General features: G+C 42.1%; 2 protein-coding genes across 3 annotated transcripts in view; both read left to right on the forward strand.

The window, feature by feature from the left end:
- Positions 1–7,488: 7,488 nt before the first annotated feature.
- MRPS31 (mitochondrial ribosomal protein S31) lies at positions 7,489–46,604 on the forward strand. 2 transcript variants are annotated; one of them, XM_032795162.2, is made up of 7 exons: positions 7,489–7,636; positions 10,903–11,202; positions 12,431–12,589; positions 21,491–21,637; positions 24,871–24,947; positions 30,375–30,518; positions 38,420–46,604. In XM_032795162.2, exons 1-7 carry the CDS (start codon positions 7,536–7,538, stop codon positions 38,683–38,685), a joined length of 1,194 nt encoding a protein of 397 aa, XP_032651053.1. In that variant the 5' UTR covers positions 7,489–7,535; the 3' UTR covers positions 38,686–46,604. The 2 variants fall into 2 exon arrangements, with proteins under 2 accessions (XP_032651053.1, XP_074917715.1); XM_075061614.1 differs by lacking the exon at positions 7,489–7,636 and adding an exon at positions 7,941–8,113.
- Positions 46,605–71,123: 24,519 nt separating this feature from the next.
- FOXO1 (forkhead box O1) overlaps positions 71,124–72,089 on the forward strand; it is an 89,357-nt gene continuing 88,391 nt past the window's right edge. The window contains exon 1 of the mRNA XM_032795161.2: positions 71,124–72,089. This exon is cut by the window's right edge and continues 22 nt beyond it. Coding sequence (XP_032651052.1) covers positions 71,506–72,089 — 584 coding nt within the window. The 5' untranslated portion in view covers positions 71,124–71,505.

The following is a 72,089-nucleotide window of genomic DNA, read 5'->3' on the forward strand; positions in this document are numbered from 1 at the left end:
CCATCCTTATGACTAAGATACCTGGCCAGTAACTTCGCATGAGCAACTTCTAGGCTGGTAATTATAACGCCTATACAGAATTTAAATAAATAATTGTGTGAATGAGTGTGTGTGTGTGTGTGTATAGGGAATAAGTAGTGATAGAAATAAGTAGTTAAACGTTTACTTTTATCTTTTGTTTTATTATTATATTTACAATAAAGATGGCATCTTTGCCTTACCCCTCTTAATAAGACCCTGCTGGTTTGTATTCTATTGGTATAACATGCTGTAACACACTCCATATGCAGTCCCAGGAAGAGAGGAGAAGGTGCATTAATCCACCTTTATGCCCTTAGGATTCTAGGCTGCTCTGGGAGACAGTGTGGCCACTGGTGTAAATTAGAATAGCTATGGACTACTCTAATATATGGGAGCCACCCATCCGGAAGGCACAATGGTGACCTGAAGCCACCTTTTTGCTCTCTATTTTGCCCTGCACCTTCCGAGTTGCCCTTCTAGGAGGTACAGAACAGAATCTCAACCCAAACAATATTTAAACTTGGATGTAAAATTTATGCTTCAAAAAAATTACAGTGTTTCCATAATGTATGACTGCAGGTAGGTTTTACTGCAATTCTACACTCCACAGAAAATGCCATACTAGATCAGATCAGTGCTCCATCTAGCCCTGTATCCTATACCAAGAGTAGTTAGTACCACGTGCTCTGGAGGAAGCTGCAAGAAATCCGAAGTGGGTATATATGGAATAATCTGCCCATAGTGGAAGTTTCTTTTAACTCTCTTTATTAGATTGATTTATGCCTTGAAACATGAGGGTTTATATCCCTTTCAGATTTCTATTTCAAATATTTTTTTTATTGTGGAAATAACAGAGTGTATGCTCCAACTAAAAAAGCATCTTGCTATTTCAGTTACAATAAACCATGGATAGTGAAGTGTTCTGCTTTTCCAGTGCCTGTCTAAAACTGGGATGAGAATGAGAGTAAATTTGTTTAGGTTTAATCCAGATCAGTCAGATCATATGGGAATGGTATAAAATGATGATCTTTCTCTGGCTTCTCACAATCATTTGTTTTCATATTATTTTTTGCATTGTTCTTCCAAAAATATAACTATTTGGTACATGCTAGTATCTACCAGTTGCTTTTTAAAGTATTCAGTGGTATAATCCCAGATATTTTAAGCTTTTCACTTTGCCCCCATATTTACTAATGTCTGCAAAAACAATGTTTTGGAAATTCAAACTGACAAAGACATCAGTCAGCACTGTGGGCTACTAACGTACGTTTAACTATTACCAAATCAGCCTTGGTGTGCCCTCCTCTTCTCGTGACAGGAAATATCTCTAAAACTGACTCATTTTAACGGCGCCATTGGATGACAGAAATAATGAGAAACATCTGACTGGACACATGAGTTTAATTAATACATATTTAAAACAATATTCTTCAGGGATATGTGCCATATGGGAGAAACCAGAAAAGAAGCTTACCCTTCAGAGTGTTGAGTACCCTCGACTTCCATTAAAAGCTTTGGGAATTGAGAGCCCTTAAACACCTTACAGGAGCCAATTGGCACATCATGGGATATAATTCCAGCAGGCATGATGAAACCATGTGAAAATTCAGAAAGTAAAGGCTTCTTTACTTGTAATTTAACTTTTTTACAGTTCTTGATTTAGACCAAAGATCAGAAAAATATGCAATGCAGAGAAGTTAAGAAACAGCTGCACTATTGTGCATAATGCTTTGCTCAGTCCATACACTTGTATACAAACATAAGAATGGCCATATCGGTTCAGATCAATAGTCTACCTAGTCCCATATCCTGTCTTCTGACAGTGACCAGTGCCAGATACTTCAGAGGGAATGAACAGAACAGGGCAATTATTGAGTGATCCATTCCCTTTCGTCCTGTCCCAGCTTCTGACAGTTAAAGGTTTAGGGACATGGGGCAGACCAGGCCATGGGGTTGCATCCCTGACCAGCTTGGCTAATAGCCATTAATGGACCTAGCCGCCATGAGCTTATCTAATTTTATTAAACTCAGGTATGGCCTTCACAACATTCCTTGGCAGTGCTGTTGCTGGAATGCCACAGGTTGATTATGCATTGGCTGAAGAAGTACTTCTTTACGTTTGTTTTAAACCTGCTGCCTATTAATTTCATCAGGTAACCCAAGGTTCTTGTGTTATGTAAAGGGGTGAATAACACATCCCTATTGACTTTTTCCATGCCATCCATGATTTTATAGATCTCTATCGTATCCTTCCCCTTACAGTCCTAGTCTTTCTGAAAATCCAAATTCACTTTATAAACTGGATTACCCTTCTCCATATGCTTGTTGTTCCCTGTGAAGAATTCTAATAGATTGGCGAGGCATGATTTTCCTTTATAAAAGCTATGTTGACTCTTCCTCAACAAATGGTGTTCACCTAAGTGTCTGATAATTCTGTTCTTTATTATAGTTTCAACCAATTTGCCTGGTACTGAAGTTAGCCTTACCGGCCTGTAATTGCCAGGATTGTCTCTGGAGCTTTTGTAAAAAATTGGCATTACATTAGCTATCCACCAGTCATTTTGGAACAGAGGCAGCTTTAAGTGATAAGTAACATACCAGAGTTAGTCGTTCTGCAATTTCATATTTGAGTTCCTTTAGAATTCTTGGGTGAATACCATCTGGTCCTGGCATAGGCACTGACTTCTGCTGGCGCCAGTGGGTCCTCGACCCCCTTCTGCCCCTGGCCCAGCCCTGCCCCCATTCCAACCCCTTCCCCAAAGTCTCTGCCCTCTCCTTGCCCCTATTCCAACCCCCTTCCCAAATCCCCGCCCTGGCCTGCCTCTTCCCTGCCTCCTCCCCGAGCGTGCCACGTCCCCACTTCTCCCCCCTCCCTCCTGGAGCTTGTTACACCGCAAAACAGCTGTTTTGCAGTGGCAAGTGCTGAGAGGTAGGCGGAGAAGCGGGGATGTGGTGTGCTAGGGGGAGGAGGTGGAGGTGGAGGTGAGATGGGGCATGGTGGCAAGGAGGGAAGCTTGGCTGCTGCACCCAATTTTTTCCCGTGGGTGCTCCAGCCCCAGAGCACCCAAGGAGTCAGTGCCTGTGGGTCCTGGTGATTTATTATTGTTTAATTTATCAATCTGTTCCAAAACCTCTTCTAATGATGCCTCAGTCTGAGACAGGTCCTCAGATTTATCACCTAAAAAGAATGGCTCAGGTGAGTGAATTTCCCCTACAGCCTCTGCATTGAAGACTGAGGCAAATAATTCATTTAGTGTCTCCACAGCAGCCTTGTCTTACTTGAGTGCTCCATTAGCACCCTGATCTTCCAGTGGCCCCACTGATTTTTTAAGCCTGCCAAACAATGTTTTACTATTAGTTTTTGTATTGTTTGCTAGTTGCTTTTCCAATTCTTTTTTGGCCTGCCTAATTATACTTTCACACTTGACTTGTCAGAATTTATGTGCCTATTTTCCTCAATAGGATTTGACCTCCAAATTTTGAAAGATGTCTTTTTGCCTTTAACTGCCTCTTTTAATCTGCTGTTTAGTCCTGGTGGCAATTTTTGGGTCCTCTTACTGTTTTTGTTTTGATGTTCAAGACAAAATGACATGAGAAATCAGAGACTAATGTTACAACTGAGGTCTTGTCTCTGCTCTTACTGAAGTCAATGGGAGTTTTGCTATTGACTGAGGAGGGAATATTGTAAGAGAAAATATTTTAAAAATGGATTTTTAATAAGTTCAACTCTTTGTATCCTGCCGCAGAGCATGCAAAATAAAATAAAATCAATAAATATAAAAACTGTAAAGCTAAGTTTTAGTGACATTAATTATTAAAAGCTTCAGCCACATATTTAAATTCTGAAAATCAGGAAACAAGGAGAATGACAGTTAGAAAGTGTAAAAGAAGATGCTAGGAAAGAGCAAAGTTCAGGTTATTTGTGTAGATGGGGTGTAATACAGAGCTTAAATTTTCATAAAGGTTTTAGCTCATTCAAAACACATCAGTCAAGACATAAGCAACATTTGTTCCATTTTTTTTTCTTTGTGTGGAATGAATAACTCCCAAACTTAAATTTAATACCTAATGTCTGAATATCTTCTTATATATTCCACTGTTAAACCAGGAGTAACACCATTGCAGAAAACAGACACATAATAGTTCCCATCCCAAGCATCCACAAATCAGGAGTCAGGTCCCCACAAAACTATAAGATTTGTCATAAAAATTGAGATTTTAAAAATAATATATCAGGAGTTCTTTTTATATGCCTGTCATAAAGCATAAGTCCCAATTCTGAACCTTAGCGTCCAAAATGTGGGTGCCTGCATGAAACCTCCAAGCTTAATTACCAGCTTAGATCTGATAGCGCTGCCACCAGCCAGAAATTCCAGTGTCTGGCTCACTCTGGTCTCCCCAAAACCTTCCCTGGGGGACCCCAAGACTCTCAGTCATGCCCTGAGTCTCACACAAAGGGAAATAACCCACTTCCTTCCCCCTCTTTACCTCCTCCCAGATCTTCCCGCCCTGGGTACCTAGGAGATTACCCTGCTTCAATTCCTTGAAACACAAACACAGAGAGATCAGGTTTCTCTCACCCTCACTCGAGTCCCTGCAAATGCAAGCTTTGTACTTAACACAAAGAGATTTTCTCTTCCCCCTTGTCTCTTCCTCCACCAATTCCCTGGTGAGCTGCAGACTCAATCCCCTTGAGGCCCAACTAGGAAAAAAGCCAACAGGTCTTAAAGAAGCTTTTTATAAAAAGAAAGAAAAAGACATAAAATGGTCTCGTATCAAGGTGACAATATACAGGGTCATTGGCTTAAAAGAAACAAAATGAATAAACAGCCATTCCAAGAAAGAAATACAATTTAAACATTCCAGCAAACTACACACATGTAAATACAAAAAAACAATATAAGCCTATTGTCTTCTACCTTTGTGCTTACACTTGGAAACAGAAGATTAGAAAGCCTGGAGATAGAGAGATCACTCTCAGAGCCGAGAGAGCAACAGAACGAGACAAAAAAGACACACCCAAAACTTCCCTCCTGGAGATTTGAAAACTCTTGTTTTCTGATTGGTCCTCTGGTCAGGTATTTGGTTCCCTTTGTTAACCCTTTACAGGTAAAAGAAACATTAACCCTTAGCTATCTGTTTATGACAATGCCTTCAGGCTTTTTAGTTTTTAGGGTTCTCAAGTTTATGTTTGCCACCATGAGGGCTAGAAACTTACCATTTTTTTAAATGAAAGCTGAGATTCTAATGTGTTCACATGACTCAAGGGTCCAGGACTTTCAAAAAAACACCAAATGTTGTGAGACACACAATTGAACTGTGAGAGTTTTTGGACACCAGTGTAAAAGTGGAGTAAATGAGATAAGAATCAGGCTATGTGAGTGCATTCTCTCACGTCCTCATTCCATCTGTTCCTTCATTTACTTACTCTCGCTCAGTCTCCTTTCTTATCCATTTCATAACCCACATTGATTATTTCTGCTACTCACTCTTTCTTTTCACTGTTCCCCATCCTTTCCAGCTCCCTCATTTCATGGTATATGCTTGTATGTGAAAGACAGGGAAAGAAAGAGAGAAGAGAATAGGGAAGAGAGAGAGAAGGACATGGTGAAATGAAACCTGTTCCTAATCCCCACAGTGGTGCTGTATAAGGTAGTAACTACGAGAAAGGAACCAAGACACTTTCTCTGTTGGATCATATGAACTGGAATCATAAACTCCCTGAACATTAAATCTCAACAAATGAGGGTCAATCCATCATCATCATATCCACTCATTATACTCCACACCCGAACATAGCCACTTTATGAACTTCATACCCTCATATCTCAAAGTACTTTGACCCATCAATCTTTTACCCCCAATCAGAGATATTACAGATTATGTATTCCTTATGCCAGTTGATCTTAAACCAAACTTTGCACCCTTGATAATCTGTATGTTATTCCCTGATAACCAGAAACTTCTATGCTTAAACTCTGTACCGGTCACTTTTTTTTTTTTGACATCATTGTAATAAAATTTTTATCTCTGAGCAGCAAGCACCTGTCTGTGTTTGCTGCATCCCAGCAGGGGTGCGGGCAGCCATGCAAATGCCCAGGGCCAGCTCTAGCCATTTCACTGCTCCAAGCATGGCAGCACGCTGCGGGGGGGCGCTCTGCTGCTTGCTGGTCCCGCCGCTCTGGTGGACCTCTTGCAGGCGTCCCTGTGGAGGGTCCGCTGGTCCCGCCGCTCCAGTGGACCTTCCGCAGGCGTGCCTGCGGATGCTCCACTGGAGCCAAGGGACCAGCGGACCCCCCGCAGGCACGCCTGCGGGAGGTCCACCAGAGCCGCCTGCCGCCCTCCTGGCAACCGGCAGAGCACCCCCCACGGCATGCGGCCCCAAGCACACGCTTGGTGCGCTGGGGCCTGGAGCAGGCCCTGCAAATGCCCTACTTAGAGAGGATCCTGATTTTGAAGAATCCTGGGGAACAAGCAACCATAATATTCGGCTGGTTTTGATAAAACTTGGCAGTGTAGGGCTCAGGAGACATACTTTTCCAGGTCTGTCATCTCTAATACCAATATTGATTACGGGGCTGGAGGACTGAATTAAGAGTAAAGATTAAAAGAACCCAACGTAGATAATTTGAAATGAAGCCTAAAATGGAAGGCATAATAATTATCAACAGCAATTTAGAAAAAAGTAAACACAATGAAGGGAACAAAGTTATTCAGAGTACTAAAAGGAACTGTAATTAGGAGTAGTGGTATATTGAAGAAAAAATATAAACTGAATATCATTGCAAGTGGGATCTTTTATACCAGTGTTTCCCAAAGGGTGGATGCTGACTCATCAATGTGCCACAGAAAGATCTAGATAAGTCACCACAGTCAGGGTAGATTAACCCACTACTGGGCCCTAATATGATGGAGAGGCAGCCAGGCCAAATCTGAACAGCACTGCCCTGGGGCCACAGTAATTGACACACAGGTTCCAAAGGCAAACCACAGACAAGATTTAATCTTTAACCTGCTCCCCCTCCAAAAAAATCCAACCCTTCAAGATTTTTGATCTCTAGAGGTAGAACAGTGTGTCATCTGCACATTGCTGGTACTTGTGTCCTTGTTGTCAGTTTGCCAACTGCCTGTGAACAGTGACTTGCCCAAGGTCACACAGGAAACCTGTGGTAGTGCCAGGAATTGAATGCAGTTCTCCTCACACCCAATCCTCTGGCCACAGGACCGTCTGACTTCTCCTCCCACTGGAGAAGCTTTTGGCCCACAACACAAAACGCTGTTATTTAAATACACACCCCAGTAAACGTGCCCCTTTCACTCTGCCCGGCCTAGGCACCAGCTGGCTCCCGCTTGCGTAACACGAGGCCAGGCCTCCCCATGGGAATCGATCCCGGAACCAGTTCCCTTGGATACTGTTTCCAGACGGAAAGTTGAGCAGGGACCCATGCCAGGAGGGGGGCTGGTTAGAGGCGCGGACACGTCGACCGTCGCTCTCTAGACTCTGGGCTGCCGAGATGTGGAGCCGCGTCTCTGCCGTCGGGAGCCGCACACGTGGCGCCTGCCGCTGCCGCCTCCTCTCCTACCCCCGGGGCGCCCAGGACCGGGGACCAGGCAGGTGAGCTCCCCGCGCTGCCCCGCGTGGAGCGGGTCCCTGAGCGCGTGTCCGTCAGGCCGCTCCGGGTGCCGAGACTTGCCAGTAGCGGCCCCGAGAGGCCGCCGGCCGCGCCCGCAGTGGGAGAGACTCGCCTGAAACGCGGTTCGGTCTGTGCCGGCGGCACCCGGCCGGGATCCCCGAGCTGCGCCTTTCCGGGAGCGACTGAATTGGCGGGGATTTGCCGCGGCCAGTGGTACAGGGACACGCCCGCCCGAGAGCCTGGCCCGCGGCTTTTGACAAGCGCCACCACAGAATTTTCTTGTTCGGCCTCCCAGCGCTCCGGGGAATCTTCTGCTGTTTCCTGGGGGTGGCCCGACTAGTGCGGTGACATCAGTGCTGGCTGACATTTAGCCCAGGCCCACTCCATTGACCTCAGTGGGACGCAATGGGAGTAGGCGGGTCTTCGTGTGGCTTTTTTACAGAGCAGCAACCCGGCAGGTGTGTTTTCTGAGGCTACTTTTAACTAATTTTCTGACCTGGTTTTCAAGTGAAGTCCAGAAGGGACCATTGGCTCATCTAGTCTGATTGTCTATATACCACAAGCCTTTACATTTCATTGTTACCTCTGTCTTGATCCCAACAGCTTGTGTGGCTAAAGGATCTCTCCCAGAAAGGCATCCAGTCTTAGCTTGGAGACACCAAGAGACTGAATGAGCCCCTTCCCTTAGTACAGGGGTTGGCAATCTTTCAGAAGTGGTGTTCCGAATCTTCATTTATTCACTATAATTTAAGGTTTTATGTGCCAGTAATACATTTTAATGTGTTGAGAAGGTCTTTTTCTATAAGTCTATAATATATAACTAAACTATTGTTGTATGTAAAGTAAATAAGGTTTTAAAAATATATTTAAGAAGCTTCATTTAAAATTAAATTAAAATGCAGAGTCCGCTCCCCGCCCGACTGGTGGCCAGGACCTGGGCAGTGTGAGTGCCATAGGTTGCCTAGTGCTGCCTTAGTAGTTTGTTTCAGTGGTTACTCCTCCTCCTCCACTTCCAAAAAAATTTGCTTTATTTCTAATTTGAGTTTGCCTGACTTCAGCTTCCTGCCATTTTTTTAATGCTTTTTTTCATTAGCTTAAAGAGTCTTTTGAACCCAGTATTTTCTCCCTCTGAAGGTGCTGAAACACTGTAATCAAGTCACTTCAGTCTTTTTGATGAGCTGAACAGACTGAGCTCTCTGTATCTCACTGTAAGTCCTGTGAATCACTTCTACGGCTCTTTTCTTCACCCTCTCTTTTTTCACATTGTTTTTAAAATGTGGACATCAGAACTGTCCACAGTATTCCAGCAACAGCATGCCATGTACAGAGGTAAAATCACCTCCCTGCTTCTACTCGCTGCTTCCTTCTTTCTACAGCTGAAGAACGCATTGGCTCTTTCTGCTGCAGCATCACAATGGGAGCTCATGTGCAGTGTTGCTTTTCAACTATAAGCCCAAAATGTTTAAGGTATTTGTCCTCACAACGGTGGGGAAAGTACTAGTATCCCAATTTTTACAGATGGGAAACTGAGATACAGCAAGACCAAAAGCTTATTCTAAACCAGAAGTTATACAGGTATATGGTAAGCTGTGAATTTATGCCCTTGTGTTTATACCAGTATCAGTCCTGGAGTGGACTCTCCTAGTGTTTCTCTCTGGTTTAGCCCCTATTGCTCTGGAAGCAGTTTAGGATTTAAAACACTACTTAGGTACCAGTATGATAGTAGAGATGTCATGAAGTGTTTTCAAGGGCAGCTCATCGCTTCATGTCACTTTCTTTCTCGCTCCTCAGGGTCATTTGTGGTAGGTCTTCTCATCCAAGGCAGTAGACTGCTCAATGAGCTGGTAGTGCTGCCAGAGAACGGGGCTGCACATTATTAGCATCCATCCACCGTTGGTGTCCCTTGTGATGTAGCTTATCATATACAAAAGTAAAAAAGTATCATGTCTCTTCTTCTAACTTGTAACTCCAAACTGCTGTATATATTTGTGGTCTCATTAGCACTTAAAGTGTGTGTGCGTGGGAGCAATAAAGCAATGCTGTCTGTTGGTACAGATGTATGCCCAAAGCATTGGATAAAAATGAGCATGGTTTGGAAACCAGTATATTTTACAGGGCACGGGAAACATTTAATTGCTTCCAATAAGAATTATATTGTGTGTGTGTTTTTATCTATATCTATCTATATCTATCTTTTTTTACTTCAGAACTGCCTGTTTTCCATCTTGAATAAACTACACAAGCAAGGTATCCTAATAATGGAAGGATATCCTCTTTCTGTACAGTTTTGAATGTTTGGAGGGTATTTTGAAGAACTGGTAATGCAAAGTATATAATATAGTAGTTACTGTAAGTGGCTACAGCTTTCCCATGTTCATTTCTAAACTGCTCCTAATGCTTCATGCAGGGAGCAAATAATTACTTCCAATAAGTAATGTAAAATGAGCTGATGGGAAAAGATGCTTTTTGGGGAAAAATTATGGAGAGACTGAATTGTAGTGGATAATAGCAAAGTCTGCTTGATGTAAGTCAGAAGGCTTTCCGCAGCCTCCTTGATTAACGGGGTTGTGAAGTGTTACATAGTTTTTTTTGTTCACAGCATGCTTTTTTCACGGATGTTGTTGGTTTATGCCTGTTTAATTTTCTTTGTAGTATACTAATGTTTGGAATATATGTAGGTGCTTTTAAGCAGTCCATGAAGACTTACTTTGTACCGTTGCTGTGCTTACTCTGCTTAATATGTCAAAATGATGAGACTGAAAATGTTGAGTGAGTGTGAAAAATATTCTAATGGATATGTGTGGCATTTGTAGTCATCTTTTGTTTTCCTAGAGTTCTAACGTGTTTACCTGTCAGACCTTAGTCACTGATTTTTCTGGTGAGGTTCTGAAGTTACCTGGTTTTCCAGTAGCTTTAACAAAGGCACAAGGTCATGGTGTATACCTCAGCCCAAAATGAAGCCCACAGTTTGTCATAGTTATCAAACTCTTGTGGGGATTCCAACATCTCAGCATACTGTTTAGTGCGGAGGGTTACTTGTTGATTCAGTTCATTCATGGAGAAAAGAAAGCTGTTTACGTTATATTGCAGAAACCATAAAGAGTAAATGGTTTATTAGATCTGCCTTCAGAGTACAATTGTACATTCAAGATACCCAGTTCAGTTTGTGCAAAATTAGGCCCAGTCAGTTATGACTAACAAAGCAGTTCTGTGTAATTTGTACCTTTTCCCTTCCTATCTTGTCTAGTAACACACAGCAGTGCTTTAGCACTAGCACTGGATTCTACAACAAGGAAGATGAATCTGCCACTTCTACAGACAGTAGTGCTGAGAAGGCTTCAGAGAATCAGGAGAAGACAACACCAGGAAATGCAAAGAAGAATTTGTTGAACATTATTAGTGAAATGAAAGTAGAATTAAGTTCAAAGAAGACGTTCCAGAAACTAAAAACACTGAAGACCAAGGAGCAAACCAAGGACCAACCAGAAAGTATGGAGAGTGCAAGTAGCATGTTTCAGAAAGCTACAGCAGACAGTAAAGCTAAGAGGTAAAATGCAATATGCACAGTTCAAGTGTTTCTTCTTTGAAGTGGACTCTATTAATCTCTAGGACAAAATATTAGTATGCGCCTGATAAAGTGGGTATTTACCCATGAAAGCTTATGCTCCAGTACGTCTGTTAGTCTATAAGGTGCCACAGGACTCCTTGTCACTTAGGACAAAATAGTTGCATAAAATATCTTTTTCTTTGTATAGAAAAGAATCCTCTATAGGAACAATCCTTTTGGTAATGGCCCAACTGTACCCTGGAAAAAGCAATAACAAATGGAATAGTTGCACTAAGCATGTATATTTGCTACATACTTGTATTCCCGGAATTGAAGCCTCAAAATGAAATATTACTAGCTGTCCACAGACAATCAATTTAAGGGGAGTGAGGGAATTTTCCCTTTGAAATGTCATTACTCAGTTATGAGAAAATGAAATCTGGGAAAAGGAAAAAGTAATTCTCTTTTTAATTGCCTGTCTTTGTACACAATTGATCATATACAGCTAACTTATTAAAAATGTAAATATGCAGATAAACTCAGTTGTTTAGTTACAGTCTGAGAAAATCTTTTATCTGAATAAGGGTTTACTTATAGAAATATATACTCCTGGGGGAATTCTGTACCCTGCGAGGGGCACAGAATTCATACCTTCTGCAGATTTCTTGGCTCCCCTGTAGAAAAATGGGGGAGCCAAGACATCTGTGAAGAACACATGCCCCTTCCATGGCAGCCTGGGCGTGTCTGCTGGGAGCAGCTCGCAGCAGATCACTGTGGGAGGGGAAGAGGGAGGCTGGGCCTGCTTGCGTGCATCCATGGAGAGACATTAAGGAGGTGGGGCTGGGATCCTACCTTAATGCAAATGAGTGAAGGAGACTTAGGGGATGTCTTCTCTGGCAACGCTAAAGCGCTGCTGCGGCATTATAACTACTTTGTTTAGGAAGGGTTGAGCAAAGCGCTTTTCTTTTCTTTTTTTTTTTTTTTGATGGTGGTTCAGTGACATTAGGCTATCCCTGCCATGATTTAAGAACACCAACTCTGCAGTGCCACCAAACCTCTGGCAGTTTTGTGCATCAAGAGACAAACTTGGGCCTCTTCTTTGATAGCATATAACTATTACCTTTAAGTCATTAAAACATAAAATAATCAGTTATAATAAAAAATGGCTTGTGAAATAGTGACTCATAAGACCTTGATTTTTGTTTTTTACCTCTGTTGTCTCTTACAGGAGCAAGCCTCTCCATCCAGAATTGGTGGAAGCTGCCTCTGCTGTTGCATCTTCCTTGCCTTTCGACAGGAATCGGACAGTATCAGATTTACTTGCACAACTAAGGAAGCATGAAGAAGCCACTGATGCACAGAAAAAAGGGGAAACAACTAACATAAGGTCTGTAGATTGAATATTTCCCAATAGTGCTGAAGCCTCTAATATTACACTGTCAAATGTAAGGTGATTGAGGACTTTATATCAGAAAAACTGCTCTAAAAAGATATGCTTGAGTATGTTATCCTTCTTTAAGAAGCTAATAACTGAAGTGCAGTTAGTCTGTTTGTACTTCTGTAACTTTCAAGCCATCCAGCTTGCATCCTTCCTCTAGAACAGCCTTTGAAAATTCTAGTGCCTGCTTTCCCTTGGTTGGTCCGTTGATCTGTCAAAGTATCATTAGATTTATTTTTTGCATCGTCATCAACAATCACGGACATAGAAAGTCTGAAAATTCATCTCTGTGGACTGGTAAATTTTAATGGCTGTGTTTGAAAGCTGCACTAAGTAAAGCAACCTCTATTTTAAGTCCCACCCTACCCTTAAAAAATTTCCAGGCAGCCCAATAAACTCATCCCTTGGCACAGTTCTTTTTTTTTTTTTTTTTTTTCTCTAATGTGGCTTCCGGCAGGCAAACAACACTTATTTAGAAACTGAAGGAATTGTGTATACTGCCCTTCTGTTTGTTTGTTTGTTTGTTTGACTAAAGACAGGCTGCTAACTTATGCTACTGTCAATGTAACAGCTCAGAAAATGCTGAATATAAAGCAGAAAACTGGATCTTCAGCAACTGAGAATGTAGAAGCCTGTGATTATGCAGGTTGGCAGTAACAAACTACAAGTAGCTTATAGATTTATTTTTAATATGTCACATGAAAATAGCTAGATTTGGGGCAAATTCAGATAATGAATTAACTAGTAAAATGATAGGAAATGTGGATTTATAAGACTGATATGAGAAGTTATTTGTGGGGTTTTATAAGGATTAGTTATAGGGCCTTTTGTGTTCAGTAAATATACCGATGAGTAGCAGAGAAAGTAGCCAGCACTGTTAATGTTTGCTGCTGGTATATACCATTTCCATCAGTGAAAACTAAGGAGGATTGTGACACAGTCTAGATGGTTACAAATAAACAAAATGGTGGGAAGCACAATGGTAGATGAATGTTAACTTCATTAAATATAAAGTAATCCATATTCCTGAGAGAGTGTCTTTGGGAAAGGGAGAAACTATGTAACCTTCCCATACAGGTGGATGAATTTGTAATTCTCAATCAAGAGAGCTAGGGGTTATTGTGGACAGGTAAATGAAGTTCTCTCTCCAGATGCTTAGAAGCGTGTGCGTTTAAAAAAAAGTGGTGGTGGAAACTAAGAAGACACTAGATAATGCACAATAGTATACATTTCCCTAGAGTAATATGTTCAGTTTAAGTCTTCTACTCTCAACAGAAATATAAAACATTCAGAGAGGGTTGATAGAAGTGGTTAGAGATGCTGTGGGTATTGCATACCTTTGGATTATTTAGGTCAGTGGTTTTCAACCTTTTTTCATTTGCAGACCCCTAAAAAATTTCAAATGCAGATGTGGACCAGTGTTCTCTCTCATTTTTCCCACGCGTGTACAGAATGAATTTTGTTATGTGCGTGACATCACCTCCATATTGATGCACATAACAAAATTCATGGGGTGGGGATGGGCTGAGGGGTTTGGAGTGTGTGAGTGGGGCTCAGGGCTGGGGCAGAGGATTTGGGGGCGGGGCAGGGGGGTTTGAGGGCTCTGGGGTGGTGCTGGGGCAGAGAGTTTGGGGGTGAGGGGCTTGAGGGCTCTGGCTGGGGGTTTGGGCTCTGGGGTAAGGCCAGGGATAAAGGGTTTGGGGTGATAGGACCCCCTGCAGCAGCACCTGGGGTGCTGGGGTGGGGAGAGGTTCCTCTCCTCCAGCTGTGGCAGGTCCATGCCAGGGCTGCGGGAGGCTCACCTTTCCCCTGGCCGCAGCACGTCGGGGCAGGTCCGTGCTAGGGCTGGCGGGAAGAGCAACCTCTGCCGGGGGAGAGGCATCTCTCCCTGCTGCAGCCCTGCGCCTCTACATGAGGCTTAATAGGCAGCTGCGCAGCTTAGAGTGAACTTAGGTGCAGACCCCTTTGGGAAATCTTTGTCATAGTCTCTGGACCCCCCTCCCCCCCCGTCCATGGACCTTAGCTTGAAAACTGTTGATTTAGGTGAAAGAGTTAGAGGAGACTTGACTGAGCTGTGTAAAAACAGATCATTTTCTCCATTTAGTTCTTGTATAGCCTTAAGGAAAGGCTAAAGGAAATACTCTTAAGTTAAGATGAACAAACAGGGCGATATTTCTTCCTATTTTGTATAGTGAACACGTGGAATTCATTGCTGTTGGATGTTGAGGCAAAGTTTGTGGCTGGATTTGAATGGATTAATTGCTTGCAACTAGGACTTGGTTAAATTTACCAGTGATAGGTTTGAAAGAGGCCCCACAAGTAAGACTTTGGGCAATGCCCTGGTGAGAAGCCCAGCATTCCTTGCTACAAGCTGCTGGGAAGGGTATTTGTTTCTTGGTCCCTGTTTGGGGTGTGAGGAGGTTCTGTGTTTAGCATACAGATTGTGCTACCCTCCACCTACTGAAAAGGAGAGGGAACTTGGTCTTTACTCCTCATTCAAGACCCTCTGGCTTCCCTAAGTGGGTAGGGTGTTTGCTCTTCCTTCCAGGAGCTGTGAGAAGTAGTAGTTCTACTCTACTGTACCATTCTGTGGGTTTTTAGAATCCCTGCTGTTCCCAAGGAATAGTTCCAGAGCTTGCTATTCTGCTGCTCATAGCTTTCCCAAGTAGCAGCAGCAACATGAATTTGACAGTTTCACTCCCTCCTACAGAGTTCAGAATAGAAGCAGTGAAAACTAACTAGGTTAATTACAGTCTGCTTCTGCTTAGTTTAACTAAGAATTATCAGAGGCACCAGAACAGTCTGTGGTTTGGAAGACCCTGCTATATTAGTGAGCATTTCATTCACGTTTGTCAGGTTAACTTCACAATATCATTATTATTATTTATATTACTACTTTTGCAGTGGCAGCTAGAGAGGGCAGGCCTCAATGTGCTAGATATTGTATATGCCAGATGAAAAGTTAGTTTCTGCCTCAGAGACTTTGCAGTCTAAGTAAAAGGGTTTGAAACAGTTTTTTTAAGTGAAAGCTTGAATCCTGCAGAAATTGAGAGCTGAGGTCCCCACACTGGCCAGTGAAAGCACTGTACTCATTCATAAGTGGATTTTTTCAGCCCTGCTTGCCACTGTGTAAAAGAACTCATTATTTTCTTTATGGAGTGGGAAGAAGTGGTTTTTCTCCCCCGTCCCACATATTCTGTGTTGTACAATTGACTAGTTGCATCATGGCTGGATTACCATTCTTTGAAGCATCAAGTACTGTTTGCCTCTGAGACAAGATAATGGACTAAGTGGATCACTGGTATTATGTAAAACTCTCAGAAATGGATTTAAATAACTGAAATACCTGCACAATCGTAAGAACCGTACAATATAACATTATTACTATAAATCAGAATAGTCAGATTTATGAGGCAATATAAAATGATGATAAAGATAATTATAGCCAAGAAGTCTGAGTGCTTATTGTGCTTTTCATACAGTCTGCCCTCTGGATGTCACTGTTGTACAGTCTTCTCTCGTCAGTTTGTTTTGTAGACATATTGAGGACAGCATGTTCACTAGAAGAGGGGAAAAATTAATGATACAGGATTTTATTTTTTTTAGTGTCGGAAGAAGTTTTGCTTAATGGAAATTACAACACCACCATAGGAAAATAAATTCAGCAATATTAAAGGTTAGAATTAAATCAACAGAAGGAAAGGAATTCCGAACTAAAGCTAAAATGCATCCTGAATTCTCCTTCTCTTGTTCTTTTTTTAACCCATGTAGTGCACAAGATCATTCCTGTTCAGATATATCTGCAGTACTTACACACAACGGGTTGAATGGGGGATGAAGTTTCAGCTGGAAATCTGACATTCCTTGTTGTGGAAGGAAGTCAGGTCCTAAATATCTTTCTGGTTTTGTTTTTGGTTAATTTCTTGTTTCTTTCTCAATGTGTTAGAAAAAATATGTGTAAGATGAACAACATGATTGGCAAAATACCATGCAATCACTTGTTTTAAAAACTATTATGAAAACATATTTGCACACTTTTCACGCACCAGTGACACAACATCAGGACTCTAGCCATCCAAAATTGTGACACTGTGGACTGTGTGTATTAGATTCCCAGCATAGCCAGAAGAAAGTTTGGCCAGTTGTGCAGACCCTCAAAGAGAACTGATCAGAGGAAGTGTGATCACTACCATTTTAGCATGGTTGCCAAGTAAAACAGTTGGGCTGGGCAGTCTGTGACTTTGCTTCTGGCAAGGGCATACTGCATGATGCTAGTCAGACCCTCAGAAAACTTGTGAAGTCTCTGGATCATCTCTAGCTCATAAATGCCAAGAATAACATTAACAGAAAATAATTACTAAAATAAGAGAGATCCAGAGGAACTGAACTTCTTATGTTAATGTCAGATTTAAAATTAACCTTAGAAAAAATCAAGATTCTGAACATTTTAGGGCATCTGTTTGCTGTAAGTAGTCATTTTGAAGAACTCCTCTGATTTAAACCATCCAAAAGAGTATTTAAATATATACTTTATGATACTCTTCAAGAATCGCAACAGTGGGAATATATATATTGCATTTAGGTATACAAAGCTTTCTTTTTGACCTAATTTGTTTCTGTTCTTTTAATACCACACCTGTTCCCTTGAAAAGAGACTTATCTCTTAAAACCCATGCCCTGTAGTTTAACCGATTTTTATTGTTCTCACTTGCACTGTCCCAAAATCTAATAATGACTTTTGGCTTTTAACAGTCCTTCTCCCTAAAGGCATAGACACAACTTTATATCTAAAGAATTTTATCTAAAGAGTTCTGTCACTGTAACTACAATCCTTGTTGAGGGTAGTAACCAGTGAGAATTGACACACATATATGGCCAAGATTCTCCAACTTTTATCAAAATAATAATTAATAAGGTGTTGCCTTTACCTCTCATGCCCTGACAATATTGAAGGGGGGGAAAACAGCAGCCCAGAACAGTCATTAGTTTTCCCACCTCCTGTGGTAATCTAGCCGTCCAGTCCCAGACCTGGACTTTAGTGTCCACCAGTCTGGTCCTGTCCCAAACCTGGACTTTTGCGTCCAAAGTTTGGGGGCTTACCTGAAACTCCCCCAAGCTCACTACCAGCTTGGATATTCTCGCTGCCACCAGATCAGGAATTAATCTATGGGGCCTGATCCCCCCTTTCCTCCCTCTGGTGTCCCCAACCCTCCCTTGGTGGGACACCCAGATTCCCAATCCCTTGGATGCTAAAAGCAGGGAAAATAACCCCTTCCCCCTCCTTATCAGGCTTGCCTCGCGGCTAACCTGTGTGACCCAAGAAACCAGCTTTTCTGCTTCCCTCAGGACAATGGAGATGCAAAATACCCACAGCTGGGCTCTGCCACCCCCCTTGCTCCAGGAACGAGGGAAAAACTGTAACCACCAGAGAACAGAGAGAATTCTTCGTCTCTTTCCCCGTAGTCTGCTCTTTCCCTGGACCCAAATAGGAAAATAGCCCACAGCCTGGCTTTTCCCTTTGCCTCCCTAGGAAAAGAACTTTCACAAGGTTTAACAAGAAAACTTTATAGAAAAAAAGAAAGAAAATATAAAACAATCATCTTGCATTAAGAAACTCAATACAGGCTCTTGCTTATAAGAAAATATAAAGAAACAGTCTGATTTAAAAGATAGCCCAATTAAACCAGCACAACAAATTAACATACAGGTAAATACACCCCAAAGACCATCATAGCTGAATTACTTTGCGGTTCCTGGGTACTTACAGATGTTTAGAAGAAGTATTAGGAGAGAATTAGAAGAAGACTTGTTTCCTCATAGCTAAGAAAACAACAAAGACCCCGAGTATACAAATTCCCGCCCCTGACTTTAAACAATCCAGTTCTCTGATTGGTCCTCTGGTCAGGTGTTCGGTTACCCTTTTCAGGTAAAAGAAACTTAACCCTTACCTACCTATCCATTTATGACACCTCCCATTAGGACATCATCTGGCCAAGGCCTGCCAGACCTTCCTAAACCAAAGACCTGACTGGATCTCCCTAACTCCAAGCGATAGACAAATCTGTGATCTATGCAAACTACTACTTGCTGAACCTTTCATTAAAAGTTCAGATGCTCTTACAAATCTTAACCATTAGCATGGGAAGGTGGGTGGATGGCAAACTTCTAGTTTCTTAATCAAAACGTGCAGTACCAAGAGGATGTCTAAGTGTATTCTGTTGACACTTTCTTTTTCACCCAAACTTGTAATCTCATATAAAAAAAGAGAAATCAAGTTAATTTGACAAGATCTGTTTTCCATAAACCCTTGTTGAATGGCATTATTTATATTACCTTCCTATAATTCTTGATTAATCAAGTCCATTATCAGTCATTCCAGTGTTTTGGCGAGGATGTATTTCAGCCTGACAGACCTATAATTACCTGGTTCATCCTATTTACTCTTTTTAAATACTGGCACAGTGTTAGCTTACCTTTCTTCTAGAACTTTCCCAGTGTTCCAAAAGTTACTGGAAAATTAACATAAACAGACCAGAGAGCTCCTCAGTCAGTTAACTTGCATCAGAGATTTTAAATATTTGAACCTGTTGATCTAAAAATATCTAACTTTTAGTAGCTGTTGTTTCACATCCTCCGTAGCTACTGTTGGAATGAAAAGTATTCTGTCATCGTGACATAACTACACTGTCTGCCTTTTTCTCAAATACAGAACTTCTGCCTTTTCTGGATTGTCCTTAAGGCTGGGAGTCTTTCAAGGAGGTCCCAGAAGTCATGGATTCCGTGACTTTCCGGGACCTCCATGGCTTTTGCAGCGGCTGGTGCTGCTGACCCCATGGCTGCCCACACCTGCTCGGGTAGCCCCTCGCCCGGAGTGGCAGTAGCACTGACGGGGCCCCGGGCTGGCCCCCACCTGGAGTGTCTCTCTCTCCTCCGCCCCCAGGTCAGGAGCAGCAGCTGTGGCCGCTGGAGCACCCTCCACAGAGCAGCAGCAGCATTCACCAGTGTGCGCCCCGCCCCACAGCACCTAAAATTTAGTTAAGGGTATTTATGGTACAAGTCATGAACAGGTCATGGGACGTGACTTTTTGTTTATTGCCTGGACCTAGCCATAACTTTTACTAAAAATACCTGTGACTAAATCATAGACTTTAATTATCATTGACAATTCTACCATTTCCATATGATTCATATTTATGATCATCAACTTCACCTTTCTTACATTTGTTATAGCTGTTTATTATTTTTTTTATAGCTACTTTCACTTCTCCACTAAATCAGGTTGGTTTTGGACCAGTTTGGCCTTTTTTCTCATTTGTGGAATGTGTCTTTTTTGGCACTTAGTAAAATGTTCTTAAATAATTCCCAATAACCATTTATATTTTTCTGTTTAAAGTCTTCCTCTCAACTGATTGGCTCGTAGCTATTTTCAACTTTTTTAAACTGGCCCTTTTAAAGCACCAAGTATATACCAACTGTTACTTGCATGGACTTTATTCTGTTTGCACGTAAATTGTGATAAAGTTATGATCACTTGTACTTAAGCTACCACTAGTTTTTAGTTCTGCGATCAGTTCCTGTTTGTCAAGGTGATTGCTAATATAGAATGCCCCTGTGTTCAGTTTAACACTTCTTGAGTTAAGAAATTGTCATCTGAAATATTTAGAAATTCTGAGGACTTTTTAGTAGTTGAAGCGTGAGACCTCCAGCGTAAGTTGCTCAGATTGCACTCCCCCAGGATAGTGCATTTTTCCCCTCACATTGTAGATAGGAGCGTAAGGAGATGGTCGTCCTGTTCTCTGGTGTGATTTGGTGGTCTGTAGCAGATACAGAGTAGTATCCCATCTTCTTTTCCATCACTTAATAGATGAAGATGGTTTTCTTCTGTCAGTGACTCAGAAACAGGTAATGCCATTTTTGACATAGAGTGCCTTCCTCCATCCCTTTTGCCCACTCGATCCTTCCTAAATCGGTTTTATCCATTGATTTTTTTTTTTTTTTTTTAACATTCCAATAGTGCAGATCTATCCACTAGGTTTCAGCAATACCAACTAGATTGAAGTTTTGCTTATAGATGAACAATTCCAATTCCTTTTGTTTGTTATCCTGGGTGTATAGGCAATTAAAGAATTTCTTTTCTTCACATTCCTTGGTGCATTGATTGATTAACTTTGTTCTCAACATCTTGATATTCTGTTAAATGGCTACTCATTAGTTTCCATTTTTCACTCTCTACTTTTTTTGTTATTTTAATCCCCTTCTGACTACTCTGGCCAGCCATTCCCCTAGAAAATTGGTTCCCCTGCTGCAGAGATGGAAGCCATCCAAACTATACAGCCCCTTTTCCACATAGAAGGTGAACCAGTGTTCCTCACGCTAAATCCCTCTATCTCCAAGCACAGGATCTGTAGCTATGATCTTTGAAACTCCCCTGTTTGCTGCACATGCTTGCATTAATGTCTAGTGTGTTCTCTGAACATAGTATATGGCAGCATGAAATAAATTAAAAATATTTCAATTTGCAATTCAAAGAATGTTCATCGTTGGATTTTCTCTTCAAGGAATGCAGTAACTGGCATATGCTTGCTAAATTGAAATTTTTTGTTAAATTTAGAAAATAACTGGTAAGTGGGATTTTCTTTTTTCTAAAAAAAATAAGACTTGCATATTCCATGACTTCAGAATGTCAACGGATATTTTGTGGAGATGTCGTCTAGTTCTTTCATATAGTTTGTCCAATATAGGCTTATGAAAACAATTGGGAATAATTTGCCTTATTAAAGCATGTAACTAAGCTTACTACCTTTTCATACTGTGGAATTTTCATTGTTCTACTTGTCTTTTTGATGTCAGCAACGTTATTGCAGACATGAAGATTGGGAAACGCCGTCTCACCCGTGGTGTATCCAGGCCATCCAGTCAGATTTCATTTGATGATGATGATGGGCAAGGTGACATGTTTCAAAGAGGTGTCCTGTCTGAATTTGCTGGAAGTAAAAGGTACTGTCTACTTGCCTGTTTTCTCTTCATGCTCCTTCCCACAATAAAATATTGACCAATTAAGTTTTTAAATTTTAGTAATAAAGAAACACCAATTATACTCCAAAACTTCAAAGTTAAAGAGTTCTCTGTGAATTTCTGTATCTTCCACAAAAATGCTCTGACTCTACATACAGGATACTGTAGAAAACAAAAGAAAATGTGTTTCTAACACTATTTTATAAGTAGTTGTTTTTTCCAAACATAGTATTAAAGTAGATTAGTGTAAGAACATAGTTAATTGTAATAAGCTGATCAAAGTAAATGCAGTTTTTTAGTATTAAACCTGATTGTTGCAAATGTTTGATGCTTGTATATAATCTACTTTTTGACTTCACTGTTTGAGTGGTTTTTTAATGTATCACTCACAATATTTTTGCATCTCATTCTCTATCATGTTATGGGATGGGGAAAAAACTTTAAAGTGCTACTGTCATTTGAAGGAAAACTTTGAAAAATGGTCTGTGTAGAAATATTTCACCAATTGAGTTTTTATTCTTCTTGCTAAGGAAAATAGGAACTTTGCACCTGAGTCATTTCTTGAGTTTACTGTCGCCTCAGGCATGAAAATTGGAACTAATGATTTAAAATGGTTACTTGAGAATTCTCCCTGAAAATGGCAACACCTTTTGCTTTCTTTGTTAATTAACCCAGGTTATTTTTACTCTGTTAAGAGAGCACCCTTACTTTGTTATACTGTAATTAGCTAGTGTCTCATCCTATATTCTGTCCCTAAAACACACAGTCTACGTGGCATCCTCACAGTCACTTGTCTTAGGATATTCTCCCCACATTTCTATTCTCAGTTAGATTATTTCCTTTTAAAAGTAACTAAATCTGACTTTAAGTGGAGTTAGAAGTTGAGAAAACCATGTTTATTGGCATATATGTGGGAAATTTTGAAGGCAGGATTTGCATAACTGAGAAATAAACATTCCTGGGTCAGTAGCTGTACAATATCCTTGCATTCCTTGGCTGAAACAGATTTTTTTCAGTATATCAGAAAATTATGATTTTAAATGAGGAACAAACGGGAGCATATGAATTCTTAAGCTATGTAGATCATAGTGTAAAAACCCAAAGGAGCAATATTCACAGTTATATTCAGAAAACATCTGTAGATGCCAAAATCAGAAAAAATAATATTACTTAGAAACATTTCAACAATTGTCTTATGTAGCCATTAGAAAAGTATGTTGAAGGCAGAGTTTCACGTAGCTGGGAACAGGACATAATGGCTCCACGTCTCAACCCCCCAAATGCAGCAAGTCATGGAGAGGGAATAGACAAGGCTGAGACTGGAGAACAGGGAACTGAACAAGGGAAGAGAATGAGCCCTCACTGACTTGTATGGAAACCTTTTGTCCCAAGGTTTTCAGTGTTCTTGGGAAGCTGTAAATGATGTCAATGTAAGAAGCAGAATAACTAAATGCTTTGTGAATTTTTGAATGGTTCAGTTGCCTGTTACCTTTAGGCTGAGGATATTAATTCATCCTAGGCTGGTACAGACTGAAAGTCTTTTCAGTATGATACAGTGTGACAGTGACGGTACTAGAGTGGATCTCAATAGTGTTTGACTTTGTTTGGAAAAAATTATTGCAACATGTAAATAAGTAATGTAAATGAAAAGCAACTTAGAATATAGACAATAAAAACAACTGATATAGAATTGATCAAACACCTTAAATATTTTAATAAAAGGAAAGTAAAATATGTTTTTGCAATGCATTTGAAAAGATTCCCTTCCTGTCACCAATTATACAAGAGTTCTCTGACTCTCTTAGGTAATGAGGTTATGTTTAGTGTAAAAGTCTTGGTGTAGTTATATAAACTGTTCATTATGCAGATTTCAACTACCAGTCTCAAAGTTCAGATTTTGTCCTGGAGCTGTAAAATTCTAACGGTCAAAAATACACTGTCATTAATGGGTGATGCTGCTTTATAGTAACTTGAACTAGTAACTTTATACTAAATGTTTTGTTCCAAATCCTGCCTACATCTGCTACTAACATTATTGGAAGTTATGAATGGATAGGAAAATGTAATTCCAAATCTGTTTAAATTCCACTTTCTTCTGAGACTGTGTAATTATATTTGGATCTATTTCAGAAAGAGACTGAGTAGCTATGTTAGTAATATGTAATATGACAAGATCAGGTTTGCCATAGTAGTTGTGGCCTTCAGAACTCTGCTGGAAAGCAGAAGGATGAAATTTAAGGGCAGAAAGGCAAGTGTTGCTCGGGCAACAATGAATATGTAATAACACAAACGAAGAACACTAGAATTTCATTAGAAATGTACCCAAACAGGAAAGGTTAAATGTTTAAAGGAATCATTTGTTCTAAATTACAATAAACTTTTTTTCTTGTTTGTTTTTGTATTTATCTGAAAATTCACTTTGACTGGTTGAGGGGAGAAGACCAGCTGTTTGAGTTTTTAATTTATAATCCAAATATTAGTTTGTCTGCTCTTATTAAAGATGTTGCTTGTTGAATATCTTTCTTTTTTTTAATAAAGAATCCTATTAAGTGCGAAGCTGCTGTTGTGCAAAAAAAATCCAAATATATTTTATTATCCAGAAAAGAGCCCAGAAATGACAGACTGTTTAGACTATAGCTTATCACAACAGTTTGAGTGTTAGTCATGTGGCAGAGAGGAAAGGGTGGATACATAATCTTCCAAAAAGACTGTTTACTTCATAAATCAGGGTTAGTTTGATTTATCTGTTGTCTTTTTTTTTTTTTTTTCCCCCTGAATTGTGAAATATTTTGTGGAGTAGAACAAAAACATAAAAAAACCCCAAGGAATGCACTTTCTAAGAACTATCTGCTACTAAGGTACCATGGACTGATAGCATTTGACTTTATGAAGGTTTCTAAATATATGAATAGGAATAAATCAAATGTAAAATAATGGCAATTATGCTAATTACCTCACTGGAAAATGTGGTGGGAATCTGGCTCCAGTGCTTCATTAATTGCATTATACAGCAGTAACTCAAATGCAATGATTTGTCTTTTGGTTACCAAGTCTAAAGATTTAGTATAATGATAAATATGTTGGTATTTTTTGTTTCCAAGAGATGGCTGACTTTCTCTCTAGAGTTTAATGAGCATATTCTGTGTTTTGTAAATCTAATTTTAAACTGGCTATGTTGTGAAATATCAAAAATCATTTGTCTTCTTCGTTTATAGAAGAGGGCTTCACCTAGGAAGGAGGCTTAACATTTTCCCTGTTTCTTCCACTGTTACAGAAGGGACACCTGAAGCAGGTTAGTGGAAAAGCAACAATAAAAACCCAAATGGAGGAAATTCTTCAAATTATAGAGAAGTTCTCTGTTTCGTGAAAGAGAGGGGTTGGCTACTAGTTTGCTGGTTTCAGACCTGGTCGTAAATTGATGTGTGGTCTAAATCTGGTCATTGGTAGGCAAGACTTCTATACAGTGTTATGGGATAATAGTTTTTTATCCTGTATCAAGACTAATGTACACTAACAGTTATGTGGTAAAGCTGACCCATTGCCACTGTTGCAGGGGAATTTTAGCGCTCATGGAAGAAACACCAACATTTTCTCAGTAGAAATGTATACTTGGTTTACCCTAGTTTTCAGTGGGCATTTGTCCGTATTGCAAAACCATTGCACCAGATCTTGCTCTGAAGAGGTTTGAGACTACAGTCACAGGGGAAATTGGATAGGATTGAAGTGTTGAAGGAAAAACTCGACACCAAGTTTCAGGGTAACTGAGGAGGTGAAAAAGCTGCTTTTCTGAGTTCACCTGCCTCTTTTATTATCTAAGATTACACATGCGCAATTGCACAGCACAAATCAAGATTCTTTACAAAAATCTTCCATCACGAGCTCAACAGCATAGCATGTTGCAAAAACAGCCCCAGCTGCAGACACGGCAGTCCTGTGGGAAACAGCAGAGGGGGGAAGTTACAAAACACTGCCAGATGCAAACAGGGCCGTCTGTGTGAAAGTACAGGGGAGGATGGAGGAAAGCCAAGTTCCTGTGATAAGAAACCGGGTGTGCCCAGCTTGCAGACGAGAACAAAATGCCTCAATAATAAGGTATCCAGGCCTGTGGGCCCGGGGTCATTCCTACAAAGTGTACTGTCCGAACTCTGAGAACCTTACTGTGACCTCCTGGATAAACAATGCCTAGTTTTACCTGGTATAGATAATCCCTCACTTGCATGAACTTCAGACACATACAGAAATCTTATTTAAATAAAAACAGAAAACTCTTTAGCTGTACCACTCTGTTATAGCAACAGATCTCACCAGCTATGCAGGGTCAGGCCTGACTGGTGCACAGATGGGATAGCCTTCAAAAAATGAAAGGCAGAGTGGGTATATGATTTAGGGGTTGAAGCTGAGGCCTAGCTTTCCCCACTGTCATACTATGTGACTATGGTCAAATCACTTAAGTTGTCTCTAAGTTTCCCTTTCTGTAAATGGGTACAGTAATGCCTTGTAGGCAATGAATCAGAATTCACTGATTTTTATAAAATACTCTGAATTCCTTTGGGAAAAAAGGCACTGTTGCATTGCGAAGTGTTATAACAAAATTAAAACTAGAGGCTGTAGAAATAGTATTGGTGATTCAGTTGATGGCATTCTTCTCTGCGGATCAGTAAAGAGCCCATTTTAGGGTTTGTGGTTTGGTTTTTTAGGTTTTTTTTTTTTTTTTTAAGACGAATGTTAGTTCAATTGCTTTGGCCAGCTTCTAGTCTGGGTAATTTTATCTCCATTAATTTCTCCCTGCAGTTTCAATTGTGTAGCTTATTTATTTCTTGTACTAAAATGTCAGATAGTGCCGTTTCATAGATTCTAAGGCCAAAAGGGACCATTGTGCTCATCTAGTCTGATCTCATGTCTATCACAGTCCGTACATAGAACTGCCCCCAAATAATTCCTAGATATTTTAGAAAAACATCCAGTCTTGATTTAAAAACTGTCGGTCATGGTAGATTCACCATCACTCAGGGTAAATGATTCAAATGATTAGTTACTCTAACAATTTACACCATATTTTCAGTCTGAATTTGTCCAGTTTCAGTTTCCAATCATTGGATCATGTTATACCTTTCTCTGCTATATTGAAGAGTCCATTATTAAATATTTGTTCCCCATATAGATACGTAGTCACTCCTTCACCTTCTGTTTGTTCAGTTGAACAGATTGAACTCTTTAGTCTATCACTAGAAGGCATGTTGTCTAATACTTTAATCCTTCTTGTGACTATTCTCTGAACCCTCTTCAATTTATCAACATTCTTCTTGAATTGTGGACATCAATATTCAAGCAGCAGCACCCATGTCTAATACAGAGACAAAATAACCTCTGTGCTCCTACTTGAGATTCTACTGTTTATGTACCTCAGGACTGCATTAGCTCTTTCTGGCCCCAACATCACACTAGAAGCTTAGATTCAGCTGATTATCCACCAGTATCCACAAATCTTTTTCAGGCGTAGGGCTTCCCAAGAGAGTGTTCCATATTGTCAAGCAGCTGCTGATTTTACTCAATGCAGTCACCTTTGGGATGGAACGTGAGCACTGTTTAACAGAATACTGCAATTATCTCCTTTTAGAAAGCAAATTAGTATATATGTTAGATTATTAGGTTTTTAAAAATCAGCCCATTTTTACTATGTTGCACGTTCTGATTTTATATATATTCTTTTAAATTAGTCTTCCAAAAATACAGATTCAGATGGCTGAATTTTGGGTTGAATCAAGCATGTTCAGGCATAATGACTGGTGTTTAGAGTTGTTTTTATAAGTACTCCTTTGAACTAGCTTCTACACACCTCTATAAAAAGCAGAACTGCAAATGTTATTCATACTATTTAAAGACCCATATACTATTTATGTATTCCCTAGTTTATAAATAGACCTTAGCACAAGTAAAACTTGAAGAAAGCAAGTGAATTTTATGGGATTTGTCATAAGATACCAACAAGGATGCCTATTTCAGTTTTTAACAGCATTTCCTTGTTTAATTCCCAGTAGTGTTGAGGAACTAGATTTCAAGTCAGAAGCCATATTACACAACTGTACTGACTAAAACTCTCATTGAAAAACAGTTTTTTTCCTTAATAGCAGGAAATATCAATAAGATATTTGATTTCTTAAGTTATTTCCCCTTGTTTTCTTGTTAGTTCATATTAGTGCAGATATTGAACTAAAGTGTTGTTTAAACCCACTATGAATGCAAGTTCCTTGTTTTGTGTTGAATATTTATTTTGAAATCCTGAATATTAAGTGGAAAATCAAGGGAAACCTGTTTAAAGGTTGTTGAATCTGTAGAGAAAGGAGTATTTTACACTATGCTGTTTTCTGTTCCATAAAGGTAAACATAAGGTTGTTTTGCATCCGGCAGACACACTATGCTTGTAAACTTAAACTCTGGGTCGTTCTTTTAAAGAAGATTGATTAGGAGAAAATTATCAGAATATAATTACTTAAATGATAAAGTAGAAGCAATGATTCCTTTATAATTAATGTTGTAACTCGATTTTCATTACATCTTTTTTGGGTATCCTTCTAACATCTCCAAACAAAAGAATATTTACATGAAAATGGGTAACTGACGGGTATGGCTGAGGCAGGATTTTTCTGTGAAGTATGAATTAATTTGAGCAAGGGTTTTCTAATTTACCACCCTCAAAATAGAAATGTTCTCAAGAATGAAAGTCTGTGTGTGTCTGTCATTTTTGTAGCAAAGGAAAGAAAGAGAAGTTAGTTTACTGGATTCAATTAGTTGATGTGGTCCTCAGGACCAAAGATTAGTTCATTAGTTTTAAACTACTGAAGTTTGAAATAGTAAATGTCAGAATGGCTGTGACCCGTAAACTATGTGACTTCTGAAGACTTAAGCTTTCATTTTAGGAAACTCCAGCTTTCTTTCTTGCAAAGACAAACATAATAATATGGAAACCCATCGCAAGGGAGGCTTTTCATTGGAAAGGGATAATTTTTCCACTGAAACCAAAGTTAATTAGACAAACCATTATTAAATTGGGACACATTTTTTGAAAAAGAAGTCTTCACAGTTAGAAAATTATTGTAAGGCAGTTTGGCCTGATCTCTGCTTCCAAATACCATGCATCTTCTCGCTCTCATGTAGTGGACCGTCATCTGTTGTAGATGGGCAATGGCTTGTTTTATGTGCCTGAGAATGAAAAGAAATTAAGCGGGAAGGAATGTCTCAATTAGTAAAAACGCTGGGTGAGATGAGCACTGAATTGGCCTGCTGCAGGTTATGTAAATGTTAGACATGAAGCCAAGAGATGACTAAATGAATAGGACTCATAAGATATAATGCTTTGGCCAAATTCCAAGGATGTTGGTGGGTTGAGTGAGCTACTGAGGGAATACTAGAATATTTTAGAAAGGATTGTTTAATGGAAAAGATGAATGGAGTTTTTTTAGCACTTATGAAAGCAAAGTAAACTGTCTGAAGAAGTAACTGCCTCAAAATTAATCTTTTAAGAGTGCTTGAGAAAATGCAAAATTATAATTTTTATATATAATCTATAAAATTTGCATATAGTATTTAATATATATGTGTGTGTGTTAAATTCTCTCTCTCTCAAAACACACACACACACACACACACACACACACACACTATTTTACAGCACTTCACAGTTGAGGTAGAAAGACATGGGCCTAATTTTTCAAAAGTGACCAGTGATTTTGGGTGTCCAGCATGAGACATCTGAACGAGTCAGACCCCTTTAAATCATGTCAGGTTGGACACCCAACAACTCTAGTTGCTTCTGAAAATTTAGGCCATAGTCCCAGTCTCAGAGTTTACAGTGTAATCTTAGATAGCGTGATGTGATGACTGACTGAGGGATGACAAACACGGAGGGGACAGGGTGTGGGAGAATGAGCATTATAGTGGTATAAGTTACTCAGATCAGCCATGTGCATGTCCTTGAGTATAGCTAATATATTCTTTATCATTTAATATTAATGACAGTCTCATTTATTGTGGGCATAATGAAAGATGTGAGTTTTGAGATTATTTATGGTATATTCTATGAAAGAGGACAACATTTAAGGTAGTGAGATAAAAGGGAAGTCAGGATTTCTCAGTTTTATATGCTAGATTATAGACTCTGGCATCCAAAAATCTCAACTGGTAGAAAAGCTGGGCCACCAAACAAGATGGGCAAGGTTCATAGTAAACAATTGGGAACATTTGCAGATGTGGGCTGCCTTGCTGAATGAGAGCATAATCATGAAATACCAGGAAATCCTTTAGAGTAAACAAGGTCTTCTTGTCTTTAATAAAGAGTACATAGACCAAGTTCAGAATTTGACGAGTTAAATATAAAAACTTGTGACTAACAAAAAGCAGCCAAAAAATGTCAAAAACAGCAACTGTCACACAATGGAAAAAGTTAATTCCTATTCTTAACATTTGGGAAAGGGATTGAAATAACTTAGCTGCAATTTTGACAGATCAGTAGGCTAGTTTAACAGTCCTTTGAGAATTCAGTGGGCTTTCATTGCAAAAGCACACCATGAAATATGGTATTAATAGATACAACTTAAAATAATGTATGTGTGAAAGGACCAGCCTTCATTAAGTTTGATAATCTTAAACAAGATATGCTTAAGTCAGTAATTCTCTGGCAAACTGACAAGTCTGGGGTAATTTTTTTTTTTTTCTTATTTAGAGTCTTCACCTTCGCTCTGGGATCTGGAACTTGCTAATCAGATTGCAGCTGTAAATCAAAAGCCACCTCGGAATGGGTTTGAAGAGATGATCCAGTGGACAAAAGAGGGAAAACTGTGGGAGTTCCCTATTAATAATGAAGCGGGTAAGTGTACTGTAGCTTTTGTGGTCTCTTTATATTTGTAGAGAATTAGAGCACCAACACTAATCCTTCAGAGTTTTAATAATATATTTCAGGTATGCCTCCACATACAATAGTTTACTAATGTTTTTGCTCAAGTAAGCAACTTTAGGCTGCCCTAAATTAGTGAAGCCTCAGATGAAGACATCCTGAAAATTTTGCTATTAGATCCTAATCAAAACTTTAAGGAAAACAGTTTAAATATTAAAATGAGTTGGGGAAGAAGCATGATGTTGTGATCACTGAACCGGTCTAGGGCTGTGGCTTGAAATTGCCTAAATCCAACCAAGCTCACTGGTTCTTAGTAGGATTTTGTAGCTAGAGAGTTTCTGCTACTTATATAGACACAACAAACCAGATATAAAAAGGAAACTAACTCCACAAATCATTTACATTTTGATATAGTTTAAATGCTGTCATTGGCGTTTAGTCCAGATGCAAACCCCAAGAGGTCGCCGAGCTACATAAGATACTACTACTTACTATGGCATTTGGGTTACAGGTTGATATAATAAGCCATAAAGCCAGTGTCTTTAGTAAGATCATGGTTTTTAGTGTCTAGTGAAGTTATGGATATCTCCACTGCTACAATGTTCATCACTTCCCACAATACAGCTTTCAAGATCCAGGGATCCTACACATGCCTAACACATGTGGTGTACATCATCCAGTGCACTTCCATAGTAAAATATTAAGACAAAAACACACTATCACCTGTGGGTGAACACTTTTCACAAAGCGATCACTCTCTCACCTCCCAGTCCTCATCCTCAAAGGAGACATTAAAAACCATGGTCTTAATAAAGCACTGGATTCATGGCTTGTTACAACAATCTGTATCTCACTAACTCCCCTTCTTCTCCTATTACTACAGGGGTATAAACTGGCCACTTCATCTTGAATGGTCCCTTAGATTATGTACTGAATACTTTCAGTAAACTATCTGTTCAGTCTTGTATTTAGCTGTGACACACTAAAGTCCCTTTCCCAGACCTGAGGAAGAGCTCTTTGATGCTCAAAAAGCTTGTGTCTCTCACCAAGATATATTGCCTCACCCACATTGTCACTCTAATATCCTGGAAATGACATGGCTACAGCAACACTGAATATTACAGGCCGATTGTTCCCTTAGGCCTGTCCATTTCATAAGCAAAATCAAAGTCACAACATTGAGCTGTTCCAACAGTCTTACTGGCTGGACATAAATTATACAGTACATAAGTAACCCTCTCCTTTTTTATAGAAGTATCTATATGTGAAGTTAAACAACAAACATATAAAGAACATCATGGAAGAGGAAATGCAGATATATGAAAAGTGTGTGAACATTCTTTAGATAGGGTTTTAATAGCTGCAGAAAGTTTGGCTGTGGTCTTAAATCATTAAAGACATAACACATAACAGATTGGTTTCTGGAGGCGATACTCCTTGAAAATCTGCCATTCTGTGTAGAGCTGTAAATTGCATAATGTGGTTGAGCTGTTTCTTAATGTTCTCATCCTGTTTTGGTGGTTTCTTAGAATTTAATCATTGCTTCCATGAGAATCGATCCGTTCTGTTGTGCACTAATCCAAATATATGGTAGTCATGTTTTTGCAATCTTATATCACTGTGGCCAGTGGCATTTCTGGTGTTGTAATGTGGCTGGAACCCTGCTATCTGGGGATAGTGAATTAGCAAGGAGTCTTCACGTATAGTTAAGCAAGAATCTTTATTGATTTGTCCACAAAAATTAGTTATGTGGAAAATGCCAAGAGAGAGCTCCAAAATTTATCATAGGTTGGGTTGCAAAAATCAGGCCAATAAATTCCATCCTATCAAAGCGCCAACTCTGTTTACAGGTCATTAATCACATCAGGTACATCAAAGTGAAATAGAAGGCTTGGGGAAACTCATTAAGTTGTGCCAAATTTGTTGTGATTCTAACAGACTTACAGAAAAGTGGCACTCATTACCAGTTCTAATTCTAGATTTTGTATCCCTGTCTCTTCAGTAGCATTACCTTCCATCACCTAGTTCTATACCAAGAAATAGAGGTTTCTTTTTATATACCATAAGCCTGTGGTTATACATTTTAATTTTGCTTAGGACTGTATCTGTTGTGGGAACAGATGTTTAACTTGGAGCATTATAATGGTACCTCAGTTCTTAAACTTTTAAATAAAATATTGATAGGAAAGAAAAAATATGCAATTACTTTTTCAGACATCCTTCTGAAGCATCCATGTCCCTTTATAAAATGGCTTGAGCTGTACGTCCATGCCTTGATCACATGACTTCTGAATAACTCACTGGGTAAATAGGACAAAACACATCTTGGTTCTCTCCCATATATAAGTGCCTCATTTTGAAGAACCAATTCTTCTGGATCATTGGTGCTTCAGGGCTTGCCACTGTTGTAGTGATAGGGTTAAAGGAAATCTTTGCAAACATGTCATTGCATCTGGCAGCTTCTATATGCAAAAGTTCTACCAGTCAAATATTAGCTGTTTCAGTAATTCTCTTAAATGGTTTTGGCTCAACTAAATGCCAAACTGTGAAGTTATCACGTATTTCTTCTACTTCCTTCCCAAATTGCAAGAGTTCATGTTTTGGGGTTAGGAAGGAGCACTACTACTAAAGAGAAATAGAAATTATTTAATTAAAAAAAAGGTAGAAAAGGGCAAAAAATGTTGGCCAGCATTTTTAAGATCTGAAAGACTTATTTGCCCATTTCCAAAACTCTGATCAGGTTTAATATCTATACTTGGAACTAGTGACTATATAACCCTACCAAAAGTACCCTTAAACTTCTATGGAAAGCTACTCATTTAGTGTATAGAACACAGAGGACTTACAATGAGAACATTTTGGCCTGGTCTACACTACGTGTTTAAACCGAATTTAGCAGCGTTAAACCGATTTAACCCTGCACCCGTCCACACTACGAGGCCCTTTATATCAATATAAAGGGCTCTTTAAACCAGTTTCTTTAGTCCTCCCCGACGATAGGAGTAGCGCTGAAATCGGTATTGCCATGTCAGATTAGGGTTAGTGTGGCTGCAAATCGACAGTATTGGCCTCCGGGCAGTATCCCACAGTGTACCATTGTGACTGCTCTGGAAAGCAATCTGAACTCGGATGCACTGGTCAGGTAGACAGGAAAAGCCCCGCGAACTTTTGAATTGCATTTCCTGTTTGCTCAGCGTGGAGCTCTGAACAGCACGGTTGGCGATGCAGTCCCAAATCCAAAAAGAGCTCCAGTGTGGACCGTACGGGAGATACTTGCTCTGATCACTGTGTGGGGAGACAAGTCTGTTCTATCACAGCTCTATTACAAAAGACAAAATGCCAAAGCATTTGAAAAAATCTCCAGGCTATGATAGACAGAGGCCACAGCACAGTGCTGTGTGACAAGCGTAACGGAAAGCCAAAGAATCAAATGGACGCTCATGGAGGGAGGGAGGAGGTACTGAGGACTCCAGCTATCCCACAGTCCCTGCGGTCTCTGAAAAGCATTTGCATTCTTGGCTGAGCTCCCAGTGCCTGTAGGGTCAAACACATTGTCCAGGGTGGTTCAGGGTATATCTCGTCAATTTACCTCCCACCCGCCCCGTGAAAGAAAAGGGGAAAAAAATCGTTTCTTGGCTTTTTTCAGTGTCACCATATGTCTATTGCATGCTGCTGGAAGACACGGTGCTGCAGCACTGAACAGCAGCATCCTCTCCCCTCCCCTCCCTGGTGGCAGGCAGTACAGTACAAAATGACTGATAGCTGTCCTCGTCACCCTGTGAGTGCTCCTGCCTGGCCTCGGTGAGGTCAGCTGGGAGCGCCTGGGTAAAAGTAGGAATGACTCCCGGTCATTCCAAGCAGATGGTACAGAACGACTGGTAACTGTCTTCATCATAGCAACTGGGGGCTGAGCTCCATCACCCCCCCCCCCACCTTTCATGTCTAAGGAAAAGATTCTGTACTGCCTGGACTATGATAGGAGCTGGGGGCTGCCTCCTCCTCATTTTATCTCACTAAAAAGTCAGTGTCTCTTATTCCTGCATTCTTTATTAATTCATCACACAAATGGGGGGACATTGCAACGGTAGCCCAGGAGAGTTGGGGAAGGAGGGAAGCAACGAGTGGGATTGTAGTAGGGGCACCCCCTAGAATGGCATGCAGCTCATCATTTCTGTGGGATCTGACATGGAGCGGGTGTGCTATCTGGTTTTCTGGTACACTGGTTCTCTAGTAGACTTGCCCCATATTCTAGGCAGGACTGACTCTATTTTTAGATAAAACATAAAGGAGGGAATGACCCAGGGAGTCATTCCCATTTTTGTCTTTGCGCCCCCGGCCGACCTCAGCGAAGGTCAGCACAGACGACTGATAACCATCATTCATCACCAATTATAATGGCATGGCAGACGGTACAATAGGGATGGTAACCGTCTTTGCACTTGCAAAGGCAAATGAATGCGCTCTGTAGCACTGCAGTACGCTCTGTCAGCAGCATCCAGTCCCACAGTGACAAAAGGCAAAACAGACTCCATGGTTATATGGCGTCTGCCAGGGCAATCCAGGGAAAAAGGTGCGAAATGATTGCCCATGCTTCCCGGAGGAGGACGACATTTACCCAGAATCACCCGCGACACTGTTTTTGCACCATCATGCATTGGGATATCAACCCAGAATTCCAATGGGCGGGGGAGACTGTGGGAACTAAGGGATAGCTACAGGATAGCTACCCACAGTGCAATGCTCCAGAAATTGACGCTGGCCTCGGTACATGGACGCACACCACCAAATTATTGTGCTTTCTGTGGCTGCGTGCACTCGACTTTATACAATCTGTTTTACAAAACTGGTTTATGTAAAATCGGAATAATCCTGTAGTGTAGACGTACCTTAAGTTTTGTGTTTTATATAGCACATAGCACAATGGGGTCTTCTCCCATGACTAGGGCTTATAGACACTACAATAATACAAATACATAATAAAAATAATTATAGTCACTGCCTTCCTATTTCACTATTGCATTGTTCAGATTCTTTTAATAGCAAATCAGTCAATTTCTCTCAGACTTTTATGACCAACAGATTACAGGAATATTTTAAGGGGGACCCTAGAATCATGAACAATAACTATCAGGATTTCCTGATTCAGGAAACCACAAAATATTGGGGGAGAAAAGGAGAATTGGAACCCATTGTTATTATAATTGGAGGATTCCTAGTATTCGCAAAGTGGATTTGAGTTTCCAAGCCCAACGGAAATATGCCTTTTAAAGCCAATATGATCAGTGAAGAAAATGTTAGCTTCTGGGAAGAGGGAGACATCTGGTTTCTCTTCCAAGGACAAGGGAGATAAAGGGGATGGGTAGCTGGTATTGATAAACACTGCACATATTACTGATGATGCAGTGTGGGAAAATAGACATCCTTTTCCAGCTCTTTTAGGAATTGCAGTGTCTGAAGGAAAAACAGGAAAGAAGCCCTGGTAACTTTGCGAGTATGGTGTACAAGTTGAGAGATACTTCCATGCTACAGTGCTGTGCTGCTGGAGGCTTGGAAGAAGCTGACATGCCATTAATCCTCGCACTAATATATGTCTTTATTATCTCACTTTCATTTTGATGATTAAGGTTATTGCCAAAAATGTCATATCCTGGTTAGTATCAAAATAATTTTACATTCATTCCTGTTTTATTACCTGGAAGTATTTACCTGCAGTATAGTCAATCCTTTCCGATAATGCAAAGAGAATTTTCTTTACTACAAATATAAGAGAGAATGAATGTAAGCCTACAAAGAGTAGTACAAATTCCAGTCTTCAGTATTATGTCCTACTAAGATGACATGCACCAAACTAATGTGCTCATGTACAGAGATGATTTTTCATGATAGGTCACTCTAGTTCTAAGGGTTTTGGCTTGTAAAAGGGTTAGGTGTATTTGAATCACTTAAATACTTTTAAATGTTCTCTTCTAGTGTGGGAAACTGTAATGCTTATTCACAGCTATGTGAAGGATTAATAATACTCATAAGTGATGTGCAAGCTTCCACAAATAACTCTGCCAGTATCTCTGTTATTACGGTAGTGATCATTGGCATAAACATTTTGGGCTTAATTTTATCAAATTGTTGGGTTTGGGATGTGGGCAAGTATCTACTAGATCTTTAACTTAAGACCAATGGACTGGACTCCCCCCCCCCCTTTTTTTTTTTTTACTATCTTGTTCATCTATAAACAAACATTTTACTGTTCTGTAGTCTTTACAAATGTATTACAACATTCATGATAGTTAATTTTATACCTTATCAAATAATTACATTAATTAGTGACAGGTTCTTTTATCAACTGAAGAGGGGAAAAAAATCTCTGTGCAGTCACAGACCCTCGTCTGTCTTGATTTCTGGATTGGTAATATGGCCAAATCTCATGGTATTTCTGAGACAATCCCTTTTTTCTATACATATTTGAGTTTGTAGACCTCAAGATCTTACACTAGGGGTCGGCAACCTTTCAGAAGTGCTGTGCCGAGTCTTCATTTATTCACTCTCATTTAAGATGTCGCATACCAGTAATACATTTTAATGTTTTTAGAAGGTCTCTTTCTATAATATATAACTAAAGTATTGTTGTATGTAAAGTAAATAACGTTTTTAAAATGTTTAAGAAGCTTCATTTAAAATTAAATTAAAATGCAGAGCCTCCCCGACCGGTGGCCAAACCCAGGCAGTATGAGTGCCACTGAAAATCAGCTCGTGTGCCGCCTTTGGCACCCGTGCCGGAGGTTGCCTACCCCTGTCTTAAACTTTGATTTGTGTGTCCTTTGAACACCAGTGTCAAAATACAGAGCAGAAACCACTGAAATCCGCTAGATAGAGGCCTGAAATCACTACTTGATTGATCTGAGGCATTTTTGGTGAAAGGTCTAACAAACCACTATGCCACCTCACTGTGAGATGGAATGCTTTTTAATGTAATATTTTTGCATTCATCACTGCTAAAGGTAACATCTGACAAAACTTGCAAAATCTTACAATTGTGTGTACCTCGATCTATTCGTATTTTTATGATTGCAAAAGTCTGAAAAGGGTTAAAAGAAGTGTTTAAAAACATTCCCTGTTTCAAATTTAATAGTAAAATACCTAAAATTATGAAATATAATGAACATACACCTCTACCTTAATATAACACTACCGATATAACATGAATTCGGATATAATGCGGTAAAGCAGCACTCGGGGTGGGGGGGTGGGGCTGGGCTGGGCTGCGCACTCGGGTGGATCAAAGCAAATTTGATATGATGCGATTTCACCTATAATGCGGTAAGATTTTTTTGGCTCCTGAGGACAGTGTTATATCGAGGTGAAGGTGTATAAGCATGGAACTTATTCAAATAACAAATACTTTCGAAGGTAGGCTTGTTCAGTTTGTACTGCCTTAAAATATTGCTAGCAGCCCACAGCTTTCATAGCCCATAACAAACCAGCATTTGCATGTAATTGAAGAAAACAGGGTTTTTTGGTAAGGAAATGGATTTCAGAGTCAGGCTTCAATGGGATTACCAAATATGAATTATAGATAAAAATTGCCCTCTTAAAGAGAAACACAAAATGAAAATAGAGTTGTGGATGTTGGCATGACATCTGTGCACTGAAATCTCTCTTATTTGGGGAGGACAGGGGTCGAAGTGTGTGTTGGACCTCACCACAGTCCCCTTCCATTCCACTGCAGGGTGGGTTGTTTTTTTGGCGGGGGTGGGGGAGGTACAGCACTGAACTATTAATTCTACCAACTAGAAGGAGTTTACATGCAAAACTTAGTGAACACACACAAGACAAACTGAAATTATGATGATATAAGTGTTTTGCAATTCACGTTATAGGTATTGAAGATGATGTTGAATTTCATGAACATATCTTTCTGGATAAATACCTAGAAGATTTTCCCAAGCAAGGACCTATTCGCCACTTCATGGAACTAGTGACCTGCGGGCTTTCCAAGAACCCATATCTAAGTGTTAAACAAAAAGCTGAGCATATTGAATGGTTCCGGGATTACTTCCAGGAAAAGGAGGAACTTCTTAAGGAGATTGATGATCATGAGAAAGAAACAGACCTTAGTCTTGAAAAGAAGAGTCTATCAGAGTAACAAGTGATCACTTTAAAAAAAACCCATTGTGTCAGTGCATAGTAAAACATTGTAAACACCTGATTTGAAAGATATAATTGTATGAACTTTTTAAAAAAAAAAAGCTAAAATTTGCCGCTCTTCTGTTAGTTTGTATACACAAAATAAAGGGAATGGTCTGCAGCTCATAGACTGTACATAGCAAAAATGTAATTAATTCTTCAGTACAAATTCCCTGATTCACCATTTAATTCATTTTAAGCTTATCCAAAATAACCAGTAAGTAGCTTTCTCAGAATGGTCTTTATTTTACTGGTTTCTGCTGTACGGTCACAGAATCTAGAGATGAAAAAAGGCCAGTAATGTCGTCGACTCCACCCTCTGCCAATTCAGGATTGTTCCCTGTTGCATATTAATATTTTGTGTGGTTTATTTTTAAATATGCTAATTGCTGGTGGGTAATTCCACTATTTCCCTTGAGAGACTGTGTTCCGTGGCCTAATCTGGTTTACCATCAAGAAGTGGTTTTGTTTTTTTAATCTTCTTTCCTCTCCAGAATTCCCTCCCTTCTGCTCTCTGCAGCACTTTATTATATTAAAATATTTTACATACATAATGGTAATGTACATGTCACATATTGTCAAACAGCCTCTCCTGCACTCTGCCCTTTATCACAGAGTTACTTCTAAAATCCCAAACCTGAGCAGCTTCAAACACCTGTCACTGATTTTTTTTTTTTTTTTTTTTTAAATTAGCCTGCCACAGAAATGCCCTGGAACATGTAATTTAATCCCCACAATCATACTGGATCAGAGCAGGCAATATTCAATCCTACTCCAGTACCTGGATTAAGTTCTGTTTATCTCCTGCCCTGCAGGGTTAGAAATGGGAGGTTCAGATCTTATCAAGAGGCATAGAGTTCTATTACTTTCTTTTTTTATAACTGTCTTTTGCTCTGTTGTACTATATTCTGTGGTGCTCAGATGTTCATGAAATAAGTTCCATGTTTTCTCTTAGATGATCCATGTTTGCACAGTGCTCCAAATCTGTTAAGCATGTTTTATGTATTTCTTGCCCTTCATGTGGCCTTTTATTATCCTTTATTCTGCCTTTAACCCAGGCTCTATTTGATGCTGTCTAGGCTACGTTTGTCTGCTTTTCTAGCATATTTACAGTCTGATAATGCACTCTCTCGCGCCTCTCCCTCACATCACTGTAGGAGCTGTTGGAACTGGAGGTCCTAACTTGTTCTCCATATAGTCTGTTGGCTGGTATTTCAGATACTTATTACTCCTGAAACCCAGGATACATGAAGCAATAAATCATGCAATGGAGGCAAAACATCAGCTTTGTCATTGTGCAAATCAAATTACCTTGTGCCTAATCACTTCTTTTTTGTTTTTACTCAGTCACAAAAGTGCAAATGAAAGAGTCTGATCACATCTGCCTTTGAAATCAGAATTTTATTTGGCATCCTGTTATCTGGTAGGGTATAGGTAAGCCTGGTTTCTTCTTTTTTCTTTTTTCTGCATGCTGGCTCTCTTTTGATGGGAAGTGGCTTTTAAATAGGAGTAGTGAGAGAAGAAAGGTTCTAGTTCTGCAGAAATCTTCAGAGACTTCCTGCTCTTGCAGCGAGACCAAGCGGTAGCTATAACAAAAGTATCTTTTGGTGGTAGGTTTGTTTAATTTTCAGCTCAGTGCCCAGGTGTGTTTCAGGTTTACAACTACTGTTCCTTGCAGACTTTCACCTAGCCAGTGATGCATGGAGCTGTTCTATGAGAGAGGCCAAAAAGAAAACGTATTACTGCTTAAATAATTCATATTGGATTTTTCCCCAAAAAACTTGACAAAGTGACTGCAGCTACAGTAGCTTTTATTTCACTTAGACTCAAGACAGAAGAAATTATTTCTCTCTTGACCTGCATTTTAATATGGAAGGCAGGAAATTTTCATGGTCAATTTTAATTCTGAGGGGTTAGATGGTTTAGTTGTGTATGAGAGTACTTAATCACCAAGTGTTATGTTATAGGAACTAGACAAATGTTATCTCTTAGAAAAGGTATAATAGGAGCGTTGCACTTTGAGGAACTCTCAATGGGAGCTGCAGGGTTTCAGCACCTTTGAAAATCAAGCTGCGGCTATTTAAGAGGTTTAAATACAGTTTTGTAATCTAACTGTAGGAAACTAGGTTGGAAAATGTTGGTCTAGGTATGTATGTATGTAAGCCTGATTGGGAATGTTCAGAGGAAATCAGGGTAGTGCCAGTGGTGATGCTTTTGAGTGTCTGTATGTGGAGCTACCTCTCGTACCCAATGGAGTGTTCACAATCAATGCTCCCAGATTCTTAACTTACAGACATAAGAACTCTTTTGCAACTTAAAATACAGAGCTTGAAATGTTAGTCCTCATACTTGGATAAAACCACCTTTTTATATTGACTTTATTGGTCCCATCACAGGAATAATATTTAAACAATGTATTAGTTTGTGGGTGTGAGATAGTCATGATTTTTTTTTCAGTGATTAAATGGTATATAGATTTATTTCTGAATAGATTTCACAAGTCTGTAGGCTCTATGTGGAAAGTAGAATACCATTAATTATTTGCCATAGTGTTAAATTTTCTTTTTTTTAATGTATGAAACTGAGGTCTTGTTAATGGATCACTAATGTTCTATTTTTTAGTCATCTCTAATGCTACCATAAGAGTCCTGAACCATCTGGCACTTGTGCATCTGCTGGTTCCATTTTGTGTGTAGACTGCACTTGTCACTTACAGAAACATTAGTAATGCAGCAAACTGACCTAGAGCAGTGACGGCAGTGATTTTGGCCATCTAAAAATTCCAGTTTGAGATTCTTGCCTCCTGGGCTGCTGCAGATGGGACATCTAATGAAGGGGGACATATTTTAAAACCAGTGGGGATGGCTGTGCCATTGCAAAGCAATACATGGAGGGATAATGGCATAAGTCACAGAGCAGAGTTGTAATTGTATTTTCCAAGTCAGTCATTAATGGGCTCCATTAATGCCTACCTGGAGGATATTGAGGAATCTAACGTGTGAAAAGCTCTGTTCAACAGTGGCATTTTCAGGAAATCCTCTGATTCTCTCCAGGCCTACACCAGATCAGCACAGAACACTAGATTTGGATAGCTTGCCTTCAAAAGAATTCTTCTTTACACCCAAACTCTTAATGTAATTCTTTGGGAGTATTTTAATACAGTGTGGACTGTTTAATTAGACACTAATTGTAATCATTTGAATTATTACACTTCTATTTATAGTTTTGACTTTCTGCCTGAACTTTCACGTTTGTTTTTTCTGGTATCGCATCTTGAAATGTAACAGAAAAGCCGAAACATTCTGATCAGCAAGAGGAGAATCCTAAATCTAAGATCTCACGTGCCTCCCTCTACTTCATCTTAAACTCCTCACATCTTCCGATTTGTTGCTTTCTCCACACCACCCCACTTAGTGTGTAAATTACACCTGCTTCCAAGGTTGTGTATCCATTAATATCACCCTTGAATCTGACCATGTGCCTCCTTTGGCACTCAGACATATCATGTTAAAGATTTCTCAGTAATGATCCCTAGTTATAATGAAAGGATTACAGAACATGTAATAAAATCCCATGGATGGATTAACTATTTACTGTATCAGCATGGTAAAACAGGAGCAGTATGTAAATACCAAGTGTGTGAACTGTGCCAGTGTAGTGCATTTATTTTAGTTTTTTAAAGTTGGTGGTGGGAAGATGCCTTCTATTTTGAAAGCCTGTTTGACCTCCAGTTACAACACTGATGGTTTACTTGAAACCAAACTTGAACAAAATGATTTGTTCTATCGTGTTAAGAAACCAGACATTTGATCTCCAGGCCGACACCAGCAGAGAACTTGAGGAGCAATTCCTGCACTGGGTTTTCAGGCACCCCTGCAAACCCCTAATGTAGGCACAGTTTATACAAAGTGTAGCATAAGTGCTTGGATACTACAATGACGAGCATGTTATAAGAACCTATATAGAACAGAATACCCTGCTGCACTGGAGTGGATTGTGTCTACTGCAGGGGCTTGCACTCATGCAACTACAAAGGTGGTTGTTCTGATGTAGGCAATGTCTTCAGCTGAATTCCCAACAGGCTTCTAAATAAGCACGGAAAAAGAGATGGTGGCCTGTGGTACTCCTTCTGAACAATAGGAGGAGCTGAAATAATTGAGAAAACAGGGAGGAAAAAACGTTGAATGCTTTCTCAAACTGCAAACTTCTTTTGTTTTTAAATCATGCAATTTCAGATGAAGATGACATTAGTGGTGATCTGGAGTGCTATTGAAATTTCTCTTGCTTCACTGATTGCAGAGATAATCAAGTCCCAGTATGAAAATAGCTCTTCTTTTGAAGCTTGTTCTTTGATTATTAGGAGCTTTAAAGTATCATGAAATTTGCAAATGTGGGATTGTGACATACTTCCAATGATGATTCCAAAGCAGAAAGTCCAGATTTATATGGTTTGATTATAATTATAAAACGTCTTCCCTGACATCTTTCAGGCACAAAATGGTATTGAATGAGATTTAAAGGCCTGATTTTTCATAGGTGCTGCAGCTCCCATTGACTTCAACTGGAATTGTGGGTCCTTAACATCCCTGAAAATCTGGCTCTTGGAGTATTTCCATCCCGTTCCCCCATAAGTGTTGGATTTTTGTGAGCAGGTACATAGAAAAGACGACATATGATGTGCTGTTGTAAGTGGCTATAGGGCTCTTAAATTTCATAATCCTCTCACCACAAGATGTCAGTGTAGATTTATTTTATCAGATGTAAGATAGGTGTATTGTTCCCCCTACAGTTTAAAACAAAAACTATTAGAGAGAAACAATAGGTTTGATTTTGTGTTTTGGATTTATTCTCTGTGGACAAGTGGCATATCAAGAAAGGGAATAATGGAAGAGATGTGAAATCACGCACTAAAATGTGAGCAGTATCCTTTTTGTAACTGGTGGCACATTTTAACACATGGGACAAATGCATCTCATACAATTCAACTAATGCTGAAATTGGGGATGAATTTTATCCCCATCTTCTCTGAAACAAAATGTTAAAATATTGCACTCGAAAGAGCTAAAAAACTGAACAAAACCAAGCAGTCTGATAGGATATCCCACTATAGTAGCTTTATCCATTATAGAGATGTGTCAAAAATATTTTACTTGCAAGATCTTAGTACAGGTCTTGGCATTAATTCAGACTTCCTGTGTCTCCTTGAGCAAATCCCCTAATCCCTGTGGCAGGGAGATAATTTACTGGCATGGCGCCTCCTGCTGGTCATCCTGGGAATTAACTCTTCAAGCTCAGAGTACCCTCTGCAGGCTGATGTCTCACCTGCCGCTGGCCCCCGTGTCCCTCCCGGAGCCCAGTGCCCTTTCTCTCAGGGTTCTGCCCTCTGCAGTACCCCTGCAGTCTCTAGGTCTCCCCACCCAGGGGAGCACCCAACCCTCTATTGTCCCCTTGCCTCAGTGGCTACTGCCAGTCATCATATAGCCCCCGCTCCCTGGGACAGACTGCGGTCTATAAACCACTCATCGGCAAGCGGGGGTTGGACCAGCTGCCTCTGCCTATATCTGGGCTGCTCCTCTGCAGCCCTGGTACTCTTTGGTGGGCCCTTAACTATGCCTGCAACCTGGGGCTGTGCTAGGCCGGAGTGCCCCAGCTACCTCTGCTCATTCCCAGCACTGCTCCACCCTAGATACCCTTCTCAGCTTCCCAGGCAGCCAGGTCCTTCTCTCTCAATGAACTTAGTGTCTTTGGCTTCTGGCCCACTGCCCTCTTATAAGGGCCAGCTGGGCCCTGATTAAGCTGGCCACAGCTGTGGCTGCTTTCCCCATCAGCCTACCTTTTCCCAGCGGTGGCCCTCTCCAGGGCTGCTTTAATGCTTTAGAGCTGGAGTGTGGTGACCACCCTACTACAATCCCTTTGAGGCACAATTCCCCATCTGTAAAACAGGGATGATGAACCTTTTTCCCACCCTGGCTTTGTCTTCTTGATTGAGATTGTAGGTCCTGCCCAGAAGAATGTATCTGTTGCCATATGTCTGCACACTGCCTAGAACAGAAGCTCCCATCTTGTATTGTGCTAGTGCCTAGAGACCCCAACCACATCATGGGATTTCTGTTCACCTTTTCATAGCTTGGCAGTCTGGAACTCTAGGAACAAGCTGGAATGACGGTCAAGATTTTGGGAATTTCCATTCTGCTAGATAAAAGTGGGGGAATAAAGGAAGAAAAATAAACTGATCAGGCTGTTTCCCCATTGTTTGATTCAGAGCCATGCGAGCAAAAGGCAACGCTCCCATACCCATCAGGGCCACAGAGGGTCTTTTAGTTGTAACGTTGGAAATTTAAATTGATAACTCATTTATGATACAGTAGAATTATCAATAACTTTACAGTGTGGATGCAGAGCTACTGTCAGATTATTCTGCGGTAGAATGGATGTTCAGGGAAAAAACAAAACAAAAGCTAAATACCTATGCTGACATCTCAGTTCCCTCCCATGGTTTGAGCTTCCTCCTCCAAATCAGGGGCCCCCTTCCTGTGGATCTTGCAGATTGCTGCCTGAGTTAGGGTTTGCAAGACTGATGCCTGGGTATGTACAATTGTTATTAAAATCTACAATATTATCATTTAAAGACGCTGGATCTCATCTGCTCATAGGGTACAGCTGCTTTGCATTGTGCTGGTAGAGTAATCTGGCCTTACAGCAGGTCTAGGGAAAATCATCCAGTGCAAGGGTAATTCTTAAAATTGTAGAGCCAGCCTAGGGGCTCTTAGACCATTCTCCTTCTCTGTTACTAGCATAGCAACAGGAAAAAAAAAAATGGCTGGAGGAAAAGGGGCCTGTTCTGACCAGCCCTTTGCCATGCAGAACACTATTGGCATTTTCCATTTCCTGTGACTTTTGACTCAGGAAGTCAGGCCTGTAGAGAGCAGGAGCAGGGGAGTGCAAAGAGGAACTTTGTACTGATTTGTGCTCTTTGCATTGTGGCTGTAGCCAAGCCTTTGGCCTAGTAAGTTTCCCTAGCAATAGAAATTCCTCACCTCATCTCCAGCTCTGGGCCATGCTGTCTCCAGTCACTGGCTGGAGTGGGATGGAAGATGCAAGAATCCTACCTCTTTCCTTGCACTCCACTAAATGGGCAGGGAAGAGGCAAGTTCACACATCACTGCCCACTGGTGGTGGGAACATGCTATACCCTCTGTGATGGAGTAGGCACACTTCCCCCTGCATGCATGGGAGCTCTGGCAGGCTTGTTAAGGCACAATGCCTTTTAGATCCATCTCTGCAGAGGAAGGGCTGCATCTGAACAGTGCAATCTAGCTACGTGTCGTAGGGTAGAAGCAAAATAGTTCTCTACCCTTCCAGCATTTCATACCCCCCATCTTTTACGGCTATATTTGAAAAAAAGTACATGCAGTTTCCCACCCCCTTCTCCTGCTGTTTCCCCAGCACCTGCCACGCTGAGCTGAGATGTCAACCACAGATCTGAGCGCCTTACAGTGTGTGGGTGGACTGAGATGTTCAGTGCTGCAGTCCGTAACTGACCTTGGTGATTGAAAGCAGTGAGAACGAGAGCAGAAGAAAGATGATTCATTTAATGTAGTTAACATTCTAGGCCAGTGTGTCACAAAAAGGGGGATGGGAGGAAATCATGTATTTTTTTTGTAAGTAGTATCAGATACAGTGATGTGTTAGACGGGGAGAAGAGAGATTAATGTTCTTATACATTTCCTGCTCCACCACTGCTCTTGCACTTACTTTAGGACAGTCATCATAAAAAGATGCCCCATTTTCCTGGATAGTTCCGAAGTGGATAATTCCATTCTGCTTATTTACATTCTCCTTGTAGTTTTCTAACTTTCTCCACCCTCCATCCCCTTTTTTTGAAAAAAAAAAAACAAAAAAACCCCTACAGGTTACTTTGTACGAGAGGGAACCTCTTACGTGGACTATATCTCCTGTCAATCCTTCTCCTTATATCAGTTCATTCTGTGGGCAACCAAGAAGAGCTCTCTGGGGCAAGTGCTTGGCAGACCACAGCTTGAAATACTAGGAGATTGTATTCTTTGCTTCTTGCTGAAACTCATACAGTATTGCTTTGCATTGTTACACAGCTGTCTTGTTCCACCCCACTGGTAGTTGTGCTTCATCAGCATCGTTATTATTATTTTGCAAAGAGTCTTTATATAAAGGGCCAAATTCTGCTTTTGGATCTATGTGCTTGTCTCTCAGTACAACATTTGGGATCCCGTGGGCAGAGGGACATCCTGTATGGGCACTTGACTGTAAAACATTATTATGTTAATGCTTTCCTTTAGCCACTGAGTAAACAGGGTTTGGGGTGTTTTCTTGTAAAAACAAGAAAACCTATGTTTAAGGGCTAGATTGCAATGCTTACCACCTAAGGAATATGTTTGTTTACTCACCGAAGTCAATGGGACGACGCATGTAACTGCTCACCATCAGCTGTTAAAGTGGATATTTCCTTATCTTCCAAGTAGGAAGATGAACATTTTAAGCATTTATTAATAGTGAAAAGAAGTATTACCCTATCTAGAGAGTGGTCAGATATTTTATTAGAAGATACCACTCTGTTAAATGGTATCGTGAGTTTAAAAAAAAGGGGGGAGGGAATGCTTTGGGATAGTCATATGACCTAGAGACCTAAATCTGGCATTGCTAAATCAGATTGGCAATGGTGTGGATCAGTAAGTATCCAGACCCTAATTGTGGTACTATCTGCTCCTACTGGTGTAAACTAGTTTAGAACTTCCTATTGCTCCAGAAGCAGAAAATGCTGCCAAACTCATGAATGGGTTGTTTGGATTAAGCAGCATAGGGGCTCCAGTTTAATCAATTCTTCTGTCATTACAGTACACATGATTTACTAACCAAATAGTTTTAGGAGATAAAGAATGATCAACAAAATTCAGAACAAACTAATTGCATGTGTTTTACTGGTTGATGGAATGTTGGAGTTGTGAGTTCTATGGTATGATGCAACTGGGCCTTCCTGAATCCAATAAAAATTGTTAACTTTACCAGGATGTAACAGAGATGAGAAGGGTTTCCTGCAGCTCCATAAAAGGCAGTGATCCTACTCAAGTTTAATTTTATACTTCCATGTCTTCCAGCCCTGAAAACCTGCCCTGCTTTTTAATGAGCAATTCAGTGGGTGTTTAAAAGCAGTTTCCATGTATGTTCTACTTTGAGGGTTACACTGGGAGACCTTTGGTGACTTGTCTCTACTTAGGAGAAACCTTGCCTGAGTCTCGTGCGTACTGAGATTTTTAGGGCCATGTCTTTTTAGATGTAAAAGAGAAGCAATCAAAATGCTTTCACCTACCCCATTTTTTTTTTTTTCAAAAGAGATCCATGCCAAAACCCCTCTTTGGTTTCCTGGGGTCTCTGATGTGTGTGGCCTGTGCATCTTGGACCTTGTACTGCAAACTCTCACTCAGATGAGTGATCCTGCTGAAAGACTTATGTTCTTCTGCATTACTGAAATCAGTGGGATCTTCCATTGATGTCAGTTAGCCCCAGGATGAAATCCCATTTTGAGTAAGGCCTAATCCTAATCAGATGTAAAGGATTGGAGGATTGGGCCTTTAGGCTATAACGATTCTTTATGCAGGGGGCCGTGCCTTCTTTCATATCTTGTACAACGTGAAGCTCGTCCTTGGCAATAAAAAAAAGCAAAATAATAATAATGGCATCTTTTAAGGAGCTCATCCCCATAGTATCTGCTTTGGCCTGCTTGTCTATGACAATGTGCAACTGTAGATCTGACAAGAAAATATGTTGAAGAGGGAAATACTGGTTTCCAAACTGCAACTAGTTTTCTCAGCAATTATAATATGCAGGTTCAGTTTCAGCATAACTGTCAGTTGAGCCAGTTTTTCTGCAGTGTGACTGATAATAGCACTTATTAAAACTGAAGCTCAAATATCTAGATTAACATTTTGGCTGCATGAAATGAGAAGTTCTAAGGTTTTGGGCATTTTTAAGTACATGCCTAGACTGATTTTTTCATTTCCTACACAAAAGATTAAAGGTAAGAAGGCAGGAGGAAAAGCACAAACGAAATCTTCAGGACAAATGAAATTCAAATGCCAAAACCAATGAGTTTAGCTTTGTTGCAAAAGCAAATGCGTTTATCTGTAGCATAGATTCTGTAGGACTGACAGAAGCAAAAACTTTTGCCTATTAAATCAACAGAGAAGTAGTTCAAGACAAATTTGAATTCCTTGCTAGATTTCAAAATATTTTCCAGCAGGATGACTAGCTAGTGCCGTGTTGTAGTGAGCAGACCTTTCACTGCTGGAATGGCATGTTTAAGTTTGGCACAGGGGAGCAAATGAAATGGGTTTGATGGGTGAAGCTTAGCCCACAGTTAACAGTAGCCTGCATCATTAAACCACACACACACACATTGACACACATACAATTTTGGCTCGGCTGGCAGCTTTACAGAAAGAAGCCCATGAATGACTGAGCACTAAGTCTCAGTTACCCCCCTGTTCCCCAGGGGCTGATCACTTCAGGTCAGGCATGCAGTTTGCTTTTGGAATGTCGTAGGGAAGCTTGCCTTGAGCTTTTCTGTCCTGCTTCCCAGCACTGTGAATAAACAGAGAGCTTCAGTCCGCCTCCACTGTTACATCAGTCTCCTCAAGTTGCTGCGGCTTCTAAATGCCTGACCCTGAATTTTAACAAAATAAAGGTTTTTTTTTCAAGTTTAAATTTAGACCGTAACATTATTTTGGAGTTTAAAATGTGCTCATTCTCATGTCTCAAGTAGTTTGTTGGTAACAATTCATTTTCTCCTTCCCCTCCCCCAGAATACGTCCCCAAAACAGATATGTTTATTCAATTATTCAGTTCAAATGGAGTGGGCACGGAGCTCTGACCTGCATTACCACCACTGCTTTGGTATTCTAAAATAATTTCATTAAGGAAAAAAACACCAAACATTCTTTCAGCAATCTGTGGGCCTTCTCCTGCTCCAATTGAATTAATTATAGAAATCCCACCACTTTAATAGGAGCAGGATTGGGCCCTGTTTGAATCTGGTGTTCTCCATTCCAGTTCTCCTTGCAGTTTTTCTCTTTATTAAGTGTATTTGTTCCTACTCCTCAGTCGTCCTCTGAGAGTCACACCCCAGTGTGACATCCCAGTTGGTTGCTGTGGAAATGATGAGATGACAGAGATTTATGACACCTAGTAAAGAATAAACACCTAGTGAAGAATAAACACCAGAAGCAGATTAACTCTAAAGAAACAAAACTTTAGTGTTCATGCAAATAAAAATAGGAATGAAAATAAATTATATCAACCGAGAGCTGCCTGTTTAGAAACAATTCTGTGTTTTCCATAAAATAGCTGCAAAGCCAGCTTTTGTGATCCACAAAACCCAGGAAGCATATGGAAGTGATTATGTGACAAGCCCAAATGTACCATAGGACTTTGAAATCTGCTTCTCGATGAGGCCCTGATTCAACAAGGCACATAAGCATGTGCCTAATTTGAAGCAAGTAAGTAGTTAAAGGGGTTATTCTTGGGTTTACTTAGGTACATCGTTAGGTACCTGGCTGAATCGGGTTTGAGAGCCTTTACACCCAGCTCACTGTGCCTCATGTTAGGTGCAGTTGGCAGAGCTAGCAGAGTGAAGACCAGTGTTGTCTGTACTGTCTGACTCTGGGAAAACAGTGAGACCTGTTAACCAAGCCTTCTCTATCCTGAGAGAAAGGGGAAGGGAAAATCGGCTAATCTCCTTTTCCAGCCTTGGTGGAAAAAACCACAATTTACTTTCCACTTTTTCACAACCAAAATCAGAAGAGCAAAGAGGATGTGGGGAGAGAAGAAAGGAGAAGTTGAGGAGATGGGGTCTCCATGAATAATTATGTTGGGGTCTACTGAAACCATGAAAACAGCCCAGGCATCGTACTCGTATTCGTAAGTAAGGATTTACTTGGTTATACTGTAAATATACGGGGCTAAACTGAATTAAATGGGTTTACCCAGCTGCAACTGAGAGAAATGTGGCCCACTGGCTGTTATAAAAGGACATTGTCAAATGTGATTTATAATATTATTACTTCCATTGTTCCTGATAGAGCCATATTCAATGCACCAGCCTCACTCATGACACAGGCAAAGCTCCCAGTGAGTAAAGAAGGCTAAATCCATCTTGGAAAATGGAGGGGGTTTTTTCTTGCCAGTTTTGGCTTCTCCATTTAGCAAACGTTGCTATTCCCTTCCAACCTTGTTTTGAATGGAGCCAATGGCAGCCATATTGGCTTCCACTTCATTACAAACACCAGAGGATGGGGGAGGGGTGCCAAATAGAGAGTGTCAAAACTGGTAGGAAGAAAAAATTACCCCTCCAAATCTGTGTCAATAGATGCTAATACGAGCTATGATGCCAGCGGTCAGATCTTGGAACAGAGAATATTAGCTAGCTACCGGATGGAAACCACACCAGCAAGGAGAGTTCACACATTGATTGTTCATGGCTATTTAGTTTTAGTGGCAAGTGTCTTCTGGGGGAAAAAAAGTCTCTTCTACCCAGAGCTGGTGTCAGATTCTGGGACACATGGGTAATGGAGAAGAATACTTCCAGTCGAAGGTCTAAAACTAATAATACATCATGACACATGGGTCATGTTTACTGAGTGTACAAAAAAGAAGAATATACCGACAAGAGAACCAGCCCTAGACTGATGAATTTGACTGATCTGGGGTGTGAGTGGGACGAAGAACTAGGTTGTTGAATTTGACTGGTCTGCGTTAGTTTCGTGTGCGTATATCCATTCTACAGTTACAATCTCTAAACATAAAATCTTTGGGGTGAGGAAGGGGGACTTTAGGATATCTGTCAGAGAAGCGCTGCCGTGGGAAAGTGACATTCCTTCTGGGCAGTGGCTAATTGGCTCCAGCACTGTCATGTTAATTCCAGATGTGCCGGCAGCAACACTTTCAGGAATGACACTGAATAAGAGAGCAATAGCCACTAGTGCAAGGTACTTTGGGTAGGCAAAGTACCTGGCCTCTCTAGGGCGCTCTGATAAGGTTGCCAGTTTTGGTTGGACATATTCCTGGAGGTTTCTTTGCATGCCATAATCTTTAATTAAAGATTAATCTTTAATTCCTGGAGACCCCAGGCTAATCCTGGAGGATTGGCAACCGTAGGCTCTGAATACCAAAAAGTATGGAGTTCACTGCTTGGAACTGAACCTTTCTGCTTTGTCTCAGATGTTAGCATTACATTTGACAACATGTTCCAATGTTCCAAAACTACATTCACTGCACGTAGCAAACAGCTTGTGGGGTTGTGGCCTATATTTTTTAATGTATGTAACCTGCACCTCTGTGGTGTCATGCTCTGTCCCCCTCTAGTGGGGGCTGGAGCACCTAGAGAGGCTGATGAGTTTTTGACAGCCTCAGCTAATAGAGAGGGATCTTTTGGCTCAGGCAGGAGAGGGTCATAGACTCAAAAATTTCAGCTTCAATAGCTGCTGCTGACAACTGACCCAGGGGCAAGGAGTTATGCTTATAAATAACTGAGCACGATAAACACAGACATGATGTGAACCTGCTCTTTGGGATCCTCTATGTTCCTCACAGAGACCTGATAGAAGTCACATCCCCCTGCTTTAATCACTGCTACCCCTGAGACTAGAGTCTTCTAGATGAGGAAGATTAGAATGGACTCCTTTCCAAGCCAATCAGTGCTGCTCCCTAATTGCTGGTGGGGAGGGGAGCAATGCATGACACAAGGCATACCTACCTTCTCTCTCAGTTATCAGCACAGAGCACTAACAATAGGCTGCTGGGCTGGCCACGCTGATCACATCTCTATTAATTGTAAAATTCTATTAACTGCATGCTTTCCAAGGAATCACTAACTGGTAATGCTCTTTCATTTACCACTCAGCATCAGTCTGTGTCTGTAGTGAGAGAAAGGTGTGATCTACAGGTGTGAGCACGAGTGGGAGCCAGAAACTCCTGAGTTCTAATGTTGACTCCTGCCATGGCTTTGGGAAGGTCGCAGCGGAGCTGCCTCAGCTTCCCCACCTGTTAAAATGAGGATAAGAATGTTGACTTCTACCTCACAGCTGTAATGTGAGGATTACTCAGACATGCCTTGGAAGATGAAAAGCGTTATATAGGTGCTAGGTACAAACTCCCACTTCTGCTTTGTCAGACATGCATCACGTGATTCATGACTGTCTGCTCATGATGAGGCTCTGGTTGGCTCATGACAATTTTGCACATTCAGATAGCACTAGGCTTGCTGGGCCTCCAGTTTTTGACTGAAACACCTGGTCAAAAAGGGACCCTGGCAGCTCTGATCAGCACAGCTGATCGGGGCATTAAAAGGCCAGTTGGCGTGGGGCGGGCAGGCTCCCTACCTGGCTCCACACAGCTCCCCAGAAGTGGCGACATGTCCCTTGGCTCCTAGGTGGAGCCCCCATGGCCTTTCCATGGCCAGGAACTGTGACCAATGGGAGCTGCAGGGGAAATGCCTGCAGGGGGAGGCAGTATGCAGACCTGCCTGGCCCTGCCTCCGCCTAGCTGCTGAGGGACATGTCGCCACTCCCAGGGAGCCTTCTGAGGTTAGCACTGCCTGGAACCTGCACCCTGAAACTCCTCCTGTGTCCCAAACCCCTGCTCCAGCTCCAAGCCCCCTCCCACATCCAAACTCCCTCCCAGACCCTGCACCCCGAACCCACTCCTGTGCCTCAACCCCTTGCCTCAAGCCCCCTCTTGCACCCAAATGCCTTCCCAGAGCCTGCACCCTGAACCCCCTCCTGCACCCAACCCCCTGCCCCAGTTCGGAACCCCCTCCTGCATTATGAACCCCTCAGCTCCAGCCTGGAGCCCCCTCATGCACCCCAAACCCCTCATCCCCAGAGCGCACCCCCCCAGCTGAAGCCCTCAGCCCCCCTGCACCCCAACTCCCTACCACAGCCTGGATCCTCCTGCACCCTGAACCCATTTCTGGCCCCATCCCAGAGCCTGCACCCCCATCACAGAACCTGTATTGCCTCCCACACCCCAACCTTCTGCCTCAGCATGGAGCCCCCTCCCACACTTGGAACCCCTCAGCCTCACCCCTGAGCCCCCTCCTGCACCTGAAATCTCTAGCCCCACCCCAGAAACTGTACCCCCAGCTGATGCCCTCACCCCCTCCTGTCCAGCCCCAGCCTGGTGAAAATGAGTGAGTGAGTGAGGGTGGGGGAGAGTGAGCAACAGAGGGAGGGAGGATGGAGTGAACAGGGGCAGAGCAATTTGTGCAATTAGAGAGTTGGCAACCCTAGATAGTGCCTTTGCATTAGCTTCTACAATGATATGCTAAGTTATGAAAAAACAAATTCCTGACTGCATTGCATTGTTTCTTACAGGGCAGAATCATAGGCTATCAGGGTTGGAGGGGACCCCAGGAGGTCATCTAGTCCAACCCCCTGCTCAAAGCAGGACCAATCTCTAACTAAATCCCCAAATTGCCCCCTCAAGAATTGGTCTCACAAACCTGTGTTTAGCAGGCCAGTGCTCAAACCACTGAGCTATCCTTCCCCTGCAACAGACAAACATGAATGAAGAGCAAGTGCCCAGATGTGGCGGTAAGGTCACAATAATTGTGCATGTGTGCACTGGCTGATATACCAATGGGAAGATCTGGCTTTGCAAAAGGCAGAATAGTGGTTGGGGTTATGCTTCACTGACAATGTAGGGCCTGAGTATCTCCTTCCTTACACCAGTTTTACACTGGTGTAATGCCTTTAATTCGTTGGAGTTATTTCTGGTGTACCCTGGGGCAACTGCAAGCAGAATCAAACTTATAGGGCAGGCCTGTATACAAAAAATAAATTCACACGATGGTTTTCCTCTGGACTTTTTTATTTCCAGATCCACCAAAAGTAAGACCAAACGGGTATAGGTGCACTTCCCCTCACACCTTGCATTTCTCTCTAATTCACATTTTGAAGAGAGAGGGCCTGATTTGCTGTTGTCCTGCACCTTGGTAGTGATTTACACAGGAATCATGTGGGTAGAATGCTAGCTTTCTGTTTTTGTAGCATCTGATACCCATTCCGCACTGGGGATAATGGTTACACAAGTTGTGGGTGCATCAAAAAGCCTAGCACACTAAGTGTTAACATGCTTCTCACTTTGATACTCGTAATTAGGCAGTATAGAGCAGTGACTAATTTAAATTGTTTCTGTGGCTCTCCTCAGAGAGGCTTTGTAGCATTGTGACTAGACTTATGCCTTATTTTAATTTGGCTGTGGAAAGCCATGGCTCCCCTTTGTGGCGTTTGACAGACTTCTTCAACCCCACAAATGCAGACATGATTTTACTACGAACAAATCAAGAATAACAAATCGAGGGATAACCGCTGATATCTGAGACGTCAGGTGACACATATGAATTGCGTGGTTAGAGCAAACCGAAATCTGTATGAAGAGACCTGAATCCTTTTAAACTGTGAAACTGAATTGTACGTGTAAAATAAAATGGCACGGCCCCTGCTTTTAACAGGAATAGAAAGAAAGAAATGAGTCCAGACTCTCTAGGAGAAATTCTGCTCTGTGTTATGGGAGTGGAGTAACTCCACTGATGAAGTCAAGAGTAACTGAGGTATTAATTTACCTCAATTAGGCTATCAGAATAGTATTATCTAATACAAATTGCATACAAATTTAGGATAGAGTTAACTAAACTTAATTTGTACATAACTATGTACACTAATTGTTAAAAGTATCTTACAGTTTACTAGATAACATTTTTATCTGTTAACTTCCAAGCTGCTAGTACTAACACCAGCTACTCATGAAATGAGTCAGCTAACTTTCCATTTAACTGTTTGTTTCTGCTCCCTAAAGGTGTTATGAAAGTTATGTGATGACAAGCTGATTGAGGTTTATTCTTTTAAAGCTTGTGTAGCAATTTTATTGTTGCAGTAGATGCTTAAAAATGGGTCAGAGTTTTTCAGTAATTGGGTTAAATAATACACAATGGTTACCACTCCAATTTGATGACCTGTTTAAAAAAATTGACTTGGTTTAAAAAAAATGCTAGAAAAATTATCTTTACAATATTTTGAAGCAGGCAGATTTTGCTTTTTGTTTAATTTGATTTTTAAAAAATCTTATTGATACCAAAATTATCCAGAAACAGTCAAGGCAGATGTATATTTAAGCTAAGACAGACTATGAAAAAATATAGTATATTATTAATTCTAATCAAAACAAATCTGAATCATTAAAGGGCTTACAACATTCCCTAAAGGAATTGCATTAAAAGGCTGTTACAATTCTCATTTCTGTTCCACCAAAAAAGTAGAAATTTGGAGCTGTGAACTAAGTACAGATTTCTTCTCTCATGTCAGCACAACGGGTTTCTGCTCTGATAGTTAGCTCTCACTTCCTGAGTGAAACTGCCATAGATGTCAATGGGACTTTCACCTACGGAGAGAGAACACAATAGCAATAGACTTAAAAACTACTCTGTAGATCCCATGGCACTTTTCAAAAGAGAATGTTAACCCTAGTGACTGGGTCAAATTCCAACTCAGATAAAACTACATCCTGGCTACCTAACTTACCTCTTACGTTTTCAAATGTATGTGGTATTCTTCTTTACTTCCTGTACCTAACCGTTGGGTAATATTATTGCTATGCACTGTTGAACAGTTACTGCATTTCATACACTATCCCCTCCCCACACCCTGTGAGGTATGAAAAAGAAATATAAATTATAAACTGTATATAATCATCTCTTTGTACCTCACAAGGATGGTTATGCTTTGGTGTTTACAATGTGTTTGTAGATCATTGGATGAAAAATGCTGTTAAAGCGGAAGGCATTAAGCATTGTTATTTTTTCTAGTGCACTGTGATTTAATTATTCCTCTATCTGTAGTTTTGCATCAGATTCTTTATTTGTAAATATAAAAACAAAGCCATTAATTGTATCATTATCAGAGGCCGTTTTGGCTAGAATGTTGGGACTTTTGCTTCACTGGTAAGTAAGTGATTTCTCTGATTTCCCTCAGAGAAATCAGTAGGACAATGGGTACAGTGGCCAGGAAACTCTGTGAAATTAAACTGATGCAGGTTCAGGGCAATTATCTCCTGAGGTGGGAAGAGTCTTGGATATTGGGGATTTGAGAAGAAAGGAAATACAGGATGAGTCATCTGTGTAGCTTTGCTGGCTCCACCCACCCTCCTTAGCATGGCTGCTCCTGCAAAAGCACTGCAATTAGCTGGGTCTCCTTTGCAGCAGCTCAACTCAAAGCAGCATCAACTCCCAATTGGATTTCCACATAGAAATTCATGGAGCCAGCAGAAGACAATACTGGCAACAGTAGGTCGTCCACTGTCCTACCCAATCTTGCCCCGACTCCAGAATCCTGCAGTACACTGCCTCCACATTCAGAGGTGGATTAAGATTTATTGGAGCCCTGGGCACAAAGACCATTTGGGCCCTGCACACCCTGGGTGCCCGGGGTGCAAGAACTGAGAGGACCAGACCCGCCCACTTTTTATCATGGGCATAATAGCCTCAGTCAGGCACAGAGTGGCAGCAGCATGGGTGTAGTTTTTTTTTGGGGGGGGGGCGGCATTACCCCCCCCCCCAAACTGCAAGCCTCGGGCCAGAGACGACAGGAGGAGCGTTGCCGCATGTGGTTGCTGCGTTGGGCACCAAGCCCAGGTGCCAGCGGTGGGAGCCTGTCCCTGGAAGCAGGAGGGACCTGGCAGGGGCAGCCTGGCAGTGGGAACTGGGCTTAGGCACAGAGCGAGCCCAGGTGGAGTGCGGCAGCAGCTGAGGCCCAGCAAGTAGCAGTTGGAGCTGCACTAGAGGAGTCCTCCCTGCCCGGCTCCTCATTGCCTGTGACCTTCCCAGGGCTCCCTGCCACCTCCCAGGCCAGGGCAGGGCCACCTCTCCCTGCAAAGCATGTCTGCAGGTCCTGGGAAGGGGGCATGAGGTCAGACAAGAGCCCCTGCCCCTGGGTCCCACCAGCAGTGGCGTGCCCCGGGGAGTGGAGACATGGCCGGGGGCTGCTCTCAGGCCCCCTGACCCCCGCCTAGGGCAGGTGGAGGGTCTAGGACTTCCCACAGTGGCTCGAGCTCCCTAGGTGGCTCTTACCATGGCCCAGCTCTGGCTTCTGTCCTGGCCAGGGGGTGGGGCTCTAGGGGAAGAGGTAGGGCCACAGTTCCAGTGCTGGTGGCCCCTCCACTTCTACCCAGGTTCTGGTGCTCCTGTGGGGGAGGTCCAAATTGGCTAGGGCCCTTGGGCATGGGCCCCATGGGCACATACGTTAATCTGCCACTGTCCACATTGCTCCAGCATAGGAGTTTTCCCAAGGTCCATAAGCAGTGAGTATAAGAGGCCAAGGGAGGCTAAGCCTCCCCAAATAGCCAGCCCACCACCTTTGGAGCATGCCACCGCCAAAAGGGTGGGTGCCCCGGCCCCATTGCCCTGTCTGTGCTCTCCCCTGAGGCCTCGCTTCCATTCCTCCTCTTCCCCCTGAGGCTCCACCTCTTCCCAGCTCCACTCTGCCCACATGGGGGCCTTGTGGAAGAGGGTGAAGAGGTGTGTGTGAGCGGCTGGCTGGCTAGGGGGTAAAGAGGTGCAAGTGGTGGGCAGGGGGCCTCAGGGAGAAGACCGTATGTGCGGGGGGTGGAGCATGCATGGGGATTCAGGAGGAGGAGGCTGAGCGGGGGCGGGCCTTGGGGTGGGGCTGCACTCTGGGAGTGCACAGCTTCCCCAAATGGAGGACTCACGTGCTGCCCATGCCAAGGTCCCAGGTAAGGTGGAAAAGCTGCCATGGGTCTGGAATGTGGATGGGTTGACAAATGAGCACTCCTCAGATTCTGGCATAGTTGCAGCCATCTTTTTTCCATCCATTTTCTCTCTCACTTTTCTTTCTACTCTTTTTTCCCTCCTTCTTAGCATCTTTTCCTTTCTGTGAATTCTTTTAATCGTTTGCCACCTGTTTATCTTTTTGCTCACTTTCCCCCTTCCTACTCCTTCTCCTGTTTCCCCTTTTCTGTTAGTTCTGATCCTTCCCATTCTGCCACTCTGCAGAAAGCTACAGATGAAGGGAATCCATTAGTGCAACCCATAGCTGAACTGAGGGCCCTTGGAGAACAGAAGAGAAACTTGAGTAGGCTGGCTGCTGCCTGAGCCTTCAGTCTTGAATACGTGCACTGCTTTTGCAGACAGCTCCATTAGTGGCCACCATGGGGACAGAGAGGGAAGGTGGGTGGTTTTTCAAGGAGCGACCAGCTGCATTATCTCAGATCCAGCAGCACTTTTGCACTGTGTGTGGTTGAATGGATCTGAATGGATCTGCAACTTTCTCCATCAATACTGATCCCTTCCTTTGCCCCAGGTCTCCCCAAGCCAGTTTGATGATTCCCACCTCCCTCCCCCAGGCTGGGAAACACCACCACACTTTTGCTTTTACTTCATCCCACGAGAAACTCAAAACCTTATGTCAATATTCTCTTTATAGGGCTGCTGTTAATTTTCCTTTAATATAATTTTAAAAGATAAATTCCAATCATAATCTCCTGATAAACATAAAACATTTACTCTTTTTTTCACAGACTTAGGGCTTGTCTACATGGAGATTTAGTGCATGGCAAGCTGGGATATAAATCTACAGCACACTAGCTTGCCATGCACTAACTGGCTACGTGGACACTGCTACTATGCATGAAATGTTTTGTAGCACACACTGATGTACTGCTGCTGGAAATTTTAGTGCACAATAGCAGGGTCCAAACAGCCAGCTAGTGTGCTGTAATTTACCCCACAGCTTGCGACACACTAAGTTTCCATGTAGACAGGCCCTTATATGATGTGTTCCTAATGCAAGTTAGTGGAAAACCTTGATGCAGGCCTAATGTCAGGACACTACTGCCATGTAAGTCAGTGGAGAGGCACTCAGGGCCAGATTCACAAGTGAAACGTAGGTGCCTAACTACCTCTGTAGGCACCTAAGGCCAACATTTAGGTGCCACTGGCATTCACAAAACCACTGCTCAGCTGCTAGGGTGACCAGACGTCCCGATTTTATTGGGACTGTCCCGATATTTGCTTGTTTGTCCCGCGTCCTGACCGATGTTCAGTCAGGACATTGGACAAACAAACAATTTTGCCCTCCACTCCAGCGCACAGGCGGATCCTGGAGGGGCTCTCGCCCCCTCCGCCCCGACTCCGTCCCCTCCTTCCCCCATTGGATCCCTCCCCAAATCCCCGCCCCACCCCGCCCCCTCACTGCCCCTTTGGACCCCAAGGCGGGCCTGGGGAGGAGACGCCCCCGTGCAGCAGCCTGGGCACACGGGCCATGGCCAGCTGGGGCCGGGAGCGCTGCAGTGCAGCGCAAAGGCTGCTCCAGCCCTGCAGCCCGCAGGGCAGCATGGTGGGTCCAGGGGCAGCACGGAGTGGGCAGGGCCCGGGTGGGCAGCCGGCGGGCAGGGGTGAGGAGCCAGTTGGGGGGCAGGAGGCTCCGCAGGGAGGGCAGTGCGATCCCGTGGCGCGGTCCCTATGAAAATGTTTTTTTTTTTTTTTTTGCTCCGCTGCTGTTGTTTTTTTTTTTTGCTCTGCCCCGCCCCCCCCCGCGTCCCGATATTTCATCCCTGTGATCTGGTCACCCTACCTGATACTGACCCTGCAGGTGCCTAAGATTTTACTGATAAAGTTCTCTAAATATCTGCTGCTGGGCATGCAAGCATCTGCCTACATCCTGACATCACTGAATAGTTTGGTGCCTAACTCATGCCTAAGCCCCGGCGGAATGCACAAACTACGTGTCTTGCCTATCCCACCTGCAGGCTGCCTATGAGCCTGCCTACCAGTTCAGGCCTCACATAAAACACAGCTGAGGAAGGGAGTAGTCGTATGCTCCCTTTATGCCCAATAGCTCAGTGATAAGAGCACTCACCCAGGATGTGGGAGACCTGATGTCAAATTCCCATTCTTCCTGATGTGGAGCAAGGATTTAAACCCAGGTCTCCTCCCTCACACTGGGCTATAGGCTATTCTGGGACAGGTTTCTCTCAAGCTCTCCTGTTGAAGCTGGTCCATGCCTCCTCCTTGGTTTTTCTTAAGAAAGGGCTGAACTGTTTTAGGTGCCTAACTTCAGGATAGGATCCATGGCTATAAATTCCAAGTGGCGGTAGGGTGACCAGGTATCCCTATTTTATAGAGACACTCCCGATTTTTGGGTCTTTTTCTTATATAGGGTCCTATTACCCCTCCACCCCATCCTGATTTTTCACACTTGCTGTCTGGTCACCCTAAGTGGAGGGAGGCACCTCCCTCTGGTCCAGAGTTAGGTGCTTAATTCCCTTTGAAGGACAAGGCTTAGGCCACAACTGTCTCCTCAGCATTTGCTACTGGCTTGCTTAGGCAGCTCAGCATGATGCTTTCTGTGAATCCCATTCTTAAGTGCCTAACTCTCTCCATGCATTGTATTTGGAGCCTGATATTTACTTGGGGTTGTGAATTTCACTAGGCAGTAGTACCCATAGAAGTTAGGTGCTGCAATGCTCAGTGTTGTAATGTCTAGGTCTTCCTCCTGAATCTAACCTCACAGCAGGGGTGCCAAGATGGGGGGACCGGAAGGGAGGGTCCCAGGGGCCATGACCCTCCCACTTCTTGAAAGTGGACAGGCCTGTCCTGTCCACTTTTTGACTGAGCCTAGCTCCCTGCCCCTTCTCTTCCTCCTTGAGGCCCTTCCCCACCCCTGACCAGGCCAGAAGCTGGAGCTTGGAGCCTGGCCCAGGTAAGAGTGGCCCAGGGAGCTGTGGGGAGACGTAGACCCTCCACCTGCCCGGGGTGAGGAGGGGGGCCCAGAACAGTCCCAGCCCATGACCCCACCCCCGGCCCCTTGCCCAGGGCAGATGGAGGGTCTGTGGCTCCCCACAGCTGTCCAGGAGGCTCTTCGGTCCCCGAGGTCCTGCCCCCAGGCGAGGCTGGAAGCCGGAGCCAGGTCGAAGTAAGAGCCATGTGGGCAGCTGTGGGGGGCTGCAGATACTCCACCTGCCCTTGGCGGGGAGCCCGGGGGCAGGGACATAGGTTGGGGGCTGCTCTTGGGCCCCTCCACCCTGGGGAGATGGAGGGGCCTGGGTTCCCCAGCCAGGATCTGGCTTGCAGCTTGGCAGGGGGCAGGGTCTCAGAAGGAAGGGGGATAGGGGCAGGGCCAGAAAGGGGCAGGGCCTTGTGGTCCCTGCACTTTTAGGCAAAATCTGTTGCCCCTGCTTCACAGACTCCTTCAAACGGGGCATCATAAACAGATACTACTGTGCATGTCAGTGGGTTTTTTTTAATATTAATTTCATTATTTCAAAATTATATGAAGAAAATCCCCAGAGGTAATGTATATGAATGAAAGTAGAAAGCAATTAAGCCTAAGGGCCAAATTCAGTGGGACTACTAGCAGAGTGAGTACTGCTAAAACTAAGGCCGGTCCACACTAAAAGTTAGGTTGACGCAGCTACATCACTGAGGGCTTAGAGCTATAAAGATCCACATCTTTGAGTGACATAATTAAGGCAACCTAACCCTGGTCAATTTTTGAAAAGAGAACCTGTATTACGTCACAGGCCTCTATGTTGACTTTGGGTATAAAATTCTTCTTCTTCAAACACACATGTAGAAAACCTTTTTTTTTCAATGAAGAGAAAAAGTAAAAACTAATTATCAAGCACTGCATTGGATTAAATTATGAAGCCTCCTCAGGATAAAAGCAACTAGGACCCCTGGATTATAGTGTAACTGTCAAATGTCCTGTTTTTAGTTTATTGCTTAAACATACAGTTATTTAATATACAAATGCTATCATGTGATGCAAGTCACTTTTTCCTCCAGCAATATATCAGGGAAAAAACAAATGATGAATTCACTTAAAATGTTGAATGTAATATGTGAGAGAATATTATAATGGCTCATATATACGACAAAATAGAAACATGATACCCTGGAAAATACACACACTATTCATAGTATGTTTACTCCTGGGCAGATTGGCCTTTGCATATGGGTGGACCGTATGATTCTGTCAAAACTGAAACCTGATAAACTCTTACCTCCTGCTTTTACACTGAGTCAATGATTGCACATGACACATAAAAAGGATATAACTATGCAGGCATTACTTTTCTTTATTTTACTGGTCCATAGTAAACAACATATGTAATTGCTATGTATTTTTAGCATTTTTTCATATATTTTTAAAATGTTTGATATCGAATTCAGATTATAAAGGTTTATAGTAGAGCTGATAGAATAATTTATGACAATTTATTTGGTTGATTTACCTTCTTCTTCTGCTCATGACATGCATATGAGCAGATTGTGATTTCCTCAAATATATTCATCATATGAGTTCATTCAATGAATATCCTTTTAGTTTTTTTACTCAAATAATTGTTTATGTATAGTGGAAATCTGAGTTGTGTTAGTCACAATCAGTCATGTTATTGTTTCTCATCTCTGACTGGTATGAATACCTACCTATATGTGTGAACTTAACATTTGGTTCCTGTGGGTATTCAAAAGTGGAACTTTGAAATTTTCTTCCCATAAAATTTTTTTGCCTGTAAAACTTGTTTGAATTGTTTGCAGAAACGGAATACAAATAAGTTATGAACATTGCTAAGGTGAATTCATCAACAACTATTTGCCAAACTTTTTTTTTTTTTGCATTATTTCCCTAGCTCTAGGTTATAGTGATACCTGTCTCCAAACATTTCAAGCATGTTTTGCAGCTAGTACTAATTTAGTATTCAGGAAATGTCAGTGGACCAGGTAATTCAGATTGCAATTATACTGGTGTAAGTCCAGGGTGGTGTCACTGTCTTTAACAGATTCATTCTGGATTTACACCAGTGTAACAGAGAGCAGAATTTTTTGTCCTTCATGTCTAAGTTCTATGCCGTTTGGTGCAGAGACGGTTGTTTCCTATGTATTTGTACAGTGTCTAATGCAGTGCCCTGATCTCAGCTGGGACTTCTAGGTGTCGATGTAAATAATAAACACATTTTTAAAAATTAAACCAAATATTAGTCTTAATGGGCCAAACTCTGCTTGTTTTACTTCCACAATACTCCCACTTAAGTCAAACTTCAGTGTTCAGACCACTTCAACACTGATGGCTCAGAGGCCATAGGTGCTGGAACTTAGGGTGTGGGGGATGCTGTAGCACCCTCAGGTTGAAGTAGTTTCCATAATTCCATTATATATAGGATTACAATTTGGTTCAATGGCTCTTAGCACTCCCACTATGAAAATTGTTCCAGCACCTCCGGCTCAGACTGACACTGCAGCATAGCTTACACCTAGCCACCTCACAATCTTGGGGATGGGCGAAGGGAATAATATATTACACATTTCCTAAGTGACATAAATGCTTTGTTTGATGTTCTGCTCATGTATTGTACATAAAGGGCTGATTTCAGCCCTGGATTACACTGGCTCCTGCTAGTATAACTAAAACCCAGGGCCCGCGCCTGTGAAAAGGTAATCTGAATGGAAGTTGTAGTGACAGAGGACATCCGCAAACCTTGCACTGTTAAGAGGTCTTCTGTCAGCCAGGGGAAAAGCCAAAGTGGATGGCACTGGCTGGGTCATTTAAACAGACGGGTAAGCATTGAATCCACATCTCTGCTGCCCAGGCTCCCATAGATCCTTGATCACAAACTGAAGCTACTCTCCTCTGTCAGAAACTTGAGGGCAGGGGGGAGGAGGGGGAAAGAGAGAAAGCAGTAAAAAATGCACCTGGCACTCCTCCAGAAATGAATCCCTTCTGTAGCATCGCAGCACTTATGATACCTGGCATTGTTTCTATTTTCTGTCTTTTATTAAAATAACTCTTTTTAAAATACATATACAAAAAAGGAGTTATGCACTGTATACAGTGCTTTCCATTGAATATAATCCTTACTTATCTGATGAAAACTTCAGAAAGTAAATTATATGTACAGTATTAAAAAGAATGCTGCTTCGACCCTTAATTTTGGTTGCCTCAAATAGGTGTCACTGCATAATTCAGTGTTCAGCATGTGAATAGCAGACTATGCTTTATGCCACTGTGAGCCCCCAAAATGACAATACAAAACAATATTCAGCAATTTATTCTGGGAAAAATATGAGATGATGGGAGGGATAGCTCAGTGGTTTGAATATTGGCCTGCTAAACCCAGGGTTGTGAGTTCAATCCTTGTGGGGGCCACGTAGGGAACTGGAGCAAAAATCTGTCTGGGGATTGGTCCCACTTTGAGCAGGTGGTTGGACTAGATGACCTTCTGAGGTCCCTTCCAACCCTGATAGTCTCTATGCTGTGGATGATAAAGGAGAATGGTTGCGAATGGAATGTGTAGGACTAGAAAATGAATTGTGGTACACCCATCACCATTTAGGGCATTGTGGGAGATGGGATGAACCTGGTACTGTAATGTCTTGTGCTGTGCAGTCTCTGTGTTAAACTGTATTGGGACAAAGAACAAGGCTGCACCTTTAGAAGAACCAACAGAGGCTGTTTAGATGGTGGGAGAGTTTTCCTGAAAGTATTCAGTAATGTTGTAAAACTGGGGGTAGAGGCTAACATTATTTATTGTTTTGTGTACAATGGTACTTGGATTCTTAAATTGGTGAATGTGAAGGGGCCAGACCCTCCAATTATTTTTAGGCTGTGATTCGGAAAGCACTCATATTCAGGAAAGCACTTGTGCACCTGCTTAAATGCTTTTCTAAACTGGGGCCTCTCATAAGTAATTCTTATTTAGACAGCTCACACCGTTGAAGCCAGTAAGATTACTTGCATAAGTAAGGATTACTCATTTGAGGAAAGTGTACAGGATTGGCCCATAGGTCTTTATTCTCTTAATAAAGACCTGTGAGGATGGAGTGGAATTTAGAATATGCACTATGTCCAACACCCATTGGTTTTAATGATGCAGTATTTGGTCTTATGTGTTCCTTGTGTCTATTCCTTGAATTGTAAATAAAATGCAGCATTTTGGAAATTTGGAATTTTTGTTTCTTGGTATCTGTCTCGGCCATACTTCAACAATTCCACTAACAACAGGCAGGACAAACTATTTGATATTTATGTTCACTGATAAGATCTGACCAAGAAGTGAGTGTGTCAATGACAAGTGGCACAAACATGACAAAAGAATCTGACAGAAGAGGACGTAAACAATATCAACAATGTAACTGGTTTCCTAATAGGAAAATGCAATGTTAATCCTGTAAAATGATCAAGGTAGAAAGATCAACACAGAAGTACGCTTGGCAGAATTAATTTTTTTTATAATTTTGATGGATAATTTTTTATTTTAAGGCTTTTTTATATTTTTATTCATTTATATTTTCATAGTTGCATAGAATGATGGAGTCAGAAAATAATTATTTAATGAGTAGATGCTGAGATTCAAAAAGTTAAAGATTTATAACTGTTAAAACACAAATTGTCAACATCACATCTCAAAATACACAAAGTAAATATTCTTAAATTATACTCTAATAAGTTCTAAAGTAGCATTTTCCCCCTGCTTTGCCTACTTGTAAATTTCAATAATCATCAATGGAAATATTTTTTCATTGGTTTTGTATATATGGTGCAACTAACACTTACCTACATTTATTTATAAAAATCTAATCCTTCCAAGACTATTAATAAATTATTACTGTAAAATTCTAGTAATCACTTTCTATATGGGTCAGGGAATATATATATATATTTTTAATATCAGTTAGTGTAGGATTTTAGAATTCTTAAATGATACTCTGGTTTATAAAATCATTTGCTTCAACAGGATGAGTGCTACTTCGGTTCTTCAACCTCTTTCCAAACAACTGTGGAAGAAAAGAGAAAACGTTCAAATGTTCTCAACCACACCTTTTTTGACTCTCTGCTAAACATGTCCAGTTCAGTTGCTGTTTCTTACACACAGCACTGTAGTTTTCCTCTCTTTTCATTATGTCATCTTTGCTTCTTTAAATCTGGGTGCTCTCTCTTACGACAGGAAACCACTGTAATGGTGTGTAATGCTGCTAAATAACTCTTTTCCAAAACGAAACGTGGCATGGAAGATTTTAGGCTGAGTTGGGACTATTTTTCTTTTTATAGAATTAAAACAAATATTTTAAAATATACTGGTTTTATGTAAATATAATTCAGAAATGACAACTTAAAAACAAATAAACCCTGAAATTTGACAGGCAGCCAGCCTATAATAAGGTTTAATCACCTTTGTCATTCTGGAAAATAAACTTGACACATACTCTTGCAAATTGGATTGGATTTCTCACTTCTCACTATACATTTTGAAAAGAGTTTTTAAACTACAGACATTTATATGTGAATGTATGGTATATTGTACAAATTATACATAGTGAGTCTAAGTTTTATCTTATATTAGTTTTACCTCACTGTTATTGTAGAATAGTATGGTTAGAAGGGACTTCAGGAGGTCATCTAGTCTAACCCTATGCTCAAAGCAGGACCAATCCCCAGACTGATTATTGCCCCAGATCCCTAAAGGGCCCCCTCAAGGATTGAACTTACAACTCTAGGTTTAGAAAGCCAATGCTCAAACCACTGAGCTATCCCAGTGTAGTTATGAGGTAGATACACCCCATCATGGAGTGTTCAATCATGTGTGACAAATAATGGGTTCCAGCTCAAATGGCTAGAGTAGGTATTGCTATCCTAACCTACAAAGCAGGGCAGTGCTGCCTAGCTGTAGCCAGAATCCTTGGGGCTGCCCTTGCTCTCAGGGGAGCGTGGCCTAATAGCCACAATCCTTGAGCAGTGCTCATTCCCTGCGGTATGTGTAGGGCGTGGTAGGGGGACCTGGGCCAACCCTTCTCCAATGGCTCCTGACCCAGTGAAACCAGTGATCCATGATTTGGCTCAGTTTCCTATTTTAACAGTTACTTTCCCTGGGTCACTTCCTCCCCTGGGTTCCTGCTTTGTCAGTTCTCCTGGGAGTGTCAGCCTTCTGGCTCACTCTTGTCCTCCACGGTCAGCAGGGGTTCTGCTGTTAATCCCACTGGCTCGGCCTCCACAGTCTGTAACTCCAGCCACTCCCTGGCAGGAGCTAGCAATATGTATCCACTCTCCTTCTCAGACAGCATAAACTGAGCTGGGCCACACCCTTTTATAGCCTGTCTTCAGGTCAACTATGCCTAGCTGGGACAAGGGGGCATGGCCTCTTCAGCCCACAGTGTGCAGTTGACCCCAGCTGGGTCAGTGCCAGGTAGATACACCCCACTACACCCAGCTGAACTCTACTGACTTCATTATTGTTTTTCCTGATCAAAATCTATTTTTATAGGAGCAATGAGCTACATTTAAACATTGCCTGCCTTGATTTAAAGATAAGGGCAACAGCAACATATGTACTGGCTGGAAGGTGAAAGCAACCCTGCCTCAGTGGGCTCCTAGAGATTCAACGCTGAGTGGTTTCGTTAGTAATGTTTTAAGTGTCTAGCTTTGTACTGTATTACATCTAATCATTTATTTAGAAAAAACACAGAAAGAAACAAGAAGCCACAATGCTCTACTACCTATTTAGGTACTTATATACCTCCCTTACTATAGTATTCAGTGTCTGAGGGATGGGTGAAGGGCAGCAATGCTGGCAAGGTAATTTTTTAGTAGCTATGATCCAAGAATGTAGGATTTGAAACCTATTTTTTGGCAGCAAAACCAAGAAATTACAATGTAAGGACTACTAAGCTCACACTCTTTCAATATATAAATATAAAATTATAAGAATTAAGGATCAACTGTCAGATGCTACTGGTGAACATTGTGATTTATTATTCCATGTCAAAAGTACATTATTAAATGTACTGCTGCTAGTAAGGACAAACGGGATCTTCTAAAATTTGGATTTGTCAATTTGTAGGCAGTGTTGAAATGCAGTCATGCATCATCCTTTGTGATCTTTTCTCTATAAGAAAACATCTTTATTTTAATTTTAAACAGAACTTAAACTTCTATGTTCCCTGGAACATACTGGCCTTTGTATGTACATCCTGGAACCGATGTCTTATTGGGAGGGGAAAGTAAAGCCCTACTAAGTTATGTGGCCTTAGGGTTGGCTGAGAAAAGGAATATTAAATGTGTTAATTGTTAATTTAAAAATGTAATTATCTCAAAGTCATGTACTGGCACACAATATAAAATATATATTCTGCAAAAACAGAGGCAGCTTAAGTCAATGTTCACATCTCCTGGCAAAGTACACTGGCCAAAAGGGAAGATGGTGAAGATACACCAGCAATCACTTTGGTCCTCACTTCTCTCAGGCTGCTTTTACTACTGGGCAACAACTGGCTGTCAGGAAGAACAGACGGTCTGCCTGTGTTGGAAGAATTGTCTTTTAATTTATCCCATAGATTTTGTGTGCAGGAGGAAAAGACATTGCATCATGCTTTTGTATGTTCTAAAATCTAAATCAAGGGCTGGCTCAGACTGACAAGACTGCAAAGAGTCTCTTATGCTAATGTTGACTGTTCTGTGTATGTCGGGTGGGTGAGTGGAGTAGTTCAATGGCCTTGTTGCTGCTTACAGCTGTCAGTCAGCAACAGCAAGTAGTCTGGATCTCAGTGTGGTCAGGGAGAAATCCAAAGCCAGGATAGACGGTAGTAGCAACAGAAGCTGACTGTGTGCATCAGATCAGACATTGCATAGTCCAGGGGTTGGCATCCTTTCAGAAGTGGTGTGCCGAGTCTTCATTTATTCACTGTAAGTTAAGGTTTCGCGTGCCAGTAATACATTTTAATGTTTTTAGAAGGTCTCTTTCTATAAGTCTATAATATACAACTAAACTATTATTGTATGTAAAGTAAATAATGTTTTAAAAATGTTTAAGAAGCTTCATTTAAAATTAAATTAAAATGCAGAGCCCCCGGATCAGTGGCCAGGACCCGGGCAGCGTGAGTGCCACTAAAAATCAGCTTGTGTGCCGCCTTCGGCATGCGTGCCATAGGCTGCCTACCCCTGGCATAGTCCAACACTGCTGGCAGGAATCCTCTCTCTGAGAGGGTTGCATGCTGGCTCCTACCAACCCTAAAACCAATTGTCCATTAAGGAGCTCTCCCTTTCAAAATAAAGCCAGACAACAAAGTTCCTTGCATGTTAAGCAAAAATAGGAGCTACCATAGCAGACTGATTTGATAGAAAATAAATGCCACTGACAGATAGAGGATGTGCGTGCTTACATTTGCATGTCTTTCCCTATCTACTCTAGGTACTTGTATAGCTCCCATTACCATGAATACCTCACAATCCTTAAAGAGACAAGGTGGGTATTTTTTATTAGACCAACTTCTGTTGATAGTTTTTTTGTGTTTCCTACATGATGTCTAGGTAAGTTTCCTGGTTATTTTCTTCCAATAGGCAGGTGCATGTGACGATTTCCTGTCTGAGATGGCCCATTCTGGAGTACATGCGGTGCACTAAATGGTTCTTCAGTTTTTCACCAACCTAGTCTCTCTTATATCCTTGGACCAACACAGCTCCACCTCCCCATATCACAGTCCTTAATGTATTATTGTAATCCTCACAATACACCTCGGAGGCAGGGAATCACTGCTACGTCCATTTTACACAGATGGAAGCAGGGGTGCTGGAACCATTTGTTCAGCGGGGGTGCTAACAGCCACTGAACCAAACTGAAAACCCTGTATATGATGGAAACTCCTTTAAGCCAGGGGGTGCAGCATATATGGGGGAACCCAGACACAGCCAGATAAGTGATTTGCAGCAGCTCTAGGTTTGTGACAGAGCAGGGAATCAAATCCAGATCTGGCGAGCCCTGGTCGAACCCCCTAACCTAGACCATCCTTCCTGTTATTTAGTTTTATTACCCGAGTGATAGGGAAAACACCCCGAGAACCGATTGCACGCAATAAATTGAATACCTTGCAGTGATAATTGCCACTTAATGACTACAGGGCAGCAGTCCAAGGGAAGCCCGCCTAGGAATCAGTGCAATGTGCATACAGAGCTGAAAACAAACTCTTGCAGCCAGGCGAGTCCCGCTGCTGCAAAACCCTGGAGCAAACTCCAAAGCTGCTTCTCTGCTCACTTTGTAGTAAACAAACCCTGCTGCTGCCTGCTCCGGCTGCAGGCACCGCACCACCGAGCCAGGTTCAGGCAAACATTCTCCTCTCAGTGACTTACCAGCAGCCACACACACGAAACCCTCATGGAAAATTGGCCTCTGCATAATACAACAGGCAAATCGTTTCCTAAACGGCGTGGGGCGCCCATTGGCTCGGGCGGGCCCGTCAATCACACGGCGAAGGAGGGGGGAGGAGGCGGGCCCCGCCGCGGCTGCGGGGCGGGCGGGAGTTCCAGTAAATCCCCGCTGGGCCGTCGCTGAGTCGCTGCTGCCACGGCCGCGTCCCGTACACTCAACAGGCAGCTGCGCGACCAGGGGGAGCGAGTCAGGCTGCAGCCGGCGGGCGCGCTGAGCCCTGCGGACCCCACGGCCGCGCTGGCGGGAGCCCCGGCCGCACAGCACCGACCCTCCCCGGGAGTCTTGATGAAGTGGCGGAGCTAAGTGTCCTTCTCCCTCCCCCTTCTCCGGGCTCCTGCCCCGGGGCTCCTGCCCCCCCCTCCGCTCGCCCCAGGAGCGCTGCGCTCCCTCCAGCCCCGCTCCGCTCCTCCCTGCGGGCTCTCTGCCGGCAGCCTCCCCGGCTGCCCAGCGGGCTCCCCCGCGCCGTCCCCTCCCCACCACCACCATGGCTGAAGCGCCCCAGCTCGTGGACATCGACCCTGATTTCGAGCCACTGCCCCGGCCCCGCTCCTGCACCTGGCCCCTGCCCAGACCGGAGTTCAACCCGTCCAGCTCGGCCACCTCCAGCCCGGCGCCGTCCTGCGGGGGGCAGCCCGACGGGGCCGCCTCTGCCTCGGCGGTCAGCGTCGATTTCATCGGCAACCTGAGGCTGCTGGAGGAGAGCGAGGACTTCGAGCCGTCGCCGCTGCCCCCGGCCGCCCCAGGGGCAGCAGAAGGGGCCGCTCCCGCTGGCGGCTGCCTGTGCGGGGACTTCCAGTGCCAGGAGACCGGCTGCCTCCACCAGCAGCAGCAGCCCGGACCGCCGCTCCAGCAGCAGCAGCACCCGCCGGTGTCTGCCCTGTCCGCGGGTCCCATCCCCGGCCAGCCCCGCAAGAGCAGCTCGGCCCGCCGCAACGCCTGGGGCAACCTGTCCTACGCCGACCTGATCACCAAGGCCATCGAGAGCTCCCCAGAGAAGCGGCTCACCCTGTCCCAGATCTACGAGTGGATGGTCAAGAGCGTCCCCTACTTCAAGGATAAGGGCGACAG

Source organism: Chelonoidis abingdonii, chromosome 1 (assembly GCF_003597395.2).
Source record: "Chelonoidis abingdonii isolate Lonesome George chromosome 1, CheloAbing_2.0, whole genome shotgun sequence".
Taxonomy (NCBI): Eukaryota; Metazoa; Chordata; order Testudines; family Testudinidae; genus Chelonoidis; species Chelonoidis abingdonii.

Excerpts from the sequence above, each read along its gene's own strand:
- MRPS31 (XM_032795162.2), top strand. The coding sequence starts at position 7,536 with ATGTGGAGCCGCGTCTCTGCCGTCGGGAGCCGCACACGTGGCGCCTGC. Across the intron at positions 7,637-10,902 it reads CAGGACCGGGGACCAGGCAG|TAACACACAGCAGTGCTTTA; the intron begins GTGAGCTCCCCG and ends TATCTTGTCTAG. Across the intron at positions 12,590-21,490 it reads GGGGAAACAACTAACATAAG|CAACGTTATTGCAGACATGA; the intron begins GTCTGTAGATTG and ends TTTTGATGTCAG.